Source organism: Panthera onca, chromosome B2 (assembly GCF_046562875.1).
Source record: "Panthera onca isolate mPanOnc1 chromosome B2, mPanOnc1 haplotype 2, whole genome shotgun sequence".
Taxonomy (NCBI): Eukaryota; Metazoa; Chordata; class Mammalia; order Carnivora; family Felidae; genus Panthera; species Panthera onca.
Window position 1 is genome coordinate 14,738,712 of NC_138343.1, and position 67,879 is coordinate 14,806,590.

The 67,879-nt window shown below is 47.8% G+C and overlaps 1 long non-coding RNA gene across 1 annotated transcript; it reads right to left on the minus strand.

Moving 5' to 3' along the window:
- Positions 1-41,969: 41,969 nt before the first annotated feature.
- On the minus strand, positions 41,970-60,610 carry LOC144616258 (uncharacterized). The gene is made up of 4 exons (XR_013555388.2): positions 60,393-60,610; positions 58,836-58,888; positions 52,242-53,187; positions 41,970-43,013 (listed from the first exon to the last, which is right to left on the minus strand). It is a non-coding gene; the product is annotated as an uncharacterized LOC144616258 (long non-coding RNA).
- Positions 60,611-67,879: the final 7,269 nt, after the last annotated feature.

Sequence of the window (67,879 nt, forward strand, 5' to 3'; positions counted from 1 at the left end):
TAGAAACACAAGCCATTTCCCCCAAGGAACACCAATCTGGTGGATACCCTAATATTTCCAGGGAGGAAATGAAAGAAAGAAGAACTCCCTACCAGGGTCAGCGATGCGGGGCCAGAAGGTCAACTCGACCTGTTAATATTCTCTTTCCCCAGGTCACCCAAGACCAGACAGTGAGAAAAGAGCACTGGACTTAGGACAGACTCTACAACAGCCCCAGGTCCTCCATTTCAGAAAAATAATGGGGCCGGGGAAAGATGAATATTCTCCCTGTCTACACCATCACAATTGCCCAACCAGGCACGCTTGTAAAGGGCTATTTAATGCAGTGAGTTCCAGGGTGTTTCTCAACCCCTCACAATCCAGTGAATACAAGCCCGTGAATTTGCCGAGATACGCTAAGGCCGATGCGTAGAAACTGAGGTCCGTGGATGAAATCGAAGGGCCTTTGACCACGGATGGGGAAAAAAAATGCATACTTATCTTTACTAAGTGCCTGTGACTCCGCCACCAATGGAGAGCACCGACAGGTTCATACCACATGACAAAGTAGCGATCATGCTCATTACCTCTTGACGAGTGGAGTGGTGATTAGGACAGCCACTGGAGCTTGCTGTGTAATGCCTCGATAAAGAAGCACACTGTTATGGACAGTTTCTGTCCCTGCCCCATTTCTATGTTGAAGCTCTAATCCCTAACGTGATGGTATTAGAAGGTGGGGCCTTGGGGACGTAGTTGGGTTTAGGTGAGGTCATAAGGTTGGAGCTCCGCGATAAGACCGATGCGTATAAGAAGAGGAAGAGAAGGGCGCCTGGATGGTTCCTTTGGTTAAACATCTGACTCTTGATTTCAGCTCAGGTCATGATCTCACGGTTGGTGGGATCGAGCCTCACCCTGGGCTCTGTGCTGACAGGGTGGAGCCTGCTTGGGATTCTCTCTCTCTCTCTCTCTCTCTCTGCCCCTCCCCCCCACTCATTCTCTCTCTCTTTCTCAAAATAGATAAATAAACATCTTAAAAAAAGAAAAAGAGAAGAGGAAGAGACACCCGAGCTCTCTCTCCATCATGTGAGGATACAGCAAAGGCAGCCATCTGCAGCCTGGAGGCCCTCGCCAAGAACTGAATCTTCTGCCGCCTTGCTCCTGGACTTCGAGCCTCCAGACTTTGAGAAATAAATGTCTGTTAGTTAAGCCAGCCTGTGGTCTTTTGTCCTGGGGGCCCTAGCAGCCCAGGACGCGCATACAATAAGCTCTCCCACACTTTGAAAGAATTTAATAACTTATTTACTCATAATTGGTTTCCTTTCTAAGCCGGTGGATTTCTTTTTTATGTAGTTGAAAGTGTTATTCTAAGAATGGGTCCACATGCATCACCAGAGGGGCCCGTGGCACAAGACACATCACAGACCCCTGCCCGAGGAGACCCCGCCCCCCCTTTCTGTGGGCCCTGCACCAACTGGGTCGCATTTCTGCTTCTGAAGGACAGGTCCCTCCTGCCCGCCAGTTTGAGAAGTGATACGTGAGAACATGGTGTTAGTGGGGCCTCTTTTGTGGTCATATGTTTGTTTATTTTGGGGAGACAGAGAGACACAGAGCCCGAGTGGGAGACGGGCAGGAAGAGAGGGAGACACGGAATCCGAAAGAGGCTCCAGGCTCCCGAGCGGTCAGCACAGAGAGCCGGTCGCGGGGCTCGAACGCATGAGCCACGTGATCATGACCTGAGCCGAAGTCAGATGCTTGACTGAGCCACCCAGGTCCCCCACACCGGTGGTCTTTGAACCGAACAGCACATTGGCATCTCCCTTCTGGGACTGTGGGGGTCATGGGGGACGGGGTAGCCGTTGAAAGGCCACCCACCCTTTACTGAGAAGAAATTTTAAGTTTTACGTTGATTTGATGTGACTAGTTCATCTTGGAACCAAAAAACCCAGACAAACCCTGCATTCCAATCCTGTCAGCATCGCTGACTAGCTCTCGAACCATGAGAAACCCACTACCTCTCGGAGCTTCAATTTCCCGTCTGTCCCACGATGATGATGGATACAAACATAGAGGTTTCGTTTTCGAGGCTTGTCATCTCCCTCTGTGGGTGGGTGTGTGTGTGTCTCTGTATCTCTCTCTGTCTCTGTCTCTCTCTGTCTCCCCTTCTTTCTTATTTTGAGAACTGCCAAACTTGAGTTTTTCCACTTTAATAATTTTATTGGACGATGGCCCGCATTCAGAAGTGCGTCATCTTGAGGAAGGGGATCTAATGTGAAAGCGCATTAAACTGTCGGAAAAAAAAAAACAAAACCGTCAGATCAAATCATCTTGCTTTAGGACAGGGCTGGGGGTTACTTTTTGGTTTTCTTTGTTCTCGGTTTTGCCACGTCCAGCGTCTGTTTCAGCCTATGAGCTGTAGGTGGCGGTCGCGTACCATGGAGACCCGGGGTTCGCTCGGCAACCGCCTGCCCGGTGTCTCCAGTCTTGAGTCTGAAGAAAGGGGAAGGGAAACTGACAGGTGATAACTGGGTGCCAGAGCCGTCCTGTGCTCTCTCGTCTCTTCTGGCCGCCTGGGTGGGAGGAAGGAACCAAGGGAAACCACGGGCTCCTGAAGACACTGGAAGGGTCCAACACCTACACACACATCAGACACACACACACACACACACACACACACACACAGAGCACACACACAGTATTAGCCGAGGGCTTTGCTTTTTATCTGTAGGAGTAGGGAGGAGATCTCAGCATGGCCGCCTAGGGGAGGAACGGAAACGGATAACAGAGAAACACACACACATCACATTCAAAGACACACACGTACACGTGCGTGCCCCTGTCCCGGACCGCGGGAGCATCATGAATGGAGATGGGCCGTGTGATCACAACAGATTTGCTCTCTGGGGGAAACTCATCCAGTGCTCACAAATGGCTTCGAGGTCATGTTGATTTAGGTGTCTTACTTTGGGGCAAATAGATGTAAATCCAAACTTAAAAGTCAAAAGTTGGGGCGCTTGGGTGGCTCAGTCGGTTAAGCGTCCGACTTCAGCTCAGGTCACCATCTCGCGGTCCGTGAGTTTGAGCCCCGCGTCGGGCTCTGGGCTCATGGCTCAAAGCCTGGGGCCTGCTTCCAATTCTGTGTCTCCCTCTCTCTCTGCCCTTCCGCCGTTCATGCTCTGTCTCTCTCTGTCTCAAAAATAAATAAACGTTAAAAAAAAAAAAGTCAAAAGTGAGTGGGAGAGTCTTCAAAAAAAAGATTCTGCACTTCCCAAAATAATTCACCATGGGTCTGCTTTAAGTCACTGATAGGATTCGGATTCTATCTCCATACCACCTCTCAGAACTGTATTAGGGGGTCAGCAGATCTGAGGACCTCCTGCTTGAAAGCAGATTTATTATAAAGCAAAAGGGTTTATAAAAAGCATTAGTTTCCATTCAGATTAGTTGGTTGGCATAAGCCACACAGATATCGTCACGGAAGTGTTTGTGCAGCCGGTGAATTATCAACAGGATGAGAAGGGTTGCTGGGTGTCCTTCAAGTCTCCCCTCCTTTGTCTTCCCTTCCTAATTATTGTTATTATTACTATTATTATTATTATTATTATCATTGATATTATCTTGCAAAAGCTTTTACCTCTGTGTGGAAGTAGAAGGCAGAATTTTAATACCTCTAAAACCCTTTTGCACGGCTGGTGGGAAAGCAAACCGGTGCAGCCACCGGAAAACAGTATGGAAGTTCCTCAAAAACTTAAAAATAGAACTACCCTACGACCCAGAAATTGCACTACTAGGTATTTATCCAATGGATAGGAATGCTGATTCTAAGGGGCACATGCACCCCAATGTTTATAGCAGCACTATCGACAACAGCCAAAGTATGGCAAGAGCCCAAATGTCCATTGACTGATGAACGGATAAAGATGTGATACATACACACACACACACACACACACACTGGAATATTACTCAGCAACCAAAAAGAATGAAATCTAGGGATACCTGGGTGTCTCAGTTGGTTAAGCGTCCGGCTTCGGCTCAGGTCATGATCTCATGGTCCATGAGTTCGAGCTCCACATGGAGCTCTGTGCTGACAGCTCGGAGCCTGGAGCTTGCTTCAGATTCTGTATCTCCCTCTCTCTCTGCCCGTCCCCCACTCATGCTCTGTCTCTCTCTCTCACTCTCTCTCTCTCAAAAATAAACATTTTTAAAAAAGAGTTGGGGGCGCCTGGGTGGCTCAGTCGGTTAAGCGGCCGACTTCGGCTCAGGTCATGATCTCACGGTCCGTGAGTTCGAGCCCCGCGTCGGGCCCTGTGCTGACAGCTCAGAGCCTGGAGCCTGCTTCAGATTCTGTGTCTCCCTCTCTCTGACCCTCCCCCGTTCATGCTCTGTCTCTCTCTGTCTCAAAAATAAATAAACGTTAAAAAAAAATTTTTTTTTTTTAAAAAGAGTGAAATCTTGCCATTTGCAATGGCGTGGGTGGAACTAGAGTGTATTATGCTAAGCGAAATAAATCCGTCAGAGAAAGACAAACATCATATGATTGCACTCATATGTGGAATTCAAGAAACAAAACAGATGAACATAGGGGAAGGGAAGGAAAAATAAGATAAAACAGAGGGGAAGGCAAACCATAAGAGACTCTTAAATACAAAGAACAAACTGAGGGTTGCTGGAGGGAGGGTGGGTGGGGGATGGGCGAGATGGGTGATGGGCATTAAGGCGGCCACTTGTTGGGATGAGCACTGGGTGTCCTATGTAAGTGATGAATCACTAAATTCTACTCCTGAAATCACTATTACACTATATGTTACCTAGCTTGGATTTAATTTCTTTGAAAAAAATAATAAAAAACTAAAAATAAAGCATTTTAACGCCTCTATTCCAGCAGACACGGTATTGCTACAAAAGCAACAGCGAGTTGAATGAGGAGCTGAAAGGGAACCCCTACACTCGGAGCTCCTCGCGGGGTCGTACTGGGCACCACCACTCAAGCTTCCAGACCGCTTCACAATCGCAAAAAAACGAGAGCTGCAAAACGGTACATTTACTCTTCCCGGGAACGCTGTAATCTTAGGGCCCATCTTTAATTAAATCAGTGACCAAATTCACAAATGTTCTCCATCATAACCTCTTCGGCTTGGCAGGAACTACAGACCATGATGTCGGCCTCCGATTTGAAAACCTTTTCCTTCCAAGGCAATTAGAGAAGGTACAAGGGAAAAAATTGCATCTCTGGCAAACTAACAAAAAACAATAAAAGCTTTTATAATTCTAAATCTAACGTGTGTTTATTAGTTTTCCAACAAATGTTGTGGAGATAGCCAACCTTTCTCTATAGGTTAACCAATTAGCCAGTGTGGAAAGCTGGGAACTTATCACGCTAAGATTCCTATGTCGTCTGTTAGCTGAGATATAGATTTATTTTTTGCTTCCTGGGTGATGTGGAGACAAGCCTCCTGCTTATTTTGTATTCCTCACGGGTTCTAGCTGTGGGCTGGTCAGAATGTCATTAAACGCTTGTTGATCTGATTTGCAGGAAGTCCGCAAGTCTTTGGTGATATTAGAAAGAGTGCTGGACAGAGCCTTTGAAGATTCAAGCCTAATCCAGGTTCTGTGACCTGATGACATTATTGTATAAATCACTTTATCTCTCCGGACTTCAAATATCCCAAATGAAAAAAAATAATAATAATAATAACAGTGCTGACATTTTCCTCCCCCTCCACCTTGTGAGGAAGCTATAAAAATACATAAGGCAATAATAATAATAATAATAAAATCATAGCATCGGGTCTTTGTATAATAGTTTGCAATTTATAATGTACTTACTACATTCGTCCCCATAGCCTCCCTATAGGGTAGAAGGCAATGCATGAGAGCCTTCCAAATCTTCAAGTCCTGGTTCCTCTTTGCTATATAATTCCTTTTTAAATTTCCCTCTCTTGGGGCACCTGCGTGGCTTAGTCGGTTAAGCGTCTGACTTTGGCTCAGGTCATGATCTCACGGTTAGTGGGGTTTGAGCCCTGCGTCGGGCTCTGTGCGGACAACTCAGAGCCTGGGACCTGCTTTGGATTCTGTGTCTCCCTCTCTCTCTGTGCCCCCACCCCCCACCTGTGCTCTGTCTCTGACTCTCAAAAATAAACACTACAAAAAAATTTTTTTTTTAATTTCCCTCTCTTCTCACATTTTACTATAAGCAGTCAAGAGAACTGAGGCCCCACCCTCCACACCCTGTTTAGAAATCTCCCTAGCCAGGGGGCATCGGTGTGGCTCAGTCAGTAACGCCCCGACTCTTGGTTTTGGCTCAGGTCATGGTCTCAAAGGTGTGAGTTCCAGCCCCGTGTCAGCTGACTGGTGCAAAACCTGCTTGGGATTCTCTCTCCCTCTCTTTCCATGCCTCCCAAAATAAATAAATAAACGTAAAAACAAAAAAAAAGAAAGAAAGAAAGAAAGAAAGAGATCTCCTCAGCTTACATATACAAATGTATTAGACACAATTGCTACCTTCCACAAAACCCCAGAACCCAAGTGAGCCAAGTTCATTCCGTGGCAAAGATGGCCTTCTCAGTGTCCAATAACATATTCCTCATTTCCTTCTGAGCCCTCAACAATCACCTTGAACATCCGTATTTCTACCAACAGTCTCTTCGAGGCAATCTAGGTTTTTCTAGCATGTGCTTCAAAACTCTCCCAAGCCTCTCCTCATTAGCCAGTTCCAAAGCCACTCCCACATTCTGGGGGGGGCATTTTTCATAGAGGCACCCAGCCCCCAATACCAAAATCCATATTAAATCACCAGGGCTGCCGTAACAAAGTACCACAGACTTCGTGGCTCAGATAATGGAAATATATTTCCGCACGGCTCCGGAGGCTCGAGGTCCAAGGTCAAGGTGCCAGCAGGAGTGGTTTTCTCTGAGGCCTCTCTCTCCTTGGCGTATAGATGGTCTTCTTCTCCCGGGGGCCTCACACGGTCTTCCCTCCCTGCGTATCTGTAACCACGTTGCCTCTTCTTAGAAGGATTCCAGGTACGTTGGATTAGAGCCCCTCTTAAAAACTTCCTTTTAACTTCATTACCCCTTTAAAGACCTTGCCTCGGCACACAGTTGCTTCCTGAGACACTGCGAGGTTAGAACTTCAATACAGGTATTTGCGGGAAAGACGCAATCCAGCCCATAATAGGCAGTGGACCCGCGAACGAGAATTAAGCCCGCGGATGAGACTATCAACGTGCAGAGAAGCTTAGGGTCACGTGGCTCATATGCTCAAGACCCAGATGTTCTCAGTTTCCTCTTCCAGTCTGTTAAGGCAGGGGGGGGGGACACATGTACCTGAAGTGGGCCCAAGCCAGTGGCCTTGTGAATGATTGTCAGGAAATAAGACCGGAAGTTGGGTTGTGGTCAGGGAAAATGCCAATGGTTTTGAAAGGGCTACTACAAATCTGACAGACGGAGGCCTCGGAGCACGCCTAACGTCTTCTGCAAATTGTTTGAAAGGTTAAGTTCGTGGCAATGCTTTCATTCGAAGGCTGAGCTGGTTTGGTCACATTCTGGGAATCAGAGGCTTGATCTGCCCGCAGAATGATGATCCTGAAAGGCATGGAGGGAGGAGACCGTATTTTCGTCTCTCCCCGTGGAATGTTATAAACCTCCTCAAACACAATTTGAAACTAACCGTACTCAGCGAATAGAACAGGCGCCGTTGGCCAAGGGAAAGTCAGTTCAGTCATTATCAAGCCAACAAAATCCGTGGCTAGGGCTCTGTTTGGCAGAGCGTCATCCTGAGCCCTGACCTAGAAATCACTCGACTCGAACTGGTTGCCTCATGGCCAAGGTCACCGGCTTTTTCTCCATCCTGGAACAGATCACCCACTAATCATGCAGCTCGCTGCTTTGTAAACTGGGGATTAACTCTCTGAGGCTTAGCATCGCATATGACATGCGCTTTTAAAATAGGTATCATGCGTTTATCAAAGACAGGGGAGAAATATTTTTAAATGTTGCTCTTCAAGTGTGCCCCTGTTCTTGGATTTGAAAATGGGTGCTTTAAATCTAACACAATAGGGGAGCCTGGGTGGCTCAGGCGGTTAGGCGGCTGCCTTCGGCTCAGGTTATGATCTCACGGTTCGGGGGTTCGAGCCCCACATCAGGCTGTCTGCACAGAACCCACTTTGGGTCCTCTGTCCCCCTTTCTCTCCGCTCCTCCCCCAGTGGTTCTTCCCCCCCCCCTAAAAATAAGTAAATAAATAAAATTTATAAATCTAACACTATAAAGTGTATAATTACATTTGGAAAGACTCACTTGGCAGATTAAAATGTCATACAAACAAAAAAGAGACATAGAATTGTCTTTTAGATATGTCTTCGAGGGGCGCCTGGGTGGCTTGGTCGGTTAAGCGTCCGACTTCGGCTCAGGTCATGATCTCACGGTCCGTGAGTTCGAGCCCCGCATCAGGCTCTGTGCTGACAGCTCAGAGCCTGGAGCCTGTTTCAGATTCTGTGTCTCCCTCTCTCTCTGAGCCTCCCCTGTTCATGCTCTGTCTCTCTCTGTCTCAAAAATAAATAAACGCTAAAAAAAAAAAAAATAGATATGTCTTCGAGACCACTGGGGGATCCAAGAAGGAGAAGAAAGACCCGGACGTACACAAGGAGTTGTGTTCATCACGATGAACACGTGATGTCAAATCACAGTGAACATAGTTCCTGGGACCCAAATCCAGGTTTCTTTCACCAGGACTTTAACTTTTGAGGGCAAGTTTGGGGCAAAACAAAACTAATCAACTATAACTTATCACTCATCTGGTGGGTCCAGAAAAGAGGGAACCGGAATCATTCCTTTCCAAGGTCCTTTATGGGTTCAAAATCAGGAGTCAATGCACAGATTTCTTCATTGTTGGAACCAAATAAAACCTCAAGACCCATTCATCAGAGGGCCCGCTACACAAGACAATAGTGCCTTTGGTTGTCATGCAGTCCCAGGGAGGGAGACAAGATCTAACAGTTACAATATTTCTCCCAGAGCTTGTCTTTGGTTCTATGATAATTAATATAAAAGGACACTTTAGCACTTGTGCCAAATAATAGAAAAATTAGATTAAAAATGCAACCAGCTGGCTTCTCAACTTTCCTGGCAAGTCATGATCAGAGCTGCCCTTTGGCGAGAAGCTTCTGTGCTGGACCCTCTTGGCAGGCCTCCAAGGGAAGGCGAGCATGAGAGAGAGAAGACGTCTGCTGCTGGGTGGGGCTGAATGATCCCAGTGCTCTGTGCTTGTGGCCCAGTTGGTGGCTCTTTGAAGCCTTTCTGGAGGTTCCTGCAGCCCATCTATCCATCCAAAAGGGACTTATTCCCAGAGTGTCCCATTTGGTTTCCTTGCTTCCAATCTTGCTTCTCTCTACACAGCAGCAAGAGTGATCCCTTTCAACATAAGTGGGTTTATGTATCCCACCCCCCCCCCCCCCCCCCCGCCCAGTGTGTCCCAGCACAGAAAACAAAACCCAAAGTCCTTACCAGGACTTTGATTCGGTTCTTATTACCTCCCTGGTCTCATCACCTGACACTTTGTCACACTGTCCCTCTCCAGCAACTTCGCTGGCTCCTAGCTATTTCTGAAACACTCCAGGCATATGGCTCCTCAAAGCCTTTGCACATTCTGTTCCTTCTGCCAGGAATGCTCTTTCTCCAGATCCCCAAGTGGCTCGGTCCCCCATTTCTTTCCGGTCTCCGGTCAAATGTCAACTTATTAGAGAGGACCTTCCCCTCTCCCCTCCCCACTCTACCCTGCCATCCCTCTTCCTAATTTGAACAATCTCAACCATAATGGCAAGTTGCAGAAAGAATACAAAGAACTTCTCCTGAACTATTTAAAAGTAAGTCGCCAACGAGATGCCCTATCACCCCTAAATAGGTACGTTTGGAAGTTCAGCCACAAGAACATTCTTGTAATACAGCCATCAGGATGGGCAAAATAACAACAGTACATCGCTGCTATTTAACCTCAGACCCCAATCAGGTTTCACCAATTATCCCAACCACACCCTTTACGGCCAGAGGACCCAGGACGGCATTCTGCTTCGCAGTTACTTCTTTAGTCTCCTTCCAGATGTTCCCCAGTCTTTCAGTGATTCCCATGCCTCAACACTTCTGAGGAGTACAGGCAACTGATCTTGTAAGAATGCCCAATCAATTCGGTCTTGTCTGATCAAATCATGATCAAATTCAGGTTGACGTCTTCGGCAGGAATATCACAAAAGAGAGGCTGTGTTCGCGACCAGCTCCGTTATTTGCAGGGCTCTGCGCGAAGTGCAATGAAAATGCAGACCCCTTGCTTAAAAATTTTAGGAATTTCAAGATGGCGACAGCAGAGCATGAAACCATGCGCTACACACACACATGGCCCCCTCGGCATTCTCCACGTTGCATCTCATCTCGGTCAGACAGCCAATGGTCCAGCTTCGTCCATCACTGACGGCGTTAACATCAAGCACTCCGATAGCATTTAGATATTCTCCTAAATGTTTTCATTCATGCAACATAACATGTCAGCCAGCCTTCTCCACCATAAAGTTCACCTTCCGTCCTTGGTCAGGAGTACGTGTTGAGGGAAAGATACAGCTTCCTTGCGTCAATGTGAACTCATGGTTTTCGATTTTATTCAGTGGTTTATAACTCACTACTATCAGTGTTCATTTTTTTTATCAACTAGTTAAATTATGATTTTAAAATTTACATACAGTCCACTCGGCTTTCTATGGAGTACAGTTCTAGGAGAGCTAACACATGTATAGACAGTTGCACCCACCATCACAATCAGGGGACGGAGCACATTGGACACTTCAAAAAATTCCCACATGCTGTGCCTTTGTAGTCAAATCTCCCCCTCCTTCAAGCCCTCGGCAATCACTGAACTTTGCTCTTAAGAGTTGTGTCTTCTCTTGAATGTTATACAAATGGAATCATACTCTCTGTAACCTTCTGAGACTTGAGTCTTTCACTCAGCCGAATGCCTTTGTGATTCATTCATGTTGTTCCCTAAGTTAGTTTCCATTGTACGGATGCATACAATTTGTCCTTTCCCTCGGGTATTGTATTAAAATTTCAAATTAATTGAAATTATCCAAATTAATGGTGCCTTCGGTCCATAGGCTGGATCCTTGCTGATAGAGAACATGGACCCTGGGAGTCCGCATTTCTGACAAGCTTCCAGGTGATGCTGGGGTTGCTGGTCTAGGATCCCACTCGCAATACCAAGGCTGTAGCGAGATCACTGTGACCATGCTGGTTGGAAGGGGGAAGCCTGGGGGCCAAGACATTGACTGCAAAGTGGGGTATGGGGACGCAGGAGAGCAACAATGAGGGCTTGAATCAGGCCAGTGGCAGTGGGGGGCCACAAGAGAGGACTTGTAAGGGTAGTCAGGGGACAGACCAACAGGCTTGAGGAGTGGGGACACTATTCCCAAGAACACAGGAAAAGGAGCAGAAATGGGAGTGGAGGGGTGTCACATTTAGATGTTCACAGTTAGACACACCGAGTGTGAAGAGGGAAGGCGGGACGTGGGTAGAACCACCCAATAAAAAGCTGGCCATGGGGCGCCTGGGTGACTCAGTCGGTTGAGCGTCTGACTTCGGCTCAGGTCATGATCTCACAGTGTGTGAGTTCGAGCCCCACATCGGGTTTTCTGCTGTCAGCCTGTCAGGTCAAAGCCCACTTCGGATCCTCTGTCCCCCTCTCTCTACCCTTCCTCCACTCATGCTCTCTCTCTCTCTCTCTCAAAAAAAAAAAAACAATAATAATAAAATTAAATAAATAAATAAAAGTTGGCCATGAGAGTCTGGAACTCTGAAGAGAGAGGTCAGGGCTCAAGCCCCTGGGGGGTGTGGGCAGTGATCGCCCAGGGAATGTGAGAGGAGCAAAAGGGACAGAGGTAGGGGTGCAGACCCCCTCCGGATGCTAGTTCCGTCCGTCCGGTCTCTCTGGCTACCCCCTTTCCCCCCACCTCAGGCTGCCACCCCCCTTTTATCATGTTTACCTGTGGTCGGGCTCAGAGCCAAAGCTTAACATCACGGGGGCTCGCTCAGTAACAAAAGATGAGTGTCGCTCTAAGTCTCCAACATCAGAGCGGAGAGTGGTTTGGGCGAAAGAGTCCGATCTTGGCTCTCCCTGTCCAGGTCCGGGCAAAATTCTGCTTCCTCTATTTTAGAAGGCAAAGTGTATACAAAATCTCTTTTCTGCATTTCCTCTCAACACAGTTTAACTTAAATTCACATTTAAAAAAAATTTTTTTTTGCCCCTAATTGAGTAAACTAAAGGAACTAGGTATAGGAATACGTATTTATTAACAGTCCAACTTCCAAAATTAAAGATTCTAATTCGAAGGACACCTCAAAAGAACGGTGACAAGATTCCAAGACCTCAGATTCCGTTATCCCAGCAAGAGCGTGTTCCAGACAGAAGGACGGGCACCAATCTTTTGTTTGCTGCAGTTTTGGCCCTGAATTTCCACGGGGTGGAATTTCATTCCCCTCCACTTACAACGAGTCCCCTCCCAGGACCAGTGCAACAGCCGTATTCAAATGAAAACTTTGTCCTCACTCTATAATTTTAAACGAAAAAGCCTTCTAGTAAGTATGATCCCAATTTTGCCACCGCGTGTTACACGTGCAAGGAAAAATCTGGTAAATGGGGTGAATGAGGGGTGTTTTTCTTCTGTTGTCACTGACCTGCGTTTTGCTGCTGTCTTCTACAACGAATCCGTTCTGCTTCTGTAAGAGCCCGTCAAGGAAGATTTTTTTTAAATATTTGAAACATCACACTGCTCCGAATCCAGGCAGGCATTTGGTGCTCATTAATCAGACGTGTGGGTGAGAATAAATGAAGGCGAACGAACGCCAAAGAAGCCGTCCCGTACAGCCTGTCCCTGGTCAGCTGATGGCCGGCTGGTTCCTGTGCTTCTAAAGCAGTGACTTCAATACGGCGCGAGGCTTGCCTTCTGTCCCTGCCTCTCTGAACAGATCACTCACAGAAGCACATCTCAGACAGGAGCGGGCATGAGGGGCAAGATGTTTGGCTTTTGTGGATCAAAGCAAGAACCGGGAAGACCTCACCCCTCCTTAGTTGCAGGGATACAGGTGCATGTCTCCTGGTAGGAGCAACCCTGTGGCAGCTGGTGAGACGAGGCCCCAAAGATGAGACCCCCTGAGACCCCTGCTAGCCAATTAGCGAGTGCTCATGTGAGAAGACATTCCATCTGGGGGCTTAAGGCACCTGCTGGGTTTATTTTTTTTTTTTTTTAATGTTTATTTATTTTTGAGACAGAGGGAGGCAGAGCATGAGCGGGGGAAGGTCAGAGAGAGAGAGAGGGAACCCTCTCTCTCCCCAGGAAACTGCTGGGGTTTTTTAAATTAGCTTTATTATGGGGTATTTTCCAGATTGAACAAAGCAGGATTCAATCGTGGGTGCCATCCAAGGAAGGGTAGAAGATCGCACTGTCGCAGAGAAACAGGACTGATCGCAGTGAGTAAGTATCTGCTACTTCAGGTATGGTCATTCTACATTTGATTGTATGATCTTGTAGGAAAAAAACAAGAGCATGCTTCAGTTATAGCAAAAAGATATTCTTCTAAATGTTTTTATTCATTCAACACAACATGTACCAAGCACCTGTTCGTATGTTCGTTCCCCTTTAGCAGCCAGGTGTCACAGCGTTTATGAGAAGAAACGAATGTTTCCCACCTAAAGGAGTGTGACACGGGGCGGCGGTATGCTGGAGCTGGGTTATACCTGCTCTTAAGAACCAGTCGTTAACTGGGGCGCCTGGGTGGCTCAGTCGGTTAAGCATCTGACTTCAGCTCAAGTCCTGATCTCATAGTCCGTCAGTTTGAGCCCCCGTGACAGGCTCTGTGCTGACAGCTCAGAACCTGGAGCCTGCTTCGGATCCTGTGTCTCCCTCTCTCTCTGCTCACGCTCTGTCTCTCTTTGTCTCAAAAATAAACACAAACATTAAAGAAAATTTTTAAAAAGAACCAACTGTTAACATCTGCAGGGTTTTTGCAAGCCAGTTGTTTAAGACAGCCATTATTAAAAAGTAAATTATAGGGGCATCTGAGTGGCTCAGTCGGTTAGGCGTCCGACTTCAGCTCAGGTCATGATCTCGCAGTCTGTGAGTTCGAGCCCCGCGTCGGACTCTGTGCTGACAGCTCAGAGCCTGGAGCCTGTTTCAGATTCTGTGTCTCCCTCTCTCTCTGACCCTCCCCCGTTCATGCTCTGTCTCTCTCGGTCTCAAAAATAAATAAACGTTAAAAAAAAAAAAAGTAAATTATACAGGGACACCTGGGTGGCTCAGTCGGTGGCATGATCCCAGGGCCGTGGGATCAAGCCCTGTGTGGGGTTCAGTACTCAGTGTGGAGCCTACTTAAGATTCTCTCTCTCTCTCCCTCTCTCTCTCTCTCTCCGCCCCCCCCCCCCGCCCATCCTGTGCTCTTTCTCTCTCAAATAAAAAAAAAATTATAAATTTACACCTAAATTATATCAAAAATAAAGGTAATAAATACTCAAAATTATCATTCCTTATTATTTTACTACCTTTTGCTATTATCTATGCTCTCGAGGTTATTTTCTACCCTGTGCCTGTATTGTGGACATACTACATAATGATACGTTACCGAACATCCCTGTGCAACATCATGTTCGTAGCATGAAATCAGCCACAGTGGGAGTACAGTAAAACCTTGGCTTATGAGGAACTTGCTCTGTGAGTGTTCCGCAAGACAAGCAAACATTTCCAGGAAATTTTAACTTGATAAAGGAGCCATGTCTTGCAATGCGAGTAGTACCTGACATTGAATGGCACATGATCACAACTGAGCCAATGGTTCTTCTCTTTCACTGTGGGATTGTGGGTGATCATCTCCCGTGCTCGGATGCTCAGTCTCAGGCCGCAGTGTTTGGCAGAAATCAGTGATTCTTCAGAAAGTTGGAGGGTGCCCACAGCTGGTACTCGTGTATTTTTTGTCAATTCAAAGCACCCCTGGACAGTCCTTTGCTTTTCCCGACAAGAGGAAGCTTAGGAACGCTTTGCTTCATTCTAGGTCAGGCTGCCTGCTGATAGAGACACTTTCCTCTGCTGCCTTATTGCCAGTGACATTAAATACAGTAGATGACAAGAATTTATTAATACTGCGCTGTAGTCAACATCCGTGCGAGTGCATACCACGACCCCCATGCAGAACAATATTCCAATATTCCATTGAGCCAATCGATAACAGTGGTTCCATTAGTGATGGGGAAAGTTGTCCTACACAATAACCCTCCTCTCTCTTGTCTCCCTCACACCAGGCATGAAGGTTTTAAGTACAGGTTAATTTGTTTATTTTTCTTTATATTTTGTATTTTCTTTATTATTTTGTATTATATTACAGTATTGAAATCACGTTTTATGAATATTTTGGGGTTGTGGAACGAATCATCTGAGTTTCCCATTATTTCCTATGGGGAAATTTGCTTTGATATACACGTGCTTTGGATTATAAGCATGTTTCTGGAACGAATTATGCTTGCAAACCAAGGTTTTACAGTATTTACACCACAGAATTTGGCAAGCAGTACACATCAGGGCTTGAGTTATTTTTTTTGTTGTCTGTCTAGACTTAAGAAGATGATGGAGTGGGGCACCTGGGTGGTTCAGTTGGTTAAGCTTCCTACTTTGGCTCAGGTCATGATTTCACAGTTCATGAGTTTGAGCCCCACGTGGGGCTCTGTGCTGACAGCTCAGAGTCTGGAGTCTGCTTCAGATTCTGTGTCTCCCTCTCTCTCTGCCCCTCCCCCACTCACACTCTATCTCTCTTCTCTCTTTCAAAAATAAGTAAACATTTTTAAAAAATGATGGAGAAAATGTTAACGATGTAGATTAAGCATATTGTGTGTCCTATGAGTAGCTGCGACGTTGGGAATAACACATAAAACTGAGGAAATAGTCTTCTAGTATTCAAAAACCATGATCTGATTCCGTGAAGAAGTCACATATTGATGAATGAATAAGTTTCCTATATATGTCTTCATTTTCCCTTTTGTCTTATTTAAAATAAACAAAAACATCCATCAACATTCATGTTTAAACTACGTTCATTTGTCAATGCTTTAATAGACTTTGCTGAACTAGATAGTAATCCAACATTTATTTGCAGGCTAATTTTCTCAAATCATGGTCTACTTGTAACCATAGGTTGACTTTGAATACAAGAATACGGCAGAAATCAACAAAGACATTCTGTATCAAGTAGCAATTGGCTATATGAAACTTGCAATAAAGAGCGCTGTGTATTTTATCAACAAGAGAAAGGATAAAGCCATATGATCATTTCAATAGATGCAGAAAAGCATTTGACAAAGTACAACATCCATTCATGATAAAAACCTTAACATAGTAGATTTAGAGGAGACATAACTCAATGTCATAAACGCCTTATATGAAAAGCCCACAGCCAACATCATCCTCAATGATGAAAAACTGACAGCTTTTCCTCTACAATCAGGAACCAGACAAGGATGTCCACTCTCACTGGAAGTCCTAGCCACAGCAATCAGACAACAAAAAGAAATAAAAGGCACCCAAATCAGCAAGGAAGAAGTAAAACTTTTGCTATTTGTAAGTAACATGATACTATATACAGAAAACCTAAAAGGCTCCATCAAAAAAATGCTACAACTCATAAATGAATTCAGTGAAGTCACAGGATACAAAATCAATGCATAGAAATCTGTTGCATTTCTATACACTAATAATAAAGCAACAGAAAGTGAAATTAAGAAAACAACCCCGTTTACAATTGCACAAAAACCAATAAAATATCCAGGAATAAATTTAACCAATAAGGTGAAAGACCTGTTCTCTGAAAACTATAAAACACTGATGAAAACAAATGGAAGACGATGCAAACAAATAAAAAGACATTCCATGCTCATGGACTGGAAAAACAAACAATGTTAAAATATCCACACTACCCAAAGCAATGTACAGATTTAATGCAATCCTTATCAACGCCAACAGCGTTTTTCACAGAACTGGAACAAACAATCCTAAAATTTGTATGGAACCACAAAACGCCTCAAATAACCCAAAGAACAAAACTAGAGATATCCCAATCCTAGATTTCAAGATATACTACAAAGTTATAGTAATCAAAACAGTATGGTGTTGGGACAAAAATAGATACACAGATCAACGGAATAAAATAGCCCAGGAATAAACCCACAATTATACGGTCAATCATTCTTTGGCAAAGCAGACAAGAATATACAATGGGAAAAAGACAGTCTCTTCCACAAATGGTGTTCAGAAAACTGGAAAGTCACATGCACTGTCTTAAACCATACACAAAAATAAACTCGAAATGGATTGGGACTTAAATGTGAGACCTGACACCATAAAAATATAGAAGAGAGCACAGACAGTCATGCCTCTGACATTGGCTGTAATAACATTTTTCTAGATACGTCTCCTGAAACAAAGGAAACAAAGGCAAAAACAAACTATTTGAACTACATAAAAATAAAAAGCTTCTGCACAGCAAAGGAAACAATCAACAAAACTAAAAGACAAACTACTGAATGGGAGAACATATTTGCAAGTGACATATCCAATAAAGGGTGAGTATCCAAAATATATAAAAGCTTATATAACTCAATACCCCCCCCCAAAAATTAATCCAATTAAAAATAGGCAGAAGAGGGGCGCCTGGGTGGCGCAGTCGGTTAAGCGTCCGACTTCAGCCAGGTCACGATCTCGCGGTCCGTGAGTTCGAGCCCCGCGTCAGGCTCTGGGCTGATGGCTCGGAGCCTGGAGACTGTTTCCGATTGTGTGTCTCCCTCTCTCTCTGCCCCTCCCCCGTTCATGCTCTGTCTCTCTCTGTCTCAAAAATAAATAAAAAACGTTGAAAAAAAAATTTAAAAAAAATAGGCAGAAGACATGAACAGACATTTCTCCAAAGACATCCAGATGGCCAACAGACACATGAAAAGATGCTCATTATCACTTATGATCAGGGAGACGCAAATCCAAACTATAGTGAGGTCATCACCTCACACCTGCCACGCCAACAGGTGTTGGTGAGGATACGGAGAAAAAGGAACCCTCTTGCACTGTTAGTAGGAATGCAAACTTGTGCAGCCACAGTGGCGAACAGTATGGAGGTCCTTCAAAAATGTTAACAATAGAATTACCATATGATCCAGTAATTTTACTGCTGGTATTTACCAAAAAAATACAAAAACACTCATTTGAAAAGATATATTTATTGCACCCCTATGTTTATTGCAGCATTGTTGACAGGAAGCACATTCTGGAAGCAGGCCAAGTGTCTATTGATAGGTGAATGGATAAAGAAGCTGCGGTATATATACATATAATGGAATATTACTCAGCCATTAAAAAGAAGGACATCTTGCCATTTGCAACAACATGGATGGATCTGGAGGCTGTAATGCTAGATGAAATAAGTCAGAGAAAGACAAATACCACCTGAATTCACTCACGTGTGGAATTTAGGAAATAAACAAGTAAACAAAAAAGAAAAAAAATTGAAAACACACTCTTAACTACACAGAACAAACTAATCGTTACCAGAGGGGAGGTGGTGGGGGGATGGGGGGGGGTACACTTATCATGATGAGCACTGAGTCATGTATGGAATTGTTCAATCATATATCGTACACCTGAAACTAATATAACACTGCATGTTAACCATCCTGGAGTTACACATTTTTTTTTAATTTTTTTTTCAACGTTTTTTATTTATTTTTGGGACAGAGAAAGACAGAGCATGAACGGGGGAGGGGCAGAGAGAGAGGGAGACACACAATCGGAAACAGGCTCCAGGCTCCGAGCCATCAGCCCAGAGCCTGACGCGGGGCTCGAACTCACGGACCGCGAGATCGTGACCTGGCTGAAGTCGGACGCTTAACCGACTGCGCCACCCAGGCGCCCCTGGAGTTACACATTTTTTAAAGAGTGCTTTATATTTTGTAATTATTTGTAAAGTGTGTGGTACCCATCCTTTGTGTCAATAAAACTTATAACAAATGTATGTGCGTATGTATTTGCCCACTTTCTTTCTGGACAGCCACTCGATGGACATTTATCAGGGTACCACTTCGTATGGGGCTCCAATAAAAACAGAGTAAACCCACTCTCTCAACCTCACCTATAGATCAACCACCAGAATAAAAATGACTTAATATATTCTGAAAATTTTGTGAAATCATTTTAAAATATGAGACAACAGTCGTAGGTCGAATGGGCTATAATAAGGCATGCTGTAGTCTGGTTAAATCAGTCACTTCCAGGGCTTTGATAATTGTAGGGTATAAGAAGAAATAATCCCTTTTCTCCACGATGGCTTAATTTCTCCCACGTCTTCCATTCCTGCAAACCGGTGTTGTAGAATCTGAAATCTTCCCTGGGTTAAGCATTGCTGAAAAGCCCCCATTACGATGTGTCTGGTGACAACATCTGTTCCTCAGCGTTGAAGCTGTAGATAGAACAGAGTTATTTGGGGGATACTTGGGAAGGTATCAGAAGATTGTGTCCTCGGTTTGGCAGTTGAGTAACAAGATGGAAAATCCAACAGTACAGAAGACTTAGGATTAGCTGTTTCCTCACCAACCAGCTCTGTGATCATGAGTAAGTCACCACGGAGGGTAACCTGGCCTCCTACCCGAGGGTAGACTCGCATGGACAGGGACCTGATTTTGCTCACTGCTTTCCCCCAAGCCTCACAAGGTACCTGGCGTGCGGTAGGCATTCAATCAACGTTCGCTAAACCGACTGGGTGGTGATAAATACAAATTCTGCCTTCGTATTTTTTGTGAGGATCCAATCGATCGGCATGTACGTAAAGTGTTTTGTAAACTCAAGGCTGTTTAAGTTATCATTTTATTAGGTTCCCCCGTTAAAGAGCCGCTATGTGGCTGGCCTTGCCCTGCTTCCTGCTTTGATTTCGTCTCTCTGACCAGGAGCATCTCCGCAGGCACGAGCCCCACCGGGTTCCCATAGCAGCTCGAGCAGACCCTGAACACAACAGGTGCACTCTGTTGGAATGGCTGGGTTTACTCATCTACCTTTTTCGCCCAACTGTGGACTCCTTCAGGGCAGGATTTCTGGCTTATTCATCTGAGTACCTTCGGAGCTGCGTGCTCCGAGAAGAATGAATGAAACACGTGTGGACTCTAGGTCATCGGTTCAACTCGTTGTCATCAGAATGTGTGTCAGACCAGGTGGGACAAATAGGCCGTGCTGTCCTTCTCAGATTAGAGGCTGCCACCGGTATAAAACAAGGAATATGGGATGCGTTTCCAGCAGACAATGAGCCAGCCCTGCCGTGTGGCACTGTGTCATTTAAACAAGATTTGGTGGGCTAGCCTAGGAATCTAATGACCGTGTTTCCAGTTTTTTTCAGGCATTTAAAAAGTAACCCATGTCATGGGACCCCTGGGTGACTCAGTCGGTTAGGCGTCCGACTTTGGCTCGGGTCATGATCTCACGGTCCGTGGGTTCGAGCCCCGCGTCGGGCTCTGTGCTGATGGCTCAGAGCCCGGAGCCTGCTTCGGATTCTGTGTCTCCCTCTCTCTCTGCTCCTCCCCCTCTCGTGCTCTGTTTCTCTCTCTCTCTCTCTCTGTCTCAAAATAAATAAACATTAAAAAAATAATAATAAAAAAATAAACAATTACCCATGTGGACAAAATGCCTGTTCTACTAAAAAACAAAAACACATGCTATCCCATCCTATCAGCCAGCCCCAAATATATCATCATGGATATCTGTTGGCTTTGAGTGGTTCAAATCCCACTACCCACGCCCAGCAAACATTCGTCTTTCACTTCTGGGTGGACTGGAGTCTGTGCTGAGTTAACGAAATAGTAGCACAGCAGAAAGAAATCAATTTGAATTCACGGCAGCAGCGTTTGTGGGAAGGATTTCTCCCACTGAATTCACCCTGCCAAGGGATAAAAACGCATTCAGGGCTCTGCTGGTGTTTTGGCAGAAGCAGGAGACTGTGTGCGCAGGTGAGTCACACGTGCCCCAGCTGGGACACGCTTTTCCCACGCCGAGTCCCAGTCCCCGGTCCCTCCCTCCTTTCCTCCTTTTGCCGGTTTCCTGGGCTCGCTCAGTGAAGGGCGTCCAGGTGGCGGGTGGGCCCCCAAACAGAGGACGGGTTGGCTTTAATTATTTGCGTGAACTTCTCAGAGCAAGAGAGATGTTTGCCAGATGACAGAACACATAAAAGACAGAGCCCATAATTAATCTTCACGGAGTGTCCGATTCTCGGCAAGCTCAGGGAGCTGATGTTCACCTTGCACGTCGACATGGCCCTCTCGCGTTCCTCCACACATCAAATAAGTGTATATGAACCCAAGGTGGGGCACACGAACACGATCCCTAGCTCCCCTCTGCGGGATCCTGAGTCCAAGGATGGAAAGCCCCCAGGGTCCCCCGAGCAGGTGCGACAACAGCAGGAAGAACGCTAACTGAACAAGAAATGGTTTTATCTTTTTTCTTTATTTCTTACTTTTTTTAACGTGTATTCATTTTTGAGACAGAGAGACAGAGAGAGAGACAGAGCATGAGCAGAGACCGAAGTCAGACGCTTAACCGCCTGAGCCCTGCAGGCGCCCCTGGTTCTTTTTAATTGTGCGGCAAAGCCATCGCCTGCCTGGCCAGCAGAGCGACCGCCTAAAGACAGTTGTTTGGCTTTCGCAAAACGGAGTCTTTTCGGATTGACAGGAAAGAGCACATCTTCTAATCTCTGCACATGCTTGCCAAGCCCCCAGGGGTAAGGAAGGCTGCATTTTGCAGCTACCAAAGATTCAGTCCCCAGAAAGTGTGGCTGTGCCCAAAGTCCTGCTAGGGAACAGCTCGGTGCCCACCTGCATGGGCGGAGATGAACCGAAGTGTGTGTGTGTGTGTGTGTGTGTGTGTGTGTGTGTGGGTCAGGGACAGGGGGGCTCACGTTCCCAACCTTGATGATTCATACTGGACAGTCTATTAGATGATTCCTGACACTCTTGGTCAAAAATCAACTCCGTCACCTTCCTGTTGGTGACGGACAGATCCATGTGATCTGCTGCTGTCGCCCCCGCTGGCCAGGCTCCCTAGGAGAGCCATCTCAAGCCTGGCCCGGGGGGAGGGGGGGGAGGGGTGGTCCTTAAAGCGTTTCCCTGCCCTATAGGCTGCCGCTCAGTTCATTACCGTGCCTCTCATTCATCGGCCCTGCCCTGCTGCTGGTTGGGATTCCACCTGTCTTCTGCCACCCTTTTGCCCACACCCAGCTGTCTGGCCACAGTGCCGGCACACAGGTCAAGGGAGCAGGGGTCTCCAAGTAGAACTCGTGTTGCGTTTAGTAAGAATCACTGTCCCTCATATGTGCCTATGTAAATATGTAATATGAATGTAGACAAGGACAGAGAAGGATTCCTGCTCCCTGTTCTGGCATTTGAGGCCAATCCCAAACGTCATCTAGGGCCAAGTGGAGAATCACGGTTTCAGGAACCTACACTGGTCTTCTGGGGTCTGCCCTTTGGGTTGGGGAGAGACCCCAAAGCTGCACCGTGCCTCACCGTGGATCTGGAAGGCGCGACACAGCATTGGGTGACACTGGAGGCTGAGAAAAAGATGAGAAGGTGCCAGGGAGAAGCGCAAAAGAGAACGCTCTCAGTCTCAGATGTGCACTGACCTGAGTCAGCCCAACCAACCCCTACTCATCCTGCAAAGCCCAGTTCAGAGCATCCTCCTTAGAGCAGATTTCCCTGCCCCCATCCACCTTGCCTCTCTCACAGATCCCTGGCACTTTTCTCTGTTCCTAGAACAGAAATGGTCATGGCCTCCCCGGCCTGTGATACAAACTAATCACCAAAAAGTACTTGAGCTTTACTAGCTTGCTAATGAGGTGACCCAAGTCCTAAGTTCAGCCTCAGATTGTCCCCCAGTGATTCTTGTGGGCCCCCAAAGGCTACCACAAAGGTCCTCAGCAAGGCCTCTGTGGTTGAACTTTGGTCTCGGTCTTCACCTGGAGCTATGATACCCCAAGTCTTCTTGAGGAAGGCACCCCTCTTCTGCCCAGCGGATGCCCTTGTGAAAATTCATTCATTCTGGGTCCCTCTGCTTCACTGGGCTTCTCTGGCCGGGGGAGGAGCAGAGAAAAATCTCTCCTTCCATTCTATGAGAACCTGAGCCATAAGACACTCTGTGTGCACCCCAAGTCTGTAGAGCTCCCTTTCACCTTCTGTTGTGCCCCCCAACTCTCCATAGAGCCGGCCTCCTGGATCAGGTGGGGGAAGATTGCCATTCATTTCCTCTCCATGCTCTTGTTTTTCTCTTCAGTGTCCTGGGGCCCAAGCATACCCTTCCTCCTTCTTCTGGTTAAAAAACAAAACAAAACAAAAACACGCAAAAAAAAAAAAAAAAAAACCCACAAAAGCAACCAGGCCTATGAGCCAAGGCAAATCAATGACCTGAGCAGGGGAGGTAATAGGCTTTATTCACACGTGTCTGCTCAGACTGAACGGGGATACCAGACACACCCCTTTGCATGAGTGGAAAGGACCCTAGTATAACACTTGTCACATGTCTGTGATCGAGTCATCACAGCCGGACTCCACACGCCTTGAGAGCAGGGCCCACCCACAGACGGATCTTTATGTTTACACCCTCGGCCTGGCACTCAGTAAGTGACCGTCACAATAACTAATAATTATCGGGCGCTCATTGGGGATGGACCAGTGCAGGCTTGGATTTGTCCAATAGTGTCCAAATTTCTAACTAAAAATCGTTTGCATTAAAAGCTAAGAGGAGGGGCGCCTGGGTGGCTCAGTTGGTTAAATGTCTGACTTGGGCTCAGGTCATGATCTCTCAGTCCGTGAGTTCGGGCCCCGTGTCGGGCTCTGTGCCGACAGCTCGGGGCCTGGAGCCTGCTTCGGATTCTGGGTCTCCCTCTCTCTCTGCTGCTCCCCTGCTCACGTTCTGTCTCTCAAAAATGAATAAATGTTAAAAAAACTAAAAAAAAAAAAAAGCTAAGAGGAGCGCCTGGCTGGCTCAGTTGGTAGAACATGTGACTCTCGACATTGGGGTCATGAGTCTGAGCCCCACGTTGGGTGCAGAGATTAAATAAATACATACATAAATAAATAAATAAATAAATAAATAAAAGCCAAGAAAGATGAGCAATTAACCGTTAACTTCTTTCTCTAGTCCCCATATTAATCACCAAACCTCCTGCAAGACCAAAACAGGGACACAAAGTTTCAGCAAACGACACGAAGATTAGGGGGTGGTGGGATAGAGTGCAGTGAGCAATCCTCAGTAGGGTTCAAAGTACATTTCTTCATTTGATAACGCTCCCTAAAGGAGCTGACCAATTACCTGTTTCGACTCGGAGCCCTGAGGATTGGGCATGAAATATATAGAAACATTTATTCCACGATAGAGAATTTATAGGGTGGATCAGTGGGCATGGGATCTGAGGATTAGTCATTTCTCCCCTCAGCAGGATGATAGAACGTATGGAGTTTTACTCTATATTTGATCGAAATATCTGCTAGGCTTCCCTAATGACGTTCTTTTTTAAAAATTTTGTTAATGTTTATTTATACTTGAGAGAGCGAGAGAGAGAGAAAGAATGAGCAGGGGAGGGGCAGAGAGAGAGAGGGAGGGAGACACAGACTCTGAAGCAGGCTCCAGGCTCTGAGCGGTCAGCACAGAGCCCAACACGGGACTCGAACTCACGAACCACGAGATCATGACCTGAACTGACTGAGCCACCCAGACGCCCCCATACTGACATTCTTGATTTGGTTTTCTTTTCTGATGATGGTCATAGCAGAGACTTCACTTACCATTATCACCATGAATAAGAAGAAAGTAACTTCTATGATCTTCTGGAGCCGTGAAATCTCATGGTTAGAAGTTTACGATAATTCAGTCCAACTACCCCTCTGATGTCTCAGTTGCCCCAGTCCTATGATGCAAACGGTCACGTCCAACTCACCAGGAAGCGTATTATAGAACAGAGATTCCTGGGACGTCCTTCTGGAGACTCGGATTCACTCTGTCTGGGAAAAGTCTCAGGAAAATGAGTTTTTAACAACATCCCAGGCCTGAGAATCATTGCAATTGATAACATCTCCTGACAGAAGTTTCTCGAGGCTACGATTAAACGCCTCGGATGATGCTTAAAATAGTCCAAAACTATTTCAGATTCTGAGATTTTCGTTGAGCCAAATTCTTTCCCTGGGCCTTCTACCAATTGATACGTTCTTTGGAAATAAATTGAACTGGCCAATCTTTTTCCACCCAACAGATCTTCAAACACTAGAGATAAGAAGGAATGACTCCCTAGAGCCGACCTCCTCCAGATTATAACACACTAGTTGTGACTGGGCTTCTTCTAACCAGAGTCCTTTTGGTACCATTCTTCTGGATCGAAGACCTCCAGACGGCCGGACCAGGTGCCATTGACCATTCACCACAGTACAGTTCGAAGACACAACAATTGGTTTCCATTCAGGTATTCAACTAATATTTATAAACCACCTACTATGTGCCAGGCATTCTCCTAAGCCCGAGGGTACAGCCACAAATCAAAGTCCCTTATCTCATGAAGCTTACCTTCTAATCAGGGAGACAGACAAAAGGCAAATAAAGAAACAGATATAGGTAAGAGGGGATAAAGGTGCTGAGGAGTAAAGTTAGGCAAGGTAAGGAGGTAAGGTAAAGAGTAGGGGGTGTGGGGTGCCTGGGTGGCTCAGTTGGTTAAGTGCCTGACGCTTGATCTCAGCCTAGGTCTTGATCTCAGGGTTGTGAGTTCAAGCCCCATGTTGGGCCCCGTGCTGGGTGTGGAGCCTACTTTAAAAATACGTGTTGGGGGCGCCTGGGTGGCGCAGTCGGTTAAGCGTCCGACTTCAGCCAGGTCACGATCTCGCGGTCTGTGAGTTCGAGCCCCGCGTCAGGCTCTGGGCTGATGGCTCGGAGCCTGGAGCCTGTTTCCGATTCTGTGTCGCCCTCTCTCTCTGCCCCTCCCCCGTTCATGCTCTGTCTCTCTCTGTCCCAAAAAAAATAAATAAAAAACGTTGAAAAAAAAAATTTTAAAAATACGTGTTAATTTGAAATCCAAACAGATCTTTATTTTGGTCCAGAGGTACAAAATGCACCAGATGAATATTCATGAACACAAGTCATTATTCTTCAGGCTTCAAGGGAGCCGCTGGTGGAGAGAATAATCTGTGTTCCAGCCAATAGAGGGCAGCTGAGTGCAAGACATATTTCTGTGAGCTGAGCCGAGTAAGGCATCTCACGGGGCAACAGGGCCACACCCCAGTCATCGTCAAGTGAGTAAATTAGCCCCACATCCCAGTCATCGTCAGGTGAGTAAATTAGCCCCCAGCCAGGAGAAACTTCTTAATATTTTTTATTATTAAACCGTCTCCAGGCTACAAAAGTACTTCTACGTTGAGAATTTTCTTTCCTTACTTGCACAGAACCAGTAGTCCAGCCTAACAAGAGGGCAGAGTTCAATTCTGGAACCCCCCAAAAAATTTTTTTTCCCAGGACTTCTCTGAGAGGTTGATTTAGCGAGCTACTCATACAGAAGTAAGAATTCAGTTACTCGTCACAGCCTAAAGATATTTTATTTGGAATGTTTGCATGACTACCCCCTCCGTTAACAAGACCCCGAGTCACGAAGGAGTCAGTCGCTTTGACACAGTGTAGGTCCTGGCACGGCAGTCGTTGAGAGAAAAGGGACTCGGAAAAATGGCTGGATCTTTGGACCGAGGGAGCAGGGAGGAATAATAAATTATAATCTTATTATCCCCAACCTACAGCCGCGACCCCATGGTCAAAGTAGCCTACAATTCAGAGTAGATATCTAGTCGTATCTGACTCAGCATTAACAAGGTTTCAGGAAGACTCAGGACCCACAAAATCGCCACTTAGAAAAGTGTTCCCCATCATGTTGAACGAGCATAGGAGAGACTCAAAGCATATTTTTTACCGCAAGGCGGAAGGTGGGCATCTGATGAACATCTTCTGAACTGACGTGCCCTTTTCCTGGAGTAGACTGAGTTAACATCTCAGTGGCTTCGTTTCTGTAATTATCTCCCAGACCATTTATTGTTGCCCCGCTGGCCTTACTTGACTGCAGGTGCTCGATGGGAAAAAACACACATCCAACGTGGAAACACGATGATAATTTTACGACCACTTACGGAGCACTTCCTGTGTACTGTGACCCATATTATTCACACATTATACTATTTAGCCCCCCACCATCAAACAATGATACAGACATTCACACTGGTTTTAAAATAATAGAGGTTCAGAAAGTTCCGGTACGTGGGTAAGTAGCAGAGCTGGGGCTTCAGGCTCTCCATAAAAAGCTATAAACCCTAGACTTAAATCACTACCTGATTCTTTTTTTTTTTTTTAATCTTTTTTTTTTTAATTTTTTTTTTAACGTTTATTTATTTTTGAGACAGAGAGAGACAGAGCATGAACGAGGGAGGGGCAGAGAGAGAGGGAGACACAGAATCGGAAGCAGGCTCCAGGCTCTGAGCCATCAGCCCAGAGGCCGACGCGGGGCTCGAACTCACAGACCGTGAGATCGTGACCTGAGCTGAAGTCGGACGCTTAACCGACTGAGCCACCCAGGCGCCCCGACTACCTAATTCTTAGTTGATGGAATTTTCAGGGCACACATTTTTTGAGATGCGTGGCTTCTGTGGAAAAGGAAGGGCCTTATCACCTAGACAGAATCATGGCTCAGAGCCAAGGAGGTTAAGACCCAACGGAGTGGCCCAGCCCCCTGGAGAAGACGAGAAAGGATAAATGAACTTTCATTTTCTTTGTCATGCTTTGTCATCTACAAGGGGCACCCATTACAAAAATCATTCTTCCCAAGAGAAGATGGCACTCTGCGTAACGGTAGGCTATTTTATCTCATTGTTTTCCTTTCCTTTCTGAACATTAAACGGCCAAGTTTGATCCGCATTTGTTCAAAAGACCTTCCGTTTCTCAGACGGAACAGGAAAATGTCATCAAAGGCCACTGGTGTATGTGAGCACTCTGTGAGGCCTGAAACAGCTTCAGTGGTCCCCTGTCTTCTCTTCCCAATGCCCTGCATCCGTAGTCTGTTGTTGATCCCCGCTTTGAGCCGGCTATTTTGGACAAGCCACACAGACAGAAGCTTCTTTGGCCCCCTGGGGAACTGGGGAAGGCACCTGAGCTAGCTCAGGGGCACCCCCTCTGGGGGACAGGAGAAGGACGGGCTGACGGCCCCCGCTTCCTTGAAAGGAATCATTAGTAACCAGTGCAGAATCTCTTCCCCATGGGGCACAAAGCCCTTTTCACTTCAGCGGCCAGCAAACACTGACTGCGCTCCTGTTCAGAACTTTGTTAAAAGACAGCAGACGGTTACCTCTTAGAGCAATAGTATCGACACCTTACCCCCTCTCCCCCACCACCACCCCCGGGGTTTTATGGAACTCCGCACTTCAACAAATACTTTTACACCCATCATCATCTCGTTGAATTTAAATAAATGAACCAGTTGAGCAAAAGCAAAATAATTCTGTCCTCAAAAATAACTGTGAATGAGCCCGTGGTTTCTGTTCCTCAGGGCTTTGCACTGTTCATTACACCCATGTAATTAGTCTCACCTCTGCTACCAGCCTCTTGGGGGCCCCGACGCCTCCTTGGGGAGCAAGGAAACCTGAAAGAAAATCCGCGCGGAGAAGCGAGAGGGGCTTAGGGTCACTGGCATTGATGCGATGCAGATTCCTTGTGGGTCCACGTGTTCATCTGGGTCACCCGGTTTGGGTTAAGCGCTCTTGGGGGGGTCTGTCCTCAGCAGGTGCCGGCCACGGGGCAGGACACAGAACTTGCCTTCGTTCTCGGAAAGCAAAACCTCGTGACACGGCATAGGGAGAGACATACTGCCGGGGCTTTGGCAAAGAGAGGGGTCTGCTGCCTGCCGCCCCGCAGAGCTCTGCCAGGGTGCCAAAGAGCATGTCCCCACAGGGCCCGGGGGCTCCGGCTGCCTCCTCACCCAGCATCCTTGCTCATGCAGGGTCTCCGGCCTCTGGCCTCTTGGGTCCCTCCCTCCTGCTCTCTTTACACCTTGTCCTTTCCTGTCCAGGGTCTTGCACTATTCTCCTGCCTTCTCCAGCCCTGCCTCCTCCCACCCACTCATTCGCTCATATTTACTGAGCAGTCACAGTGTTATCAGACAGTGTCATAGGTGTCACAGTCATGGCAGGGAATAAGACAGAGCCCACGCCCTTCTGGGCTGTCCATTCAAGCCAGAGAGAGAGAGAGAGACACACACAGCAAACAGATGCACATTCAACAGACATACCCTGGTTACCTCGTGGTGCTGCGAAGAGAGAGAAAATGGAAACGGGTAGGACGAGATGCCAAGGGGAGACTTGTGACCCAGGCAGCGGTTCTCAGTCAGAGGAGAGTCCGCCTCCCTCGGGACATTTTACGACGCCTGGAAACACTCTCTACTGCTACCACTTTGAAGGTGCTGCTGGTAGCAGGTGGGGAGAGGCCAGGGAGGCTGGGAATCCTACAGTCCGCGGGAAAGCCCCACAGAGCATGGAATGATCTGGCCCGGTGTGTCACTAGTCCTGACCTCGAGACACCCTTGAGACGGACGGGGCCTCGTTCGGATTCTAAAGACACAGGAGCAGCCGCTGTGACGGGGGGCGGACCATCCAAGGAAGAGTCTGCCCCCAGACCTGAGATCTGCCCTTCCGTGGGGAGGCCAGGACCGCGGTCCAGCGACGGGCAGAGAAGTTCAAAGGCAAAGCCGAAGCGTGACCCTGAGTGTCCATCACCATCTTCAAGAGCGAAGGCCTCTCCTTACAAGGGCAGCAGCTGGGGATCGCAAACACCATTTGTATTCCTGCCGCTTCCACGATTTTCATTTTGACCGCTGTTTGAACATAGAAGCTGCTGCTAAAGATTTGCCCCAAATCAAATACAAGGTACTGTACCCAGGGGCGCCTGGGGTGGCTCAGTCGGTTAAGGGGCTGGCTCTTGATTTTGGCTCAGGTCGTAATCTCATGATTCGGAGCCTGCTTGGGATTTTCTCTCCCTCTCCCTCTCCCTCTCCCTGTCTCATTGTCTCTCTCAAAATAAATAAATAAACACACACACACACACACACACACACACACATATATATATATACACTGTACCCAAAGAGTACCTCGGATGTCTACACTTGGATTTGACTCCAGTTCTGCCATTTATTAATTTCTACAAGGTTACAGCAAGGATTCAGTGAGGTGATGCATGCAACCGTATGGCACAAGTCCTGGCATCCAGTTGGCTCTGTCTGGTGGCTGTGAGGGTGGCAACGATGAGGGAAAGAACATACAGACATTAGTTAGCTCGTTAGTTAGTTAGCTAGTTAAGCAGCTCCTAATTAGGTATTTTCTGGGCCCTCAGCCCCATATTAGTACTGTTAAAAAAAAAGGGTAAGGGAGAGGATACGCGGTCTCTGACTTCCAGGAACTTAAAACGTCTCCCCAAAAGAACACACACATCTTTCTAGGCATCGAGGGAAGACAAAACTTTCGCCTTTGCCCCTGCCCCGCCTCAATTTCACCACCACCACCCCCCGCTTGGCCTCAAAACTGTTAAGATAGAAAAGCCCCTGAAGACTGAGGCTAAAACACCCATTCTATACGTGAGGAAACTGAGGCCCAGGGAGCCTCAGCCATCTGGAGCTGCCAGATGGAGTGGGGCCTGACTGTTGCCGTCGGGCGCGGTGGGGAGAGGAGCTCACAGGGAGAGGGCTGGTTACAGGACGGCTTCTAGAAGGGGGGCGAGTTAGAGGTGAAGGGGTCCGAGCGTATCCCCGTCAAGGGCTCCGAGAGATCTCCCCGTGTGTGGTAGGCCATCCGAGACTTTCTTATTTCCGTGCCTGCGTATTTCTTTATCCTTTTCTTCTCCCACCGAAATACACGCTCTCTGAGCCCAAGCTCTTTGGGTATCTGGTTTGTCTCCGTAGCTGCCCTCCCTAACCCCTCCAGCGGAATAGTCAGTAAACGCGGGAGGAGAATTCACCACCTCTACACATGGCCAAATGCTCCGTCGGCAGCTCAGAGGGCGTGATGAAAACCAAACTTCTGTCTCTTAGCCTTTCTCGGGCAGAAACCCCCACTACAGTTAAAACACAAAGACAGTCAAACCCAGCAGCCACCTAGTTTTATTATTGCCTTTGTCAGCAGCAACAATAGTTTGTAAAGGGTAGAGAAGTCAACAGCGGACCAGCATCGTGTAGATATTACTGGATTCTTTCCGACATATTAGCAAACTCTTTTTTAATCATGAACATTCTATTTTTAATCGCCTTCTTAGTTGGGCCTCTTGTCTCTTCCCAAAGGGTTGGGCTGAACCAGGTAGAATCCGTGCTGGAGGGGACGGCAGTGGGGTGGCAAGGTCTTGGGACCAAATATCCCCGGAATGATGATGTGCGCTCAGGCCATCTGAAGGTGCAGCCAGGATAGAGCCAACATCGCTACGAGAGAACCCCAGTTTGTAGCCAGAGACCGCACAGCACTTCACATCAAATCTACAAAAAGAAGGGGCGCCTGGGTGGCTCAGTCGGTAGAGCGTCTGACTTCAGCTCAGGTCGTGATCTCACGGTCTGTGAGTTCGAACCCCATGTCCGGCTCTGTACCGACAGCTCGGAGCCTGGAGCCTGCTTCGGATTCCGTGTCTCCCTCTCTCTCTGACCCTCCCCCGTTCATGCTCTATCTCTCTCTGTCTCAAAAATCAATAAACATTAAAAAGAAGAAGAAGAAAGGATGGAAACCAGAAAGCAAAGAGCCATGTCTGTGATTGGAAGAGTCCAAGTAAGGTATCATGATTGAGGATGGGAGGAGGGTTCAACTTGAATTTGCAAAGGTGGAAAAGCAGCGTCTTCATTGGGTGGCTGCACCAGATGTGGGCAGAAGGAGAGTTCAATGCTGCTTACAGAGCGGTCGCCCGGCGGTCGCCTCCCACTCACAGGCCCTGGGTACATGGAACGGGCAAGAGAGATTTGGTAGGGGACTGAATCTGACAGGCATGTGGCCTCTCTTTCTCTGCAGGCTTGTCCTCACTTGCTTTTAATCCTACAAAGGGTTTCCATGTGGGGTGAGAAGCAGCGTAAACATTCCATCAATGTTGAATCCTTACCACTTGTAAGGAATGATACCAAAGCAAAAGTCCTTTCACTGGAGAAAATGGCAACTTTATCTAAAACGGGCACTTTAAATAATGTCCTAAAGAATTCAGAAGGAAACAACCAGCCACGGAGAAGGAAGCGCTTCCTGAGCCCGCAGTGGGTTGTCTCTACCCACTCTTTCATCCACAAGCACTGATATCTCTCTAAACACCTGTCTTCACTAGATAATTCTACTGCCCTTCTCTTGGCGGGTTGTGCAGATACAATCCTTCCTCTCTGGGCAGCGAACAGAACTGCCCAGTACGAGGTTCAAGGACAGACGTCTACAGGGGCAGTGGGGCTCCTCAGGAATCCCCTTCTCCCTTGGCATTGGCAGTCAGTCTGGGGCTGCCGGCATCTGCCGTGCCTTATCAATGCAGCTCAGGAGGCAGGATGAAGTGACTTCACCAGGCCTGGAGAAGAATCACTAATCAGGATGGTTCCAGAACATCTCTTCAGACGCTTAATAATAAATGCTTCTGTGGCGGTGGCCTCGCCCTGATTCTTCCGTAGGGAAGGATGACAAAATCAAGGCTACCGCCCTGGTGGCAGAATTACTGCCCGTGACCCCCGCTACACTCAAGGAATTGGCTTTTACACAGCCTGTTTAAAAAAAGGACACATGACAAATCTCTCAAAGGTCAGTGGAAACAGGCACAATCTGTTTTAAAATCTCAGTAGAGAAAAAAAACACACAGAATGAAAGAACATACAAGATTAATGATCTCCCTGCAGTGCAGGGAGAAATCAACACCAGCTGGGGGATAGATCTGTCAGAGGCAATGAACGCCATGAGCAAAGGCTGTTGATAAGTTCATTTGGTGCGGAATTTGAAATATGATTTATAGATGCACACGGCGCAGAGAAGAGCGTCACTCCTCGCAGAGTGTAAATACCTCCAGAACACGCACGGCCCAGCTCCAGAATTCAATTTTTTTTTTTTTTTTGACTTCTCATTTTATCCTGACCCTGTTTCGTGGTTGCCATACAACTCGTGGGATATGAAGTAGGAAAATCATTAATATTAGTTGGGTCTTCTGTTAAGGCGTAATAAAGGAAATGCGTTTGCAATACGCACGTTCGTAACAAAATCCTCTCAAAAAGTCAACTTCTTATTTACAAGGACACTTGCTGATTCAAATATTTTAGAGGCAGAAACACACCAAGTATGTCTCACTTCCGTGTAGTTCATTATATCAAACCTGAAGCTGGAGAGAGATTCCACTCCAGTTGTGTTGATACCTTGGCTGGTAACGTCCCCGCTGTGGAAGGTCACCACCTCTACCATGAAAGCATGATGCCCTACAGAGAGAAAATAAATGCAAACTACATTACGTGATAGGACTGATTTTAAAATATTTTCCCCAGACATTAGACTGAATGAAACTTTGGAGCTTAAATCCGCAAATGTAATAAATAAAACGAGGGTTTGAAGCCGTTAAGTCATCTAAATGCAGCCAGCACGCAACTTCCTTCCCCAAACCTTTTGCCAAAGCGTATCTTAGTGCAACCAGTGGCCTTAGGCGCCCCCTCTCCCTGCACCTCTCCGTGATCCCAAGTGGGTCAAGTGGCAAAAACTTCATGGGCCAAACAGGACAACGGAAGAAAGCAGGAGGACCGTGATTGCCCACAAATTAGGGCAGCCCTGTCAGCCGAGGGCCAGTCAGGGTCCTGGAATCTTTGGATGTTGGAAGTGGATGATCACTTGGAGGTTCGGGTACAGGGCAGCAAAATCAAGGCTTCCAGGTCACCCGCCTGGTTGATGGACTGGAATCCAGCGCGGCTAAGTCCTCTCCCAAACAAAACAGAACAGAACAAACACAGACGGTGGCTAGGCGGCCTCTAAACCATGCGTTATCTCCAGCCCCAACTACGTTGCGGCTAGCACAGACAGCAGAAATCCGGAGGAGTCAGGAGGCCTGACTTTTCAGCAATAATTAGCAAAGAATTAAATCTCAAGTTTACGATTTTAGCCCAAAGAGGTTTTCTTTAACGGCAAAAAAGAGGGAACGACCTTGTACTTAATGAATGAGGAGCACTACAGCTTAGGTGTGGATACAAGGGTCAGCTAAAAACGGGTAGCTGGGTGTGTTTGGTGTGGTGTGGTCGTAGTTTGGCTGCGGCTGGGTGTTTTTAACCATGAAATTGGTATCGGAAAATGAGAAAAAGAGGGTCTTTCCAAAACACCCAGGGTTTCCAGATCCTGGGGAGAAAGTAAAACATTTTAGAGAAGTTTCAGATACTATCTTCCTCTTATAATTGGGGGTGTGTGTACTTGTGTGTGTGCATGCATACGCATAGACATGTGTATACATGTGGACATGTGTGGACACGTGGACGTGTGTGTGTGGCAATGTGTACACGTAGACATGTGCGTGCATTTACATGTGGATGTGTGTGCATGCGTGTTCACATGTGTGTGCACATGTGTGTGGGCACATGCACATGTATATGCAGACGTGTGCACATGGAGACATGTGTATACATGTACATGTGCATGTGCGTGCATGTGTGTACATATGGACATGTGGGTGTGTGTGCATGTGTGTATTGTGTACATGTGAACACGTGTGTGTGTGTGTCTGGACGTGTGTGTATGTATGTGGACATGCATTTGGATTATGTGTGTGTGTGCTCATGTGTGTGGGCATGTGGGCATGTGTGTATATGTGGATGTATGTGCACATAGACTTGTACACGTGTGGACGTGTGTGCGTGTGGACATGTGTGGACACGTGGACATATGTGTGTATGTGTGGCTATGTGTGTGCACGTAGACGTGTACATGTGTGGACATGTGTGGACGTGTGTGTGGGCATGCGTGTACATATGGACATGTGGGTGGGTGTGGGCGTGTGTGTATTGTACACATGTGAACATGTGTGTGCGTGTGTGTATCTGGATGTGCGTGCATATATGTGGACATGCATATGGATTATGTGTGCGTGTGCTCATGTGTGTGGACATGTGCGTGTGTGTGCGTGTGGACATGTATGTGTATTGTGTACATGTGAACCTGTGTGTGTGCGTGTGTGTGTCTGGATGTGTGTGCATGTGTGTGGACATGTGTGCATACATGGGGGTGTGTGCATGTGCTCACGTGTGAGGACATGTGGGCATGTGTGTGCATGTGTGTATATGTGGATGTGTGTGCACATAGATGTGTACACGTGTGGACATGTGTGTGTGGACATGTGTGGACACGTGGACATATGTGTGTGTGTGGCTATGTGTGTGCACGTAGGCGTGTACACGTGTGGACATGTGTGGACGTGTGGAAGTGTGTGTGTGTGCGCATGTGTGTACATATGGACATGTGGGTGTGTGTGGACGTGTGTGTATTGTGTACATGTGAACATGTGTGTGCATGTGTGTATCTGGACGTGTGTGCATGTATGTGGACATGCATATGGATTATGTGTGCGTGTGCTCATGTGTGTGGACATGTGGGTGTGGGTGTGCGTGTGGACATGTATGTGTATTGTGTACCTGTGAACGTGTGTGTGCGTGTGTGTGTCTAGATGCATGTGCATGTGTGTGGACATGTGGGCATGTGTGTGCATGTGTGTATATGTGGATGTGTGTGCACGTTGATGTGTACACGTGTGGACATGAAAAATGAACTTTAATTTATTTTTGTGTCTGAGTCATTTCTAAAGAATCTTACACCCTCTGACGTTTTTCCTTCCTGTAGCTGCAGGAACCCTTCGTAGAAACTCGGTTCTCCCTCTGCCACTCTGCTGAGACCACATCATGAAGACCACCTCTGCGAGTGAGCAGGAAATTCATTCCCCCCTTCCCGGGGCCCGAAAAGAGAAAAATAATCAAATGGTGAAACCCCAGTGTTTGTGTACCCACACGATGGGTTTGGTTTCTCCAGGGCTCACTTTCATCTCAAGCGATCCTTTCCGCGCCCCCACCACCCACACCCTGGCCCCTCAGCCGGGAAGGGGGGATGTGTCCCGCTGTCCCCGTGGTGACAGCGATGAACATGTGAGGTATAACAAAAAGCCGCTCAGCCTGCAAGAGAAGCGCTGGTCTGGACGGAGGGGCTCGCGGGCATCGTGCCATGAAGTGTTATCATCATATTTCCAATTTTAAAAATCAATCCTGCCCAGAAGCATGAAGATTTCTTTCTACTTTATTTTTCTTGTGTGTGGTCTAGTACTTTCCCCAAAGCATGTACCTGTCCGTGGGTGCACACTTCAAGAACTAGCTGAAGTGGGGCGCCTGGATGGCTCAGTTGGTTAAGCATCTGACTCGGGCTCAGGTCGCAGTCTCATGGTTCGTGGGTTCGAGCCCCACGTTGGGCTGTGTGCTGACAGCTCAGAGCCTGGAGCCTGCTTCAGATGCTGTGTCTCCCTCCCTTTGTGCCCCTCCCCCATTCACACACACACTCTCTCTCTCTGTCTCTCTCAAAAATAAATATTAAATTGAAAATAAAGAGAACTAGCTGAAGAAACAAAACAATATACGCACATGTATTATGTATATTACATATAATAGAATATGTATATTCCAACGAGGATAGTCAGGATAACCCCACAAAAACAACCGCCAAACCTCAGTGGCTCGATACGGCATTGGCTCATTCTTTGTTCATGTCACATCTGAAGCAGAACAGTGACTTGATTCCAACAGGTGACTCAGGAATCCCATTTCTCTCCATCTCGTGTTGGCACCATCTGAAACACGAGTCCTTCCAAGGTTGTCACAGGAGAGCGTGGGCCACTGCACACGGGGTTTCGCCCAGGCCTGGAAACCCCTCACATCTCTCTTCCAGCCACATTCCCTTGGCCCAAACCCAGTCATATGGCCCCAGCCTAACTACAAGGGCAGCTGGGAAATGCATCCTCCCAGGGTGCAGGGAAGAGAAAACCAGATTGAAATGTAGCCAATCTCTGCCAGAGGTGATGTTTTCTTCAGTCTATTAAGTCATTAAGCTTTGAGTGTGCTACATAAGCAATGGAAAGAAAGAAAAAGGAAAGAGAGAAAGAAGGAGGAAGGAAGGAAGGAAGAAGGAAAGAAAGAGAGAGGGAGAAGGAGAAAGAAAGAGAAAGAGAGGGAGAGAGGGAGAGAGGGAGAGAAAGAGAGGAAGGAAGGAAGGAAGGAAGGAAGGAAGGAAGGAAAGAAGGAAGGAAAGATGGAAGGGGTTAAAAAAGCTGTTGTTACTCTGATACAATCAGGTCTTTGACCGGACTTAATATCACCAGATGCCAGACCAAATGAGAACTAAACCAAGGGGCAAAAACCCATTGCACAGACCTAAAAAGTTACCTTTCGTTCCAAACTACACGGACGTCTCAGTTCACAGGAACTGGTGTACCCACGGAGCGTGCCAAGATCCGAAGTCCCCCTTGGAACACTACGGTGGTCAGGCCTGGAGGCCAGCGCATCGAAGGGGCCCTGGCGGAGAAAGAAGGGAAGAGCCAGTCTTGGGAATTATTCCACAAGCACAGTGTTCTTTAGGGCAACCAGGACCAGGGCTTTAGGTAGCAAGTTACACGAGACACATCTACTGAAGGATGTGGGGGCCCAGGACCATCCCTGGCAGGGCGGGGGACGAGCCCGGCCACCTATCCCCACACACGACGTGTGCCCCTCCTGTGTCTCCTGCCCTGGGTGCCTAAGCCCCCTTTCTCCCCTGCAGAGTCCCCACTCTGCTGATTCCACCCGGCTCCCCCCCTCTCTCTCTCTCGTTCACCCCACTGTCTTTATGCCACTGCCATGGCCTTAGTCCAGGCTCAGCATCGGCCTCTGAGCTTCTGCAACAGCCTCTCCCTGGTCTCCCCGCCTCCATATAGTCTCACCTCATCCGCTCTATGCTTTGTGCTGCAATCCAGAGTGTTCTTTCCAAAACACAAAGCTGATGATGCCAACCCCCTGGTTAGAACTTTGTAATAGACCCCGCTGCCTTCAGGATAAACTTTAGGACCCCTGGTGTGGCCAGCAAGGTCTCACATCATCGGTGCCTTGCTCGGTTCTCCAGCATCGCCCCCGCCCCCACTGCCCCTTCTCCCCAACAGCCCCTGTGCACACGACGCTCCAGGCAAACCACCCGAGGGTCCCAGGGGAACACCGGCTCCATCGTCACCAGAGATGGGCTCCCTCCTCTGTGTGCTTCCGTCTCCCACCCCCTCCCCAGGGTACCTCCCCCTGTCTCCGAAGGGGGCGGAGAGAAGGCTGCTTCTCTGTGGCGAAGCAGAATTATTTGAACGTGGCGCCACCGTGACCAGACTTAGCATCAGAGCGCCAGGCCATTGTTTGATCAGCACTGGGGTCAAAACACAGCTATTAAGCGGGATATGCCTTCTCTGGTATAGACTAGCCCGGGGTGTGGCCACAGAGGCACTCCACAGAGCAGCCCTGAGGCACTGTTATGTGCTTGAGAGGCCCAGGGGGCACTGGTGGAGAGAGACCTCCCTGAAATGGAGGTTATCACGGGCCCCCCGCCCTCGTCCCCCTTTTCACGGATCTGAGCCCATCTCAGCCCTCTCTCCCAGAAGCCTTCAGGAGCCAGGGCAAAAGGGGACCCCTTGGACAGCCAGACACAACCTGGTGACGCCGTTCAAAAGTGTCCAAGTCTTAGGGCTGGAATTATCCCACGGGGAAGCTTGCCGCGTCCTGAAGGAGGAGGCGTGGGCCCCAAACAGGAAGGGCTTCAAGGGGGCCCTGGAACAACAGATGGCGGGCGGGAGGATAAGCCTGAAGCAAGGGGAACGCCCCGGTGGCATACTCAGCGAATCCCCTGCTGATGGCCCAAGGAGGGGACTGGAAGCCGGCCAGTGCCTTCAACGCTCAACGAAAGGGGCTGCGCCATGTCTGGGGACTTTCTGAGGGAAGCCAAGTTTGTGACCTCAAGCGTATCACCACCTGCAGGGGGAGGGGGGACAATGATGAGGGAGAAGAGTGGAGGAGAGGGTTTCTGCCTGTCTGGAGGGGCTGGGAAGGCAGGAAGGGGAGGGGTTCCCTATTCTCTTTCCCCTCCTGAAGCCAGACAAGGTGTCTGTAAGGGAACCCCTTGAGGAATGTGATGTGACCCCGGAGTCTGGAGGATGCAGACAGAGACTGGCGCCTGGCCCCTGCCTGCAGCGTTCTGGAAACCGGTCCAACCAGAGGCACCCTGATGGGAGAGCTCGGGAGAAGCAGGTTGGGGGGGGGGGCGTGGGGGTGGGGAGCGGCCTGCTTTCCCAGAGCTCGGAAGAGGGAGAGAGCGTTTCCCACAGACCAGAGCGGGCCCTGCACAAGGTCATGGGGCTTGAGCTGCCTTGAAGGGAGCACTCCCAATGGGGTGCCTGGAACAGTAAGAGAGCACAAGAGAAGGGTCTGCGAAGGGTAGAGCTTCAGAAGGGTCGTCACCTGCACCTGTGCACCAGGGAGCCGTGCCTTGAACGGACGGCCCCAAAGGGGGTCCCCCAGAGGGACACTGTCAAAGAACTCACAAAGATCCGAGCTCACGTTGGGGCACCCGGCCCTGCCAGAGGCCGGCAGCGACGAGGCTCCCAATCCCTGTCTCTCCTCCCTCCCCCTCAGCCCGGAGGGGAGGCCGAGGCAGCCCAGGGAGCAGACAGGAGTGTAAAAGGGAAGACGAACACAGACGTAGCAGAGAAGCAGACCTCACTGCCATTCTCCTCACTGCGGGCTGCCGGGTGAGAAGCTGGAAACTGGAGGCTTTGATCTTAGACTCAACGAGATTAAGGCAGGGAGGCCACCCACGAAGGCCTAAAAGCGACCGGAGAAGCATCGGGATCAGACAGGCATGTGGGAAAGTCCGGGCGGGAAGGGCAATGGGTGGTGAGGAAGCATGGATTTTTCCTGCCTGCGTGGCCCCCCGGACTGGCCCGCTCGGTGACCTGGCTACACCCGCTACCCTGGGCCATACCCCCGGTTAGCGGAACCTTTGGGCCTTACTGAGACAAGAGAGCTCTCGGACATCTTGGATTGCCACTCACCTGGGCTTCGGGAAAGCTTCGCTTTGGGGCAGTAAACAAAGCTGCCCCACACCCCTGACTACCCTTTCTTAAAGTTGGGTTATCCAGAGCTGGGGCGGGGGTGCACCTTGGCCTTGACCTCCTGAAGCCACCAGGGCTATGGAGGCAGCCTGTGTGATTCCACTTGGAGAACATTCTTCGCTCACCATGGAGCCTCCGGACACGCCGTGCTGTCTTCGGGGGAGGGAAGGAAGGGGGAGGGCCACATCCAGGCAGCCGAGGGAATTCTGCGGGGACATCCTGGGAGATTTGTTCAGCCTGCCTGGTGAGGGTTGTCGATTCCAGGCACAGACCCAAGAGCTAGGACATGTCCGGCTTTGTTCGGCCAGGCTCCCCTGTGATTGAGAGAGCACGTGAGTTTGGAAGCAAAACAAGCGGGCAACTGTTTAAAGCAGCTGAGTGAATCCAGCGGCCTTTCTCTGACCCGGGAGAGGGAGCAAAGAAAGAGACTTGGAGAGAATCAATCCCTCCCAGGGATCCCTCCCTCAGGTAGGGAAGACGGGGCTTTTCTGCGCACGCGAGGTTTTCACAAGCTGAAGCACCAGGATATGGGTATTTCTCCCTACTTAGTTTTCTTTCTGCCATTCTTTTGGGGGGCAGAACCGTGTGTGCGCGTGTCTGTGCGTCGGTGTCTGGGTCTCTTAGGACCGCTGTAGCAAATTACCACAAACTTGGTGGCTTGAAGCAACAGAGAAGTTGCTTCAGTCTTCTCCCGCTGTTCTGGAGGCTTCAGGTCCCAAATCGAGGGGTCAGCATGGCCGCGCTCCCTCCGAAGGCTCTGGGGAGGGACCCTTCCTTGCCTCTTCCGGCTTCCGGTGGCCCCAAGCCTTCCTCGCCTCGTGGCTGCCTCGTTCCGACCTCTGCCTCTGTCTTCACGTGGCCCCCTCTCCTCTGCGTGTTCCCCTCTGCTGTTCTCCTGTCTCTTTTAAGGATACTCGTTTGTCATTGGAGTCAGTGGCAATTTGGATAATCCAGAATGATCTTATCTTGAGATCCTTAATTATTCTGAAAAAGACTCTTTTACCAAATAAATTCACCTTCCCGAATTCCTGGTATCCACTTTGTAGTCATGTCTTTGGCGGGGGGGAGGTTGGGGAAGAACATTGTTCAACCCACTGCAGGAGGGCAAGAAGACAGCAAGAAAATGATGAACTATTTAGGCTCCAGGAATAAGGAACTGGGATTCTTAAAAAAGAAAAGAAACGAAAAGAAAAGAAAAAAGAAAAAAGAAAAGAAAAGAAAAGAAAAGAAAAGAAAAGAAAAAAGGAAAAGCTCTCCCTTTCTGGAGGTATGAGGCCAGCCTGTCCTAGTCTCCATACAGGACATCACAACAGGGACCCCCACACCGCTGCCTCTTTGGAATCTCTAGATGTGGACCAGTTGGAGGCCTGAGGATCAAGAGGACATAGGGCTTTGCACCAAGCCCCACCCCTTCTGCTGGGTGGTGCCGGATGGCAACATCAGTGTTCACAAGGAGACGGAAAGTCGTTCTCAGTTAAGCGACCGACTTTGGCTCAGGTCATGATCTCGCAGTTTGTGAGTTCGAGCCCCGCGTCGGGCTCTGTGCTGACAGCTCGGAGCCTGGAGCCTGTTTTGGATTCTGTGTCTCCCTCTCCCTCTGCCCCTCCCCTGCTCACGTTCTGTGTCTCTCTGTCTCTCAATAATAAATAAATAAATAAATAAATAAATAAATAAATAAATAAAATTAAATACATAAATAAATAAATAAATAAAACGTAAAAAAAAATAGAAAAAAAGAAAAGAAAAACAAGGAACAAGTGGATCCTCAGGGGGTTAGACCTGACGACAAGCAAGCTATTCCTGACGGGTTGAATCTAGCATTCTCTGGCTTTATGATCCTAAGTTTCTAAGCCACAGTTCTGTTGTGCCTCCAAAAGGCTTTGTGGAAAAGGGGTTACAGGACTCGAGGCCCTGGGCTGCTCTTCAAGAGGTATTTATGGAAACCGTGTTAGGCGACAGGTGCCTGCAGGGAGGTTCAACCTGGCTGGGGAGAGGGAAATCAGAGCAATAAGAAGAATGTTCTGTGTGTCCTTTAGCCAAGAATTTGAGCCAGTGACTCCAGGGTGGGATGCCATGCATATAAAAGCATAAGGAATTGCTAGGTAAATTTGCCTGACACCCAAGTGCCCCAGACCCCTCTAGCCTACATGAGTCACATGCTCAATAACACCTTGAAGACAGTGGTCCAAGGCCTGTATTCTATGATGCCCCAAATGACACCGTCTGGTTCTTGTCTGCTCCTCCGGCCCACGTCCAGTCACCCGCATGGACCGGACTCTAGCTTTTCCGGGGTTTCTGTTGTTTCCAGAACTGCTCTGCTCAAGCTTGAACCCTGAACCATCCCTTAATGCTAAATATAGATTATAATAATTAACAAGGTTTTGGTGAAAGTGTGGGGATAACAGAAGCTTCGGCTGCTCTTGGAGCCAATGCACCAAGGCTTCCTTGGGTTTCCATTGGACGCCGTTCTCCGTAGGCCCTATCCCATGGTCATGTGAAAAGGCCAACCCAGCTTCCAAAGGGCCATGTCTTCCCAACCTGGAGTCCAGATGGGTCTTTTCTGAGGCTTCCACAGAAGGGCGGAAAAAAGTTGTTTCTAGAAGGAAATCATCTGAGACTTGCAATTCTGCCCTCAGTGAAGACATTTTAATTATGGGAAACATTCAGATTCTTTATTCCAGAAGATGATCTGGGATTTATGAGTTTCATAAAGAAAAAGTCCATTAAAGTGTTATTCTGCACATAATGAAGAAGTCTGTCTTCTCTCTGTGGAGAAAAAGAAACCGTACAGGCTTCAAAGCTCCTTCACATATAGGTGTTGTTGTTGTTGTTGTTGTTGTTGTTGTTATTGTTGTTGTTTAGAAAATGAAAAAAAGAGACTCTAGACTCCCCTGGAGCACACTGTTCTATGCAAAGAATAAAGGGATGGAAAGAAGGGAGACGGGAGGGAGGGAGACAGAGAGAAGACTTGATCACTTACAGAACTTGGTCGTATAGCATTTTAGTTTTTTGATTACTCATTTGTCCCTCACTATAGCAAGCAACTAAGACAGAAACTGTCTCCTCATAAATTGTATATCCCCGTGTGCTTACTTTGGCCTAACAGGTGGTCCATGAAAGTCGATGGATGGATGGATGGATGGATGGGAGGAAGGAATAGCATGGATGGATGGATGGATGGATGGTGGAAGAAGGAAGGAAGGAAGGAAGGAAGGAAGGAAGGAAGGAAGGAAGACGGAAGGAAGACGGAAGGAAGGAAGAAGGAAAGAAGGAAGGAAAGAAGGAAGGAGGAAGGAAGGAAGGAAGGAAGGAAGGAAGGAAGGAAGGAGGAAGGAAAGAAGGAAGGAAGGAAGGAGGAAGGAAGGAGGAAGGAAGGGAAGAAGGAAGGAAGGAAGGAAGGAAGGAAGGAAGGAAGGAAGGAAGGAAAAGCGTGCTTAAAATAGTGTGTTAAGGCAGGCAGTCATTTTTTTCCTTCCTTTATACCATTTGAAATGAAACACAATTCTATCAGCCTTTTCGCTTGTGTTGGTGATTCTCATGGAGGTGGGGGTGTGGTGAGAGTGTGCAAACCTTCAGGTCACATTTGGGGGCCTGGTGTAGTGTACAAGCGACAAGTTCTCACTGCCAGCATGAAAGGGACTGAGCTTCCAGGCTGCAGATCCTGGAGGAGAAACCATGTGGAATATTTTTTAACCTTCCGTGCCTGACATCTGTCTGAGCTTTTGTAGAGTGAAGAGCTCTTTCAAAGAATGACCTCATCTGAATTCTCACAGCCGCCTGCCAGGAGTCTCCACTAGGCACGTCCAGTGTGCACAGGGGGAAACTGAGGATAACCAAGTTACGGGACCCACCTAAAGTCAAGCAGCTAGAACTTGAACCTAGCTTTTCTGGCTCTCAGCCCGGGACTTACCCCATTTGACCACAAATAGGAACACAGTACTGGCTGCGTCTTCATGTCACAGGAAACAATGGTCTTTGTTCATGTTTAACGTCTCAAGAGTCTATGCAGCCAAAGCGGACACCAGTTACGGACTTGATGCATCAACCGTGAGGGAACAAGCCGTCTCCTACTCCCTGGGCAATGATTCTACTTAAGTCATATTTAATCGCACTCAACAGAATGCCAAAAAGGGATCAGATCAACTAGAGGAAAAAAAAGCAAGGTGTACTTATACAGCCGATACAGGAGAGGCCCCTTGAAGATGCCCCTCTGAGCACCAAGGTGGTGGAGGAAAGACCCCTGGACCAGGCAGCGGGGGCCACACTTGCGAGCCCGCCCACTCCACCGTGACAAGCCGGTGCGTCCTCGGGCAGGCCACTGTGTTGGCCATGCACCAGTGGAAGCGGGAAGCGCAAGATGACGAAAACAGACTCCTGGAGGTGGTGCCGGGGGATCAGGTGGGGCTGTCGGGCTGCCCTGAGACAGGAGCACAGGCACCGGGAGAAAAAGAACACATATGGGCTGCCCTTGCTTCGAGGTAAGCTGTCATACTCAGGGGATGCCGTGCCTGGGCACAACGTCGCCAGGGCAGGGCTCACGGCCGAGACTTCCGAGTACATAGAAGCAGAAGCATGAAGGAACGAGAAACGTGCTCAAAGCCAATCAGGGTCAATGCCCCCCACCTCCGTGCTGCCCACCCCCAACCCCGAGCCCCCAGCAGGCATTCGGGTCGCTTCCTTACTGTCCCAGCCGCAAACTCCACCAGCCCCTTAGCCTGCGAAGAGGCAGCAGGAAGAAGACGATGTGGCAGAAAGAGGACAGGTTTCTGACTCACACACGCCTAGTCAGAGGCTGGCTCTGTAAACCACTGGCTGTCGACTCAGCTCAGGTCGTACAACTGCACAGGCTGCTTCCCTCATCTGCTCGGGGAAAGATGGAAATATTCCACCCCTGACAACCGCAAACCCTCCCTACGGCCTTCGAAGTATCTTGATAGGATCAAAAGCTTCAAGCACTCGCCTAAAGACTCCTTAACCCTTCCATGCTTGGAGCACTTACCACACCAGATGTCTGGTCACGCCAGACGAGACCGCACAGGAGCCACAGTTAAACTATTCTGCGTTACGAGTAATAAAATGAAGAAATTAAAGCATGCATGCAGCGGTCCAATCGTGATTAGTTTCTCTGAAAAGCCGTATCCCTGAGGAGGCTATTACAAATTAGGAATCCAATTTGCAGCAAGGTTTTTAGAAGTCGAACTCCTACACCCTGAACTAGCACCGCCTTGAGTTAAACTGTCAAACGTGACTCAGCTTAATCCTGGTTCCCTCGTTTGTGGACGTGCTTTCTTATTATACCAAATCTTCAGATCTGTATTTTTCTTAGCAGTGTCATTACTTTGAGGCTCCACAGAGCTACGTGTTTAAAAAAGAAAGCACGGAAGGGGAAAAGGGAGGGGAGGGGAGGGGAGGGGAGGAAGGAAGACGGAAGGAAGGAAAGGAAACAGAAAAAAGAAAAGGAAAGCCTCTCGGCTTCGTGGGATGGCGTGTGACTTCTGCTCTCAAGTTCTACCAATTAGCTCTGGCGCCTAGATTTTCTTGGCAGCCTTCTGTATCCCATCACAGATGGTGTGGAAAAGCCTGACTGCTGACTTTCTGGCTCTGCTTTCTTATTTCCTCTCCCCACAGCTAATTTAAGAAAGTCGACATGATACCAGGACTGAGAGCCCTGCCTCACTTCCCCTGCCTTCACCCTCTCCAGCCTCCCACGGCCACATCTCCTACGGGACCCCTCTAGCCCCGGAGCCTGAACTCAGAGCAACAGGAAAAAAATCAGCATCCTTAGCCACACGAGCCAGTGTGGTGTGGAATTAAGTTGCAGCCCCAAACGAGGAACCCGTGACCCTGAACTTCTGGGCTCCTGCAAACTCCAGCTGCCTCAAGTCTCAGCACCGCGTGCCCTTGTAGCGTAGATACACTCCACGGAGGTGAGCGTCTCCTTGGCCCTGCTGACCCCCCCTCGGGTTCCAGTCCCTTACTCACCCTCTAGGCAGGGCCGTGCTAAAGCTTATAGTCCATAAACCATATCCTGGCTCCTCCAGCCTCCCCCGGGGGCGGGCCACTTATTTCTCAGGCCCATCAGTAAGTAGACAGGATTCAACAACCCTATGTGAACCTGTCTTTGATTACAGGCGCGGGGCCAGCGTCCTGCCTGGGAAAGGTCCTAAGCCGCATGCAAGCTTCCTTCACACAGCTTCCAGAACGCAGTGGCTGGCTACCCAGGGAAGGCAAGGTGGAGCAGAAGCCTCTGCTAGATGGGAGAGAGCAGGAGAGATGGGGCGGGACAGGGTCTCAGCGGTTTCTGCTGATGAATGTCCAAACTGAGTCTGTGGGAATGGAAAGAAAGTAACAGCTTTCCAAGCGCCTCAGGTAGTGTGACAAGAACTCCTTCCTGATGGCTGACATGACAGGACCCCGCTGCTGCCAGGGAGGGGCGGGGCACCCTAAGGTCTCTGGGTACCCCAAAATAACAGCTACATTTGGGCCCAGACAGGGACTTTATTAATACAGCTCTGACCCGTGACTCCCCTGCTCAGTGACTTCCGGCGGTTTCTTCCTGCCTGCGAAACAGCTTGCTTGCCAGCTTCCTTCACAATCGGGGATCAGTATTGTGTCACAGCTCTCCAGAGAAACAGAACCAGGAGGGTGGAGGTGTGTGCACGCGCGTGCATTCGTGGAAAGAGAAGGAGAGAGAGAGGGAGAGAGGGAGAGATTTTAAGGAACTGGCTCATGGGGATACAGAGACTGACAAGCTCTAAATCTGCAGAACAGGACAGCAGGTTGAGACCCAGAGAAGAAGCGATGTTGCAGTCTTCTGGCAGAATTTCCTCCTCCTCGGGGAAGGCCAGTCTTACTGCCGTTAAGGCCTTCAACTGATTGGATGAGACCCACCCACGATGCTGCTCTACCCAAAGTCCACCGATTTAAATGTTCATCTCATCTAAAACAAACCTTCACAAAAAAAACATGCAGAACAACGTTTGATCAAATATCTGGGTACCATGGCCCAGCCAAGTTCACACATAAAATAAACCATCACACACATGGTTTTCTAGCTTCTTTTTCCAACATGGTCCTTACACGAGCCCCTTTTCTGGCCACTCAGAGGCTAGTAACTATTCCTCGGATACACCAGGCTCTGGGCCTTGTGCATCCCCGAGTCCTCCCAGGACCCTATTTCTCTGTCTTAGCCCATTTCATTGTAATGAGATGTTGACCTGCCTGTCTGTCCACCGGATTTTTCTACCTCCTCAGAGATACTTTCAGTCTTATTCATCCTTATTCAGCCAGCATCTAACACAGCAGTTGGAACTCAAAGACCTTCCGGGGATGTTTGTGGAACAAAAATCAGTCCAGAAAGCTAAAGACCCACACCAAAGGTGAGGGCTGATGTAATTGACCCTGAAATGGACAAGGAGCTGAGAGCCCAAGAGGCCACAACAAAGCCCAGATTCGCTTCTGGCTCGGGAAATCTCGGAAGGCTTTCTCAAGGAGATGGCTTTTGCGTTGTGCGCTGGAAAATAATGGGATTTCAACAGGTAGGGAAGGGGGAAGGGCATTCCAGTGAATGAATGCCTTCAGTTAGGGCACAGAAGTGGGAAAATGCAGAGGTGTCCGGGAAAGTGGACAGAGTGATCACAGTGTTCTTAGAACACAGGCTCCATGCAGGTGGGGTAGGCGGGTGGGGTGGGGGAAAGAAGCTGGAAAGGCAGCAGGGGCCAGACTGTTCGGCACGTTCAGGCCGGGCACAGCGCCCTGGATGTGTCCAGATGCAGTGGTAAAGCATCGGAGGCCGTCTACGCCGGCAAGAGTGACCTAATGGTTCAAGCTGGGCTGTCACTTCTGCCTCTGCCAGGAAAGTTATTAGTTCGAGGTCGCTAATGTGCGGGTCCTGAGAGGTGAGCTCACTGACGCCCGAGTGAATTAAATGCCCGGGGTGGGCGCCAGAAGCTACCCTCACTATCATTCATTTGCTCACCCTAGCCGGGGCCAGAGACCGGACTGCTCCAGTGGGTGGCGTCATTTAGACATTGTCTGAAGGAAGTGAAGGAAAATGTTCCAGAAGCGGAAAGACCTAAACAATGGCTAAGCTTCAGTCCTGGGTAAAGCTTTAGTCCAGGCCCATCAGTAAGTAGACAGGATTCAACAACCCTATGGGAACCCGTCTTTGATTACAGGCGCGGGGCCAGCGTCCTGCCTGGGAAAGGTCCTAAGCCGCATGCAAGCTTCCTTCACACAGCTTCCAGAACGCAGTGGCTGGCTACCCAGGGAAGGCAAGGTGGAGCAGAAGCTTCTGCTCGATGGGAGAGGGCAGAAGAGATGGGGCGGGAGCAAGCCAAGGGGTGGATGGAAAGGGCCGCTCTGGGGCCTGGGGGAGTGGATGGGGAGGCTGGGGTCGGCCTCTCAGCAGGGTCCGGGGTGCTGGGCTCCAAAGGCCCCGGATGCTGCAGACTCTGGAGGACCGCGGCCTCCCCCAGCACCTGGGCCACCAGCTGCTGGGCCGCTAGGTGCGTGGCTGCGGGGCCAGGCCTGGCCGGCCGGACCCCGGCTCTCTCCGCCAAAGCACCTACAGACAGGCCTGCCAACGGCCTACGGACTGCTCTGCGATGCTAATCAATTCCTTCACTTCCCCAGCCTCCGATTTCCCCCCAGTTCAGTCTCAAATATGATTGCAAAGGAAGAGCTCCCCAAACACTTCTTTCAAGGGATTTACTGGACCTTCAGCATCCAGAGAAGGAGTCCCCACTATGCCGCTCAACCGTTCCTCGATTTTCGGGGGTCCTCACTCCCAACAGCTGTTGGGAATGCGTTTCCAATGGCCTTGGTTTCATGCCTGCACCTCTCCTGCAGGCAATGGCCGTGTGCCTGTTCTCTGGGTTCCCCCGCCCCCGGTCAGCCAGGTCGCAGGTGCGCTCAGTTGGACACTGGGGCTCCCGTGTGGCAGGGCCAGGACTGGACGCGGGCCCACGTGTGGTGCCAGGCTCTGTGCCTAAAACACTCAGTGCCAATATTTGGGTGTTTAAGGTAAAGCCTGCCCTAATCTGTGGGGCCCCAGGCAGTGAGAAGGCAGGTCCCTGACTCTGGCCCTATTTCATTCCTAACTGGGTTTTAAAGCCGAGACTGCAATGTTTTGATGTGATTGAAGCAGAGCTTTAGGAAGAAGAGAAACAGCAGAGGACCCAATATTAAGGTCCTTTAAGGTCTCCCAGGGAGGAAGAAATGAACACAATTATTTTTCCAAATTAAAAAAGGGGGAAAAAAAATCCGAGTAGGAAATTAATGAACGCGAGGCTTAGTAAACACAGAAGTATTTTGCTTACTCCTTACAGGCTGCATTTCACAAGTATTAGCCTCTCTTTCGTAAAATAAAAAAATAAATACATTTTGATTTAATGAAAAAAACCCCACCTGCTCAAAAGGTGGCCTAAATTGTCTGCCTTCAGCCTTACGAAGCTTCACTGAAGCAAACCTTGTCAGGAAGATCATGTGGCAGTTTTTCCAGTAAAACTGCCAGTGGTAGGTGGTTCCAAAAGCTGTGGCAGAGGTCCCCCCGACTCCCTAAGATGAGGCCATGGGACATCCCAAACTCCTCCTCCCGGAAAGAAAACCTACAAAGACTGATTGAACAACAGCAGCGAGGCTGGATTTTGAGCCCTAAGAGCTAAGGAGGGAAGGGGGCCCTGTAAGCAGTTAAGGGCCCTCCTGCTCAGCCACCCTGTCCTCCGGAGCCCCTGGGGATGTGGAAGGCAGTGTTATGAGGAGAATCGCACCAGGTGCTAGAAGTGTAGATCCTTCCTGAGCTATGCTATTCACGGCATCCCCTGACTTAGTCCTCACTGCAGCCCCCTGGGTTAAAGAGGTACCACGGTTGTCTCCATTGTTAGCATAAGAAAACAGAGTCCAGCGAGGTTAGGTAACTCGTGCCAGCTCACGTAGCCAGTAGAAGTAGAACCCAGGACTTTCTATGGTATTGGCACAAAAACAGACACATTGATCGAAGGAATAGAATAGAGAACCCAGAAATGGACCCACAAACGTATGGCCAACTCATCTTTGACAAAGCAGGAAAGAATATCCAATGGAATAAAGACAGTCTCTTCAGCAAGTGGTGCTGGGAAAACTGGACAGCGACATGCAGAAGAATGAACCTGGGCCACTTTCTTACACCAGACACAAAAATAAACTCAAAATGGATGAAAGACCTCAATGTGAGACAGGAAACAAAATCCTACAGGAGAAAACAGGCAACAACCTCTTTGACCTCAGCCGCGGCAACTTCTTACTTGACATGTCTCTGGAGGCAAGGGAAATAAAAGCAAAAATGAACTATCGGGACCTCATCAAGATAAAAAGCTTCTGCACAGCGAAGGAAACAACAAATAGAATGGAGAAGATATTTTCAAATAACATAGCGGATAAAGGGTTAGTATCCAAAATCTAGAAAGAACTTACTAAATCGAACACCAAAAAACAAATAATCCAGTGAAGACATGGGCGGGAAACATGAATAGACACTTCTCCAAAGAAGACATCCAGATGGCCAAGAGACACAGGAAACAATGCTCAACATCACTCCTCATCAGGGAAATACAAGTCAAAACCACAATGAGATACCACCTCACACCTGTCAGAATGGCTCACATGAACAACTCAGGCAACGACAGATGTTGGCGAGGATGAGGAGAGAGAGGATCTCTTGTGCTTTCCTGGTGGGAATGCAAACTGGTGCAGCCATTCTGGGAAACAGTATGGAGGTTCCTCAAAAAATTAGAAATAGAATTGCTGTATGACCCAGCAATTGTACGACTAGGTATTTATCCCAAGGATACAAAAATGCTGATTTGAAGGGGTACATGCACCCCAATATTTATAGTAGCCCTATCAACAGTAGCCAAATTACCGAAAGAGCCCAAATGTCCATCTACTGATGAGGGGATAAAGAAGATGTAATGTATATACGTGTATGTACGTACACGTGTATATATACATACATAATAATGGAATACTACTCAATGATAAAAAAAGAAAAAGAATGAAATCTGGGGTGCTTGGGTGGCTCAGTCGGTTAAGCGTCTGACTTCGGCCCAGGTCGTGATCTCACGCTTTGTGGGTTCGAGCCCCACGTCAGGCTCTGTGCTGACAGCTCGGAGCTCAGAGCCTGGAGCCTGCTTCGGATTCTGTGTTTCCCTCTCCCTCTGCCCCTCCCCTGCTTGCGCTCTGTCTCTCTGTCTCCCAAAAACAAATAAATTTTTTTTTAATTAAAAAAAAAAAAGAATGAAATCTTACCATTTGCAACAACATGGATGGAACTAGAGGGTGTCATGCTAAGCAAAATAAGACAGAGAAAGACAGATATCATATGATTTCACTCATATGTGGAATTTAAGAAACAACAGATGAACATAGGGGAAGGGGAGGAAAAATAAGATACAAACAGAGAGGGAGGCAAACCATTAGACTCTTAAATGCAGAGAACAAATTGAGGGTTACTGGAAGGGAGGTGGCTGGGGGGATGGGCTAGATGGGTGATGGGCATTGAGGAGGGCACTTTTGGGGATGAGCGCTGGGTATCACTTGTAAGAGATGAATCACTGGGTTCTACTCCTGAAGCCAAGACTATACTGTGTGGTTACTAACTTCAATTTAAATTAAATAATAATAATAATAACAACCCAGGACTGCCTATGTCCAGAGCCAGAGACCCTACCTTTAACTATCGGCCTCCCACTCCTTTCTATCCAAGCCCTGCCAGTTGGTCACTCGGGAGTGGGAGGACCAGGGCCAGGAACATGGGACAGCAGAACAGCCATCACCTACGTGTAAGGAGAGAAACACGGACACGGATAGGGGCCCCACATATCCCATTCATTCCTCCAGCGAGGATATCAAGGTTGACTGAAACTTCTCTCAGTACCCCTGGGCATGACCCTCATTTTTTGACTGCAGCTAGCCATGGATAACTTGTCACCCAAATACAGGAGACCCTCCCTCTACCTGTGATTTTGCTCGCCACCATTTCAGGCACCCACTCAGGGTCCTAAAACGTATCCTCGGTGGATAAGGGGGGATCTGCTGTATTCCGGGTATTGCAGATGTAAACCGAAAACATCCAGCCTGGTGAGACCCAGCATAACACAGCCAATTTAATCCACGTGGCTCTGCCCTTCTCTCCCTTTTCGCCTGTGCAGGGGAACAGCGTGCATCTACCGACGATGGTAGTTTTCTTCACCTTCTCTACCCTTCTCTGTTGAGCTGCCTGGACAGTTCAAGGAGTGAGAATCATCAGGAACAAACGAAACGTGGAGGAGTGTCACTTTCAAACGTTTAATCAGTTTTGAAGACCAGCTGAAAAGGCCGGCGCGTAAATCCGCACCCTTTGGCCGGGCTGCGTGAATTTGCCTGTCTTCTAGATGCCCCATGCGGAGACCTGACAATTGCTGGTCTCTGCTTGGTGATCTACTGAGCTGCCCCAAGTCGGAGGCATCTTCTTCCTCATTCGCTGTCCATGGGTAGGTACCCCGTGTGATATGCAGGGTTTACACAAAATCAAGCGTAAGTGAACACAGAGCCTCACACTTAGCATCTTTGTTTCCATCGGTTGAGAGAGCGCGGGAAAGCCGTGCCTCCGTTTACGCGATTAAACCTCAGCAAGGCTTCTTCTCAATCCATCTCAAAAAGGAGCCACTCATTTTCTGCAGGGCTACGATTACTTTCCAAAAGCTTGGAGAGAGGGGGAGCCAAAGCTTCCATCGGCTGTCTGGGACGGGTTCTAGGATACCTGGTAGGCTTCTTCCTGGCGGGGCGACGAGAAGGCAATTAGTGGCTTCTCGTTCCTGAGAGCAGTGGGGTGTCGGGATGGCTCAGCTGCTGGCGGTACTCCAACCAAAGACCGAAGTCTCGAAGTCTCAGAAATCACCTTGCCTCCGGACGCCATTAATCCCTAATGAGAAAACGGCATTCACTTAGTCCACGCAGTCTCTGGGGGGAACGCACCTACAGGAAACCTATCCTAACGGCACAGGATCCAAATGCCTAGTTGTGGAGAGTCACCTCGTGTCTCGTAGTGGGTGCAGCGGCACCTGTTCCCGGCGCTGCTCCAGTCCCTCACCCTACCTCTTCCTGGTGGAAACCCACCAGGAGGAGATAGCCGATGCTTTCTCTCTGCTATAACTCAAAAGAATTAAAGAGCACCAGAGAAAGGAGAACTTTGGAGAAACAAGTAAGTAGCGGCCAGAACAATTTACATAAGAGACGCACACTCAAATATTGGTCTACTCCCAAGACCTACAAGCCCTACTTATAAATCAGCAGTTGAATCGCTTGTGAGCGCCTTCGCGTAAATAAATGCTGACCGGGAAACATCAGTCTGCAGCAGGAAAAAAAAATGTTCTTAAGGGACAAGGGGTGATCTAGAGAGAGAGAAATAATTCATAGCCCTGTTTTCACCAGACCTGCCCCTGTGCGGCCTTGAGTGAGTTGGTGACGCAGGGAATTTAAATATTCATTTGTAGCAGCCATCTATCTACTTTTTGTCTACACCGCAGGACTTCCTTTTGAGAAATGCAGCTCCCGGCCTGCTGAGCTATCCCCCAGGGCTGGCATTCCTGTCATCCTGCCTTCCAGGCACAGGAATGAGCGTGGTCCGCACCCTGCACCCTCGTTGTCTGAGGAAGAGGAAGGCAGCTTCCAAATGGTCTCCAATGATCCTGCTTCCTGGGCTCATACCCTGGTGTAGACTCAGGCACGGCGTACCAGAGCTGGTCTGTGTGACCAACAGAATAGGGCAGAAAGGATGGTGTGTCACTCCCAAGATTAGGTTATAAAAGACTGCGGTGTGATACTGGGCTCTCCCCTCCCCTCCCTCCCTTTCCCTTCACCTCCCTTCCTTTCCTCTCCTCTTCTTTCTCCAATCAGTCACTCTGTGAAACCAGCTGTCTTTGGAAAGGACATTCATGCAGCCTATGGAGAGGCCATTCGGTCAGCGAACCCACAGCCAGTAAGAAACTGAGGCCTACAAGCAACCACATGGGTGCCCTCGGAAGTGGATCCACCAACCCCCCAAGAGCCTTGGGAAGACAACAGCTTGACTGCCTCCTTGTGAGAGGCCCAGAGTCAGAACCACCCTACCAAGCTGCTCCCAGATTCCTGTCCCACCGAAATCACTTGAGATCACAAATGCTTGAAGCTGCTAAGGGTTGGAATAATCTGCTGTGCACCAGTAGGTAACTCATGTCTTGGCCAATCAGATTATACCAAACTCCTCAATACATCAAACACCGTGACTGGTCCAGGGGAAGAAACACAACCTAAGCAGAGCCAATCAGAATCCTTCTCAAGAACTAATATGGAAAACAGGTGACAGGGAGTCAAGCCATCTTCTTTGGAATCTCAACCAGAGGCCCTATTATCTCCCTAAGAAGTATTTGAAAGTGGGAAAGGGGGAACATATTTAATAGGTCACATTTTATGGAATCCCTCGTGTCATTTGACGGCTGGAAGCTAGAGGTGGTAACTGTCCCGCAATGCATGGGAGAGTCCCACACGACAAAGGATTACCAGTTCCAAACTGTCCATACCTCCACAGTGAGAAACCCTGAGCTAGAACCTTCAGTGGATTTGTCTACGTGTTTGTTTATTTATTTAGGCAGGCGGTATGGAGAGATCTTCATTGAGAATGAGGTAAATTTGTATGTCAGCAGAAAGCAAGATATACTGAAAGAAGGAAAGAGTCCTGATGACAGAATTTGAATCCCTGGGTCCACTCCTACCTGAAGCCAGAAGCCATACCCTTTGATCTTCCTGACTACACGAGCTGAAAAATGTTCTTGTGTGGTTAAAAGAGGTCAAATTGGGTGATTGATGTTTGCCACCCAAAGCAGCAAGACTGCTTCATCATTCAACCAACCATCCGTTCATTCAAGTCATATTTATTGAGTATTTCCTATGTGTAAGTCACTGGTTTACATCCTGGGGATATGGAGCTAAAGACAGCACATTCCAGAATGACAAGGGATTAACTAACAATTACCGTACGTAGTGATGTGTATTCTCTCTCTCTTTTTTTAATGCTAAGAAAATACAAAAGAAGACAATCAGCTCAGTCTAATGGTAGGAGGAGGTAGTCAGGGAAGATGGCGCTCAGATATAAAAGGAAAGTGACAGAAGAGCCTTGCTTGGTAAACAACAAGTGACTCATTGCACAGGCCAAAGCTTTTGATATAGCCTAGCCCTGGCTATTGAGGCTAAGATCACAGTGATTCGAGAATCACTTACTGGCCATTTGGGAAAACACAAAGTAGTAAGACACAAAACAGCATCGATCCAATGAAGTGTCCCTTATAAAGCACTCGGGTCATTCTCTTTGTCCACCTCTTTATGATCTCTAGTATTTCATCTTAAGAAATAAGTCTCTATTATGAAAGCAACTCTGTTTCTTAAAAGCGATAAAGAGAGGAAGGCATTCTTTCGCAACCAGACTCAGGTCAAAGTATGAAAAATCATTTTCGTTGTAATGTGACCTCATTACATCTCCTTCCCTCGGTACATGGAATTACCGAGGAAGTTACATGCTGTTAGCAGCTGGGTGGGTTGCCATGATGGTATTTCCTAATTCCAGGAAGAAAAGAAGTAAGGCTGCATGTCAAGGAGGCTCTCAATCTCTTATAAGCACTCAGACTCAGATCCTCATCTGGGGATGAGGACAGAAAGGAGTGGAGGCTGAATTTTTTTCCAGAGACCTCCAAGCATTCCCTGACTAGATCCCCAACCCTGAAATTTCCAGGTCATCAATCAATCACAGCATAATATCAATTAGGGGTCTATGAGGACAAGGCATTATTTCAGGCGCCATAGAAAATGGGCCAGAGAGACAATGTCCTTGTTCTCAAAGAGCTTACAGTCTTACTGGGGAGGTAATCAGGAAATGACAAGAATCAGATGTGGCAAAACTGACTGACCTACAACAGAATAGTTAGGAGACGGTTCATGGCTGCCTGGCAGGGTCTTGAGCCAGACCTACGGAATGGGTAGAGTTTGGTCAGAAGAGAGAAGGAAGAACACTCCCCGTAGGCCAGAAAGATCAGCACTTGGACAGAGACGATTAAGCAGCCCAACTGAAAAGTTGGAGGGTGTGTGCTGGGAAATAGAATTCGTAAAGCCACATAAGCCAGACTGGGGAGCAGTCAAGGTCAGGGGCCGGCTGTTGATCTGTTGCTCTCAGCCTCAACGCCTCGCTTCTTCAACTGCTCTGTGATAAAGGAGCTGTAAGCAGCTCTCATTCGCAGCAAACGCAAGCTGTGTCAGCACAGAGCTCTGGGTCCAGCAGGAGGAAGGAGCTTCTCTTTGTGGTTCCTCGTCTGCTGCTGTCTCATCTCCTCTGGGGCTGCCTGGCTCCCAGTGGCTGGCCCCAGTCCTACACCCAGCAGCCTCCACCCAGCCCCAGCCCCTTGGTTGCCCATGGTGACCACCTGGCCACAGAGCTCCTGATGTAGCACCCAGCACCCCAATCCTTGCACTGCCCGGCTGGAGAGCAGGCTTCTGACGCCCCTCTGCCTTCTGTGAGCTGTCCTGCCGACCTCCACCCACCTCCACCGCGGACGGGTGTCTCCTTCTTGCCCACCCAGAAGGTTGCGACTGCACCCTCTCCGGCACCGTCAGAAGCGCAGCCTAAGAGAGGGGTCCCCTTCCCGGCTCTTCCACCGGTGCTCTCCACTAGCCTTATGGTGTTTTGCAGGGGTTTCTTTACCTCCGCGTGACTTCCTCCCCTGTTGTAGTTAATACATCTTTATATTAAGCTTTCCACATTCAACCTACCTTGTGGTTTGTTTTGCATCTGACATAGGCAGGCAGAGGAGTCTAGATGGTGTACAAGGGACGGGTGAGCCAACAGGTGGGCCTGGGCCCGGGGAGGGGAGGGAGGGGGAGGGTTTATGGGCCGCCTGCAAGGGCAGGGCGCCCTCTTCACACCCCGGGAAGGGAGGGAGCAGCAAGGGGGCACCAGGTCCTGGGGCAGGGGAGGAAGGGAACCCGAATGAAGAGAAGGTGTCAGAAAGAAGGAGGGAACGTGGCACAACTCATAACTTTGCAGGGGGCTTGTGGGTTTTTGGAATTCTAAACTAATCACGCTGACACAGTTTGGGGATGTTACTGTTCTTTTTAGCAGGGCAGGGTCATTGCATGGGGTTTTTTTTCCCATTGTCATCTACTGCCTTACATTGGTGGGTCAGAGGTCGCCCTGCCCTGTGGTGACATGCCCCAAAGTCAGGAGAAAATGGATGTGTTACCTTTCTCGGGGAACTTCCTGCCTCTAATTTTTTTTTTCTTTTTACACCTGTGATCTCAGAACAGTCCCTGAAGGTTAATTAAAAGCTTCAGCCTCTGCTGTGTTGTGCTAAATATATTTATTGGTTTGGATGTCAACAGCAACTGATATTTGTGAGTAGCTTATGCAACATCAGAAAGTAAATGAAGAGGGAGAAAAAACCTTCAAATACTATATGTCACAGTCCAGTAACTGCCTCACCTTCAGGGCTAATTAAAATAATCGAATTCCACATAGGAAGCACTTTATTAAAAAGCTTCAGGTGAATAAATATATTCGAACAATGCAGACTTTTTTTTAAGTTTATTTATTTATTTATTTATTTATTTAAAAAAATTTTTTAGCGTTTATTCATTTTTGAGAGACAGAGAGAGACAGAGCCTGAGTGGGGGAGGGGCAGAGAGAGAGAGGGAGACCCAGAATCCGAAGCAGGCTCCAGGCTCTGAGCCGTCAGCACAGAGCCCGACGCGGGGCTTGAACTCACAAACCGCAAGATCATGACCTGAGCTGAAGTCGGCGCTTAACCGACTAAGCCACCCAGGTGCTTCAGTTTATTTATTTATTTTGAGAGGGAGCAAGAGAGAGCCAGGGAGGGGCAGAGAGGGACAGAGAGAGAATCCCAAGCAGGTTCCACACTGTCAGCCCAGAGCCCGACACGGGGTTCAAACTCACAAACCGTGAGACCTGAGCCAAAACCAAGAGTCAAACGCTTAACCAACTGAGCCATCCAGACACCCCTCAAACAATGCACACTTAAAAGTTTTTTTTAATGTTTCTTTCTTTTTGAGAGAGAGAGAGAGAGAGAGAGAGAGGCAGAAAGAGAGGGAGACACAGAATCCAAAGAAGTCTCTAGGCTCTGAGCTGACAGCAGAGAACCTGACCCGGGGCTCGAACTCAGAGACTGTGAGATCATGACCTGAGCCAAAGTCGGCCGCTTAACCGACTGAGCCACCGAGGCGCCCCAACAATGCACACTTTTAAATAAAGTACTCCACTATTCATATTTGTGTATTAGAACATGATCACGCGTTGATTGGGTAATTGACAAATATTATGTGATTAAAAATGATTGTATCTAAGTCTTAAATAAAATCTCTACCTCCCTCCCTCTCCCTCACACACACACACACACACACACACACACACACACACACACCACCCTGGATGAAAGGCTGAGCAGGCTTATTCATCACACTCTATTATATACATTAAAAATAAGAATCGGGGTGTTGGTCAAGGGTTTCCATCTCTTAAGCCAGAATGCTCACCTTCATTCAGATTCTAAATCTGATGATGATGATGATGATGATTTTTTTAAAGGCTGCAAAACAAAAACAGAAATTTTCATTAAAACGCACTTTGAGATGATTTTCCCTTGGAAAGCTAGCCCTCCGCAAACTGGTTCTAAACCCCGACACCCGATTTCTCAGGAAGAGGTTCATGCTAATTAGATCTGATTCCCTTGGCTTATCAATAATTAGTTACCATTCAAAACAATTTTCATTAAGTCCTTCTCCCAAGTTCTGAACCTTCCACTTCTATTAATTAGTTAACGATTGTACAAGGTATTAGGGACCCACTTGGAAATGCCGGAGGGAACGTTAGAGTCATTTAGTGCTTGCTTACTTGGCTTCTCAGCAAGTGGATGTGTAGGGAACTAGAACTCTGCTTCAAAAAAATTTTTTTAATGGCTATTTATTTTTGAGAGAGAGAGAGGCAGAGTGTGAGTGGGCGGGGGGGGGGGGGGGGTGGGCAGAGAGAGAGGGAGACACAGAATCTGAAGCAGGCTCCAGGCTCCGAGCTGTCAGCACAGAGCCTGAGGCGGGGCTCGAACTCACTGACCGCGAGATCATGACCTGAGCCGAAGTAGGACGCTCAACTGACTGAGCCCCGCAGGCGCCCCTAGAACTCCGCTTCAGTGCTGTTGTTCGGGAAAGCAGAGGCCAGCGGGCGTCTGCAGGTGCCTCCCGTGGCAGGCACTGTGGTCCCACTGATTCCACCACCCTTGCCCAATCTTCATCCAATGTCATCTGTCATTACCACATCCTGGGGCTGTGTCACCCTTGTTTCCATGCGTGGCTTTGCCTCATGTACTCAGCTACCCAGCAGCAGGCTGAATGTGTCCGGGAAGCATGCTTGCTTTTGAGCCCGGTTACTAACACTAGCCAGTTCCCTGCCCATGAGTGAATCCAAAGCCCAATAAGGATCAAAAGTAATAGCGGGGGCGCCTGGGTGGCTCAGTCAGTTAAGCATCTGACTCTTGGTTTTGGCTCAGGTCATGATCTCACAGTTTTGTGAGTTCGAGCCCCACATTGGGCTCTGTGTTGGCAGCACGGAGCCTGCTTGGGATTTTCTCTCTCTCCCTCTCTCTCTGCCCCTCCCCCACTTGCGCTGTCTCTGTCTCTCTCAAAATAAATAAACAAACTAAAAAAAAAAAAAAAAAGGAATGGAAATCCTGTGGAAAACCAGAAGGAGAGAAAACACAGGAAGGATCAATTGTAAGTGGTGAGAGAGGGACAGGTAATCATAACACAGCGTTGTCTCTCAAGGTTTAGAATCCAAGAATCTCAGGATTAGATGGAACCTTAAAGGTTCTCAGATTAGGCAAGGTAATAACTGCTAGCTGCTAAAACAAATAAACCCAGAAATCTCAATGACTTCATAAAAAAGAAGTTGAAAGCCTCGAGGGAGGTTGGGAAGGGTACTTGGTTTGACACCTAGGAAGAGAACAGGTTGATGGGCAACCAGTCAAGCTGTACGATAGAATAGTTCTCTAGGACAATCTTTCATACCTGTCTGTAATCACCTCTAAGCGGATGGCATACCTGTCTTTGAACACGTCCACAGAAGGGCGCCTCATCGCTAGCTGGAAACTCGTATATACTCAGGGCCCAAACACATGGGCAAGTGCAAGGTCCTGCCTGCAGCCAGAGAGCTTTCCACATCCTGTGTCGGAAGAGAGATACAGCAGCGGGTTTAATTCTGAACTGACTCCAGGGTTGTCAGAAATGCAGGCTCTACAATCATGAGACAACTGGGAACTTTGAAAGCTAGTCCAATATTCTTCTGGAAAGGTTTGAGTCAACAGAGATAGAGACCATGGGAATGCAAGCTGGTGCAGCCACCATGGAAAACAGTATGGAGGTTCCTCAAAAAACTAAAAATAGAACTATCCTATGACCCAGCAATGGCACTACTAGGCATTTATCCATGGGATACAGGTGTGCTGTTTCGAAGGGACACATGCACCCCCAGGTTTATAGCAGCACTATCCACAATAGCCAAAGTATGGAAGGAGCCCAAATGTCCATCGATGGATGAATGGATAAAGAAGATGTGGTTTATATATACAATGGAGTATTGCTCGGCAAGCAAAAAGGATGAAATCTTGCCATTTGCAACTACATGGATGGAACTGGAGGGTATTATGCTAAGTGAAATTACTAAGAGAAAGACAAATATCACATGACTTCACTCATATGAGGACTTTAAGAGACAAAACAGATGAACATAAGGGAAGGGAAACTAAAATAATATAGTTTTTATTATTATTAAACAGGGAGGGGGACAAAACAGAAGAGACTCTTAAATATGGAGGACAAACAGGGTTACTGGAGGGGTTGTGGGAGGGGGGATGGGCTACATGGGTCAGGGGCACTAAGGAATCTACTCCTGAAATCATGGTTGCACTCTATGCTAACTAATTTGGATGTAAATTTTAAAAAATAAAAAATAAAATTAAAAAAAAAAAAGAGAGAGACCAAGAGCACTTCTGGAGTATCTAAGGCTGAGTGAGGACCGCTAGGCTATTGGTAAAAATCACCGCGTAAATCAATTCTCGTGTACTCAATTGTTGGCAGAAACCCTGAGATGCTTTGTAACCTGTAAAGGTCTAGACACAGGTAAACAACTATTGTTGCTAATTTGTATCAGCAGGTATGTATTCATTCGGATTGGTTGTGTAATAGGTTTATTAGTGAATTCGTTATTCCTTGGGAAGACTAAAGAAAAAAATCACACACACACGCACACGCGTGCACACATACACACACACACACACACACACACACACACACACACACCCCTAGCATGTCTTGCCTTGCCTTTACTCTGTAAATACTGTCACGATCACGTCTGTAGACACTGACTTCTCCTCCAGGGTTCCAAATGCTGTGCGGCAGCCCTAAGCATGTGGATCTTGACTCCCTGTACAGGTTACTCTAACTAAATGTGATCGATCCTCTTGTGACAAATTGTCACCTTACTGGTGTTTATTTGCAGCATGCGACAGACAGATTTTTCTCTCCTTAAAAACAACAACAATACCCTTGATGCCGACATTTATTTCTCTGGCTTCCAAGGTGGTATTTTCCACGCCACCAGAAGCATCTTCGCATGCTATGTGAGGCTGACGGCTGCTTCAAAGGGCTCAGTAATACTGAATACAAATGTCTGAGGGAATGCATTTTTTTTTTTTTTTGTATCAAGCCCGCAAGAATTTGTACGACAGGAAAACAGGGAAACAATTTTTTTTGTAAAAAGCTCAGAGCACTGGAGCGCGTTCCAGGTAACCTAATAACAGCTTTATGCGGTAGGGCAGGTAAAGACCCACGTGCCCATTTTACAAGCGGAGAAAGAAAAACCCAGAAAAGGCTTTCCCAAAGCCCAGTGGCACATTGTGCAGGAGAAATGAGGGGGACAGGTAGCTCAGAGCCCGCTGCAGACAAGTGCCTCAAAACAATTTCTGATGCTGATGGGAAATTAAGGGCCTCTGAATCAAGGCAGAGAAAGTTATCAGCACCCCTAATTTTCTTCACTGACTCTCTAGACTTTGCCTTTATCTCAGAGAGATGTTTCAGGGGGCAAGAAAGAACTTGCTAACCAGCAGTGAAACTGAATCAGTAATCAAAAACCTCCCCAAAAAAACAGGAATTCAGGACCTGTTCACAGGCAAATTCGACCAAACATTTAAAAGAAGAGTTAGCACGTGTTCTTTTAAAATTTTTTAAATGTTTGTTTATTGTTGAGAAACAGAGACAGAGCATGAGCAGGGGAAGGGCAGAGAGTAGGGGAGACACAGAATCCAAAGCAGTCTCCAGGCTCTGAGCTGTCAGCACAGAGCCCGACACAGGGCTCGAACTCACAGACCGTGCGATCATGACCTGAGCCAAAGTCGGACGCTTCACTGACTGAGCCCCCCAGGCGCCCCTAACACCCATTCTTAAACACCAGAGGAAGGAAAACTTCCAAGTTCATTTGAGGCCAGAGATCACCCTGATACCAAAACCAGATAAAGACACCAACAAAAAAGAGAACTACAGGCCAATATCTTTCATGAATATAGATTAAAAAAATCCTCAACAAAATATTAGCCAACTGAATGCAACAATGTATTTAAAAAATAATACACGCCACAATCAAGTGGGATTTATTCCTGGGATGAAAGGGTGGTTCAGTATTTGCAAAATAATCAACGTGATACGTCACATCAATAAGAGAAAGGATAAAATCATATGATCATTTTGATAGATGCAGAAAAGCATTTGACAAAGTACAACATCCATTCATGATTTAAAAAAAAAAAAAAAACCTCTGCAAAGTAGGTCTAGAGAGAACACACCTCCATGTAATAAAGGCCTTATGTAAAATACCCATAGCCAACACCAGCCTCAAAGGTGAAAAACTGAGAGCGTTTCCCTTAAGATCAAGAAAAAGACCAGGATGTCCACTCTTGCCACTTTTGTCCAACATAGTATTGGAAGTCTTAGCCACAGCAAGCAGCCAACAGAAAGAAATAAAAGGCACCGAAATCAGCAAGGAAGAAGTCAAGCGTTCGCTATTTGCAGGTGACATACTATATATAGAAAACCTGAGAGACTCCCCAAAACACTGCTAGAACGGATGAATGAATTCAGTGAGGTCCCAGGATACAAAATCAACGTACAGAAATCTGTTATGTTCCTATCCACTAATAATGAACTGGCAGAATGTGAAATTAAGAAAACAATCCCGTTTACGGTTGCACCAAGAACAACAAACTATCGGGGCGCCTGGGTGGCTCAGTCGGTTAAGTGTCCGACTTCGGCTCAGGTCATGATCTCACAGTTTGTGAGTTTGAGCCCCGCATCGGGCTCTGTGCTGACCGCTCAGAGCCTGGAGCCTCTTTCAGATTCTGTGTCTCCCTCTCTCTGACCCTCCCCCATTCATGCTCTGTCTCTCTCTGTCTCAAAAATAAATAAACGTTAACAAAAAAAATTTAAAAAAAAACAAACAACAAACTATCTAGGAATAAACTTAACCAGAGGTAAAAGACCTGTACTCTGAAAACTATGGCGCTGATGAAAGAAATTCAATGCAATACAAAGAAATGGAAGGATATTCCGTGCTCGTAGATTGGGAGAACAAATATTGTTCAACTAACTACACCGCCCAAAATAATGTACAGATTTAATGCGGTCTCTATCAAAACACCAACAGCATTTTTCACAGAAATACAACAGTCCTAAAATTTGCAAGGAACCACAAAAGACCTCCAATAGCCAAAGCAATCTTGAAAAAGAAAAACAAAACTAGAGGTATCACGATCCCAGATTTCAAGTTATATTACAAATTGGTGGTAATTAAAACAGTATGGTACTGGCCTAAAAAGAGACACATGGATCAATGGTATAGAACAGAAAGCCCAGAAATAACCCATAATTATATGGTCAATTAATCTTCGACAAAGCAGGAAAGACTATCCAATGGGTAAAAAAACAGTCTCCTCAACAAATGGTGTTGGGAGAGCTGGACAGCTACGTGCAAAAGAATGAAACTGCACCACTTTCTTACATGATACACAAGAATAAATTCAAAATGCATTAAAGACCTAAATGTGAGACCCGAAACCATTAAAAACCCTAGAAGAGAGCCCAGGCGGTAACGTCTCAGACATCAGCCATAGCAGCATTTTTCTAGATATGTGTCCTGAGGCAAAGGAAACAAAAACAAAGATAAACTATGGGGACTCCATCAAGATAAAAAGTGTCTGAACAGTGAAGGAAACAACCAACACAATTAAAAGACAATCTACTGAATGGGAGGAGATATTTTCAAGTGATAAATTTGATAAAGGGTGAGTATTGGAAACATAACAAGAACTGATACAGCTCCACACCCAAAAATCGAATGACACCATTGAAAAATGGGCAGAAGACATGAACAGACATTTCTTCAAAGAAGACATCCAGATGGCCAACACACACATGGAAAGTTGCTCAACGTCACTAACCATCAGGGGAATGCAGTCAGAACTACAATGAGATATCATCTCACGCCTGTCAGAACGGCTAAAATCAACACAAGAAATAACAGGTGTTGGCGAGACTGCAGAGAAAAAGGAAACCCCATGCACCGTCGGTGGGAATGCAAACTGGCGCAGCCCCCTGTGGAAAACAGAGTGGATATTCCTCAAAAAGTTAAAGATGGAGGGATGCCTGGGTGGCTCAATCGGTTAAGCATCTGACTCTTGATTTCGGCTCAGGTCACGATGTCGCAGCTCATGGGATGGGGCCTCGAGTTGGGTTCTGTGCTGACCCCAGGAAGCCTGCTTGGGATTCTCTCTTCCTCTCTCCCTGCCCCTCCCCCACTCACACACGCGTGCTCTCTCTCTCTCTCTCTCTCTCAAAAATAAACTTAAAAAAGGATATAGTATCTAAATACAAAGGAATATTACTCAGCCATAAAAAAGAATGCAATCTAGCCATTTGCAACAACATGCACAGAGCCGGAATATAATGCTAAGTGAAATAAGCCAATCAGAGAAAGATGAAGACCATATTATTTCACTCATATATGGAATTTAAGAAACAAAACAAAAAAGCAAAGGGGGGGGGGGGGTGGAAAGAGAGAGACAGAGAGACAAACCAAGAAACAGACTCCTAACTATAGAGAACAAATTGGTGGTTACCAGAGGGGATGTGGGTGAAGTAGGTGATGGGGATTAACGAGGGCATTTGTCATGATGAAGTAAAATAATGAAATAAAATAAAACAAAATAATAAACATCAAAAAAGGACAAGACTTGCTGTTCCGTGACAAACGGGCATGGAGCAAACATACACTTAGAAAGGGACTTTTATGGGGCGCCCGGGTGGCTCAGTCGGTGAAGTGTTGGACTTCGGCTCAGGTCACGATCTCACAGTTTGTGAGTTCGAGCCCCGCATCGGGCTCAGCGCTGACAGCTCAGAGCCCGGAGCCTGCTTCGAATTCTGTGTCTTCCTCTCTCTCCGCTCCTCCCCCACTCATGCTCTGTCTCTCTCTCTCCTTCAAAAATAAAGAAAAACATTTAAAAAAATTTTTTAGGGGCGCCTGGGTGGCGCAGTCGGTTAAGCGTCCGACTTCAGCCAGGTCACAATCTCGCAGTCCATGAGTTCGAGCCCCGCGTCAGGCTCTGGGCTGATGGCTCGGAGCCTGGAGCCTGCTTCCGATTCTGTGTCTCCCTCTCTCTCTGCCCCTCCCCTGTTCATGCTCTGTCTCACTCTGTCCCAAAAATAAATAAAAAACGTTGAAAAAAAAAATTAAAAAAAAAAAATTTTTTTTAAAAAAGAAAGAGACTTCTATGATTATTATACAGAGAGACTGAGGCAAAGAAAGCAGACAGCTTCCTCTGAACACAGCCAGACAGGAACTGGGTTCTGATTCCTCCCCCACCCTGTCTCAAGGCTGAACCTGTCTTCCAACCCCTCTCCCTCAACAGAGAACAGACAGGCAGGAGTAATCACTGTTTGGGTAAAGTCTGTGTGATATCTGCTCAGACTCCGCTAGGAGATCGTCTCACTGACGTTTTGATTTCTAAAATGTCAAAACATGTAAAGGATCAGGGAGTTCAAATTAAATCTCGGGCGAGCTGGAGAAAATTGTCAGTTTTTAAGAAAGAAGGAAATAAAATAAAATAAAATAAACCCCGCTTAGCGTCTCTCACGTAACAGCGGGAGCCACAGTCAGCAGGGCACCGTCTTCAGTGACAAGATCGGACGGCCACCCTGCAAAGGCTTCCCAGCCACCCCCAAAGCATTTGGTGAAGGAGATCACCCACGGCACCGGCTCTGGGAAAGGTCTGTGGCGGACGCGGAGAGGGAGAGTCCTTGAAATAAAACGTGTATCATGGGAACATTCGAGTGAGGGTGTGAGACAGGATGGGAATAACTCTACTTACAGAGACTCCTTCCCTCCACCCTAGGGGACCCATGGAGCCTAAGAAGGCACTTATTCCTTGGGAGAAAGGAAGAAAGAGAGTGAAGCAGGGAAGGGGGGAGGCATATGAATCTCCATCATTCCTGTCTGGGAGAGGAACGGAGGGGAAGGGAAGGACGGGATGGGAATCCACCCTAAACGATAAAGACGTCACCCAAGACCTGGGAGGCACCTTCCCAAGACACCTGCTTCACCCGCTTTGCTCGCCAGGCCTCACTTAGGCGCAGAGAGAATGAGATACAAGAATCCCAGGGAGGGGCCCCTGGGTGGCTCAGTCGGTCGAGTGTCTGACTCTTGATCTCGGCTCAGCTCATGATCCCACTTGGAATTTTCTCTCTCCCTCTGCCCTTCTCCCCCGCTCGTGCTCTCTCTCTCTCTCTCTTTCTCTCTCTCTCTCTCTTTCTCAAATGAATACATACTTACATGAGTACATAACTACATAAATAAAAAACAAAAGAATATTTTTAAAACGAATCCCAGAGAACAAATAAGTGAGTAAATCTTTTCGTATTAAAATACAACCAATAGACTAAGAAAACGAGTTTTGACGAACTGTTACAGATTGCGTCTTCAACTCCGGCTTTGCAGAGAGCATGACCGTTTCACTTTCAAATGAGCACAAAACGCAGATCTGGGCGTGGAGCTGACGGCCACGTGGTGGCAGGAGGAGTCCAACGGGGTGACAAATGGGGGTGCCCACCAAAGGGGAGGACAGCACAGGAGACGCCGTGTCTAAACGGCACGTGCGGGGCTGGTGTGGACTCCTCCACTCGTCTTACATTTTCAGGTCAGTCTGAAGACAGATATGGAGGATTTCCTGAAACAGAAAATAGGTTTTCTGGGGGAGTCAAATCTCAGCAAAGTGCAGAACGTGGGACTCAGAGAGCCCCCATTCTAAGGGGCACATCACCTCCTCTGCTCTGGGCTTTCACTGGTCTCCTGTGGAGTCACAGCGGGATCCGTCTCTTGTTTGGGACAAATTAAAAGAGCCTTGAAATTCTACAGATGAGTCCTTCTTGGAGCAAAAAGAAGACACCAATTTTCTGCTGGAAGCACATCCCTCAAATGTAGGGAAGTA